At 41.9% G+C, this 72,089-nt stretch overlaps 2 protein-coding genes and 2 pseudogenes across 2 annotated transcripts; all 4 read right to left on the bottom strand.

The window, feature by feature from the left end:
• ORYCUNV1R-PS1653 (vomeronasal 1 receptor oryCunV1R-ps1653 pseudogene) lies at positions 19,811–20,259 on the bottom strand (annotated as a pseudogene).
• On the bottom strand, positions 30,250–31,191 carry ORYCUNV1R1519 (vomeronasal 1 receptor oryCunV1R1519). The gene is given in 1 exon segment (NM_001167208.1): positions 30,250–31,191. A coding segment is annotated over 1 exon segment (942 nt).
• Positions 31,192–32,848: 1,657 nt separating this feature from the next.
• LOC100347942 (small ribosomal subunit protein eS8 pseudogene) lies at positions 32,849–42,749 on the bottom strand (annotated as a pseudogene).
• Positions 42,750–44,931: 2,182 nt separating this feature from the next.
• Positions 44,932–45,873, bottom strand: ORYCUNV1R1581 (vomeronasal 1 receptor oryCunV1R1581). Its single transcript, NM_001167268.1, is given in 1 exon segment — positions 44,932–45,873. A coding segment is annotated over 1 exon segment (942 nt).
• Positions 45,874–72,089: the final 26,216 nt, after the last annotated feature.

A 72,089-nucleotide genomic window follows, 5' to 3' on the forward strand; every position in this document is an offset into this window, starting at 1 on the left:
AGGCAAAGTCTTACCAGCTGCACCACAATGCTGACCCTCAGTAACAGTTTGTTGACTTTGTCCTGATTCATGACTAACATGCTGGCAGTTCTCTTCAATCGTGCGCTTCATTTTCATCATTCCTAAGGCTGCAACTGTGCATAGTCCTGAGAAGTTCAATGTAATCAGAAATGGGAAACAAAAACCTCAGGTTGGCTAGAAACACAACCTGGCCCTGTGCTTGGGTTCCTTCTCTCACTCCCTACACCTTAATGCCCTTGTCTCATCTGTCCTTCTCATCTCATCTTTTTCATGTGTTACAACATGCCTTCCTTTCATTATGCCTGCCTCATCTCTCTCTGGATACATAAACTAGTTCCTCATAAGAGCTTTAAGCAATATTAACATTTTGCACATCTTTGTAAAATGTGAATGATATTATATTTATTTATTTCTGGTTACCGCTGAAACTCCAGGAATTCAGATGAACACTTTGCTCCCATTACCTTCTTATAAGCAGAGAAAAAGTTCCAGCCTTCTGTTGCAACCTGTTCTGCTCTGCTTTGTCCAAAAGAACCTTTCTGAGCTGCATGCTCTTCAGTCACAGTGGAATCTGCTGTGCACAGCCTCATTTAGAAAGACCCTGTCTGCAAGGATGGCACCAGAGTGACACCCTGAGATGCTTTGCTTATTTCCCCTCTGGGTTTTTCCAGTTGGCTGAGGCAGAATTGTCCTTTGAGACATGAAGACAGCATTCTTCCCACTCAAGTTTTTCTTCAATTCCTATACTAATTAGATTTGTTAAATCATATTTGGAATTTATCTAAGGGCACCACACTTACAACACATGGTTTTGCCATCATCTGTAGCACCTTGTTGGGTCTGAAATGCCAAAAGATTCTTCCAATGAACTTGAGGAGGAAACTGTGTCAGAAATGTATTCCCAAAGTCTTCTTTTAGACCCCAGAAGGATCAGAGTAAAGGGAGGAGACATATCTTTAGGAGTTCATTTCATGTACTTCTTTTTTTTTTAATCTTTTATTTAATGAATATAAATTTCCAAAGTACGACTCATGGGTTACAATGGCTTCCCCCCCAATACCGTCCCTCCCACCCACAACCCTCCCCTTTCCCACTCCCTCGCCCCTTCCATTCACATCAAGATTCATTTTCGATTATCTTAATATACAGAAGATCAGCTTAGTATACCTTAAGTAAGTATTTCAACAGTTTGCTCCCACACAGAAACATAAAGTGAAAAATAATAGATGATTTTTTTTAAATGATGATGAAATCAGATCAGACCTATTGTCATGTTTAATCCCAATGAGAATCAAGTTGGGAATTGATAATTTCTTTTTTTTTTTTTTACAGAAGATCAGTTTAGTGTACATTAAGTAAAGATTTCAATCGTTTGCACCCCCATAGAAACACAAAGTGAAATATACTGTTTGAGTACTCATTATAGCATTAAGCCTCAGTGTACAGCACGTTAAGGACAGAGATCCTACATGAGGAGTAAGTGCACAGTGACTCCTGTTGTTGACTTTACAAATTGACACTCCTGTTTATGGCATCAGTAATCTCCCTATGCACCAGTCATGAGTTTCCAAGGCTATGGAAGCCCCTTGAGTTCTCCGACTCTTATCTTGTTTAGACACGGTCATAGTCAAAGTGGAGGTTCTCTCCTCCCTTCAGAGAAAGGCACCTCCCTCTTTGAAGACCTGTTCTTTCCACTGGGATCTCATTCACAGAGATCTTTTTGCCAGAGTGTCTTGGCTTTCCATGCCTGAAATACTCTCATGGGCTTTTCAGCCAGATCCGAGTGCCTTTAGGGCTGATTCTGAGGCCAGAGTGCTATTTAGGACATCCGCCATTCTATGAGTCTGCTGAGTATCTCACTTCCCATGTTGGATCACTCTCCCCTTTATTTATTCTATCGGTTGGTGTTAGCAGATACTAGACTTGTTTATGTGCTCCCTTTGACTCTTAGTCCTTTCATTATGATCAATTGTGAACTGAAATTGATCACTTGGAATAGTGAGATGGCACTGGCACATGCCACCTTGATGGGATTGAATTGGAATCCCCTGGTATGTTTCCAACTCTACCAATTGGGGCAAGTCAGCCCGAGCATGCCCCAAATTATACATCTCTTCCCTCTCTTATTCCCACTCTTATGTTTAACAGGGATCACATTTCAGTTAATTTTCAACACTTAAGAATAACTGTGTGATAATTACAGAATTAAACCAGTCATATTAAGTAGAACAGACAAAAAAAAATACTATGAGGGATAATGTATTAAGTTGTCCATTAGCAGTCAGGGCTATGCTGATCAAGTCACCATTTCTCATAGTGTCCATTTCACTTCAGGAGGTTTCCTTTTTGGTATTCAGTCAGTTGTCACCGATCAGGGAGAACATATGGTATTTGTCCCTTTGGGACTGGCTTACTTCACTCAGCATGATGTGTTCCAGATTCCTCCATTTTGTTGCAAATGACTGGATTTCATTGTTTCTTACTGCGGTATAGCACTCTAAAGAATACATATCCCATAATTTCTTTATCCAGTCTACCGTTGATGGGCATTTAGGTTGGTTCCAGGTCTTGGCTATTGTGAATTGTGCTGCAATAAACATTAGGGTGCAGACCACTTTTTTGTTTGTCAATTTAAACTCCTTTGGGTAAATTCCAAGGAGTGGGATGGCTGGGTCGAATGGTAGGGTTATATTCAGGTTTCTGAGGAATCTCCAGACTGATTTCCATAGTGGCTTGACCAGTTTGCATTCCCACCAACAGTGGGTTAGTGTCCCTTTTTCCCCACATCCTCGCCAGCATCTGTTCTTGGTAGATTTCTGTATGTGAGCCATTCTAACCGGGGTGAGGTGAAACCTCATTGTGCTTTTGATTTGCATTTCCCTGATTGCTAGTGACTTGAACATTTTTTCATGTCCTGTTGGCCATTTGGATTTCCTCTTTTGAAAAATGTCTATTGAAGTCCTTGGCCCATCTCTTAAGTGGGTTGTTGGTTTTGTTTTTGTGGAGTTTCTTGATCTCTTTGTAGATTCTGGTTATTAACCCTTTATCTGTTGCATAGTTTGCAAATATTTTTTCCCATTCTGTCGGTTGTCTCTTCACTCTCCTGACTGTTTCTTTTGCAGTACAGAAACTTCTCAATTTGATGCAATCCCAATAGTTGATTTTGGCTTTGACTGTCTGTGCCTCCCGGGTCTTTTCCAGAAATTCTTTGCCTGTGCCAATATCTTGAAGGGTTTCTCCAATGTTCTCTAATAACTTCATGGTGTCAGGACGTAGATTTAGGTCTTTAATCCACGTTGAGTGGATTTTTGTGTAAGGTGTAAGGTAGGGGTCTTGCTTCATGCTTCTGCACGTGGAAATCCAGTTTTCCCAGCACCATTTATTGAATAGACTGTCCTTACTCCAGGAATTAGTTTTAGATCCTTGATCAAATATAAGTTGGCTGTAGATGTTTGGATTGATTTCTGGGGTTTCAATTCTGTTCCATTGGTCTATCCATCTGTTTCTATACCAGTACCATGCTGTTTTGATTACAACTGCCCTGTAGTATGTCCTGAAATCTGGTATTGTGATGCCTCCGGCTTTGATTTTGTTGTACAAGATTGCTTTAGCTATTCGAGGTCTCTTGTGCCTCCATATGAATTTCAGCATCATTTTTTCTAGATCTGCGAAGAATGTCTTTGGTATCTTGATTGGGATTGCATTGAATCTATAAATTGCTTTTGGGAGAATGGACATTTTGATGATGTTGATTCTTCCAATCCATGAGCATGGAAGATTTTTCCATTTCTTGGTATCCTCTTCTATTTCTTTCTTTAAGGTTTTGTAATTTTCATTGTAGAGATCTTTAACGTCCTTGGTTAAGTTTATTCCAAGGTATTTGATTGTTTTTGTAGCTATTGTGAATGGGATTGATCTTAGCAGTTCTTTCTCAGTCATGGCATTGCTTGTGTATACAAAGGCTGTTGATTTTTCTCACATATATTTTATAGAGCTGTTAGACAAGCAGCAGAACTAACGCACCCTAAGGACAATGAACTCAAAGTATTTCTTCAAAAATATACCTGGTCCTGTACAATGCTAAAATGTACTAATATGGAATCCACACTTTCTTTTCCTAAATTAAACAGTCAAGATCTTATACAACTTGGTTCAGTATATAACTTCTCAAATAATACTGAAAATACTTTATGCTTTGTTGTTCCTGGGTTTTCATAAACATTTACTAAAGAAAAATTCAAGTTATGAAGTGAATGGTGAAAAAAATAAATAAAATACGTATTTCTTTACTACTGAATCCTTTCAAATAATTACTATTTGAGCTGTAACTGCCCTGTTTGCTGAGGAGCCCTAAAAGGGCATTAACAAACAGCACTTAATTCAATCACATTTACATTTTAACCATTCTTAGGTACTCCAAAAGAAGTCTTTAGTACTGTAACAGATATATGGGAAAAACAAAAACAAATTATAATGAAGGTTAATACTACATGTACATTTGTTCTAATTAGTGTACTATAGGATAAGAGAACAACGGATATCTGATGTAAGCTCATTTATAAGAATTTGGGATATTACATTTCCCGTTGTTCCTCATTATTTCTGCAGATAATCACATATCACAATAATATTTACATATTATCACATTTTAAAAGCACAAGTCATAGTTCCTTGCTATTCTAAGATTAGCATTCTCCAAGATACTGGATCTTTATTTTAACTTTTATTTAGTAGATATAAATTTCCAAAATACAGTTTATGGATTACAATGGATTTTCCCCCCCATAACTTCCCTCCCACCCACAACCCTCCCATCTCCTGCTCCCTCTCCCATTCCATTCACATCAAGATTCATTTTCAATTCTCTTTATATACAGAAGATGAATTTAGTATATATTAAGTAAAGATTTCATCAGTTTCCCTCACACAGAACACAAAGTGCAAAATACTGTTTGAGCACTAGTCATAGCATTACTTCACACTGAACTACACATTAAGTACAGAGATCCTACATGAGGAGTAAGTGCACAGTGACTCCTGTTGTTGACTTAACAAATTGACACTCTTGTTTAAGGCATCAGCAATCTCCTCAGGCTCTAGTCATGAGTTGCCAAGGCCATGGAAGCCCCCTGTGCTCACCGACTTTGATCTTATTTCGACAAGGCCATAGTCAGAGTGGAAGTTCTCTCCTCCCTTCAGAGAAAGGTACCTCCTTCTTTGATGGCCCATTCTTTCCACTTGGATCTCACTCCCAGAGATGTTTCATTTAGGTCTTCTTTTTTTTTCCCCCAGAGTGTCTTGGCTTCCATGCCTAAAATACTCTCATGGGCTCTTCAGCCAGCTCCGAATGCCTTAGGGCTGATTCCAAGGCCAGAGTGCTGTTTAGGACATCTGTCATTCTTTGAGTCTGCTGTGTATCCCACTTCCCATGTTAGATCATTCTCTCTCTTTTTGATTCTATCAACTAGCATTAGCAGACACTAGTCTTGTTTATGTGATCTCTTTGAATCTTAGACCTATTATTATGATCTATTGTGAACTGAAATTGATCACTTGGACTAGTGAGATGGCATTGGTACATGCAACCTTGATGGGATTGTATTGGAACCCCTTGACACATTTCTAACTCCACCACTTGGGGCAAGTCTGCTTGAGCATGTCCCAAATTGTACATCTCCTCCCTCTCTTATTCCCACTCTTATATTTAACAGAGATCATTTTTCAGTTAACTTTAAACACCTAAGAATAATTCTGTGTTAATTACAGAGTTCAACCAATGGTATTAACTAGAACAAAAAATACTAAAAGGGATAAAGTATTAAATTGTACATCAACAGTGATGACAAGAGCTGATCAAGTCACTGTTTCTCGTAGTGTCCATTTCACTTCACCAGCTTTCCTTTTTGATGCTCAGTTAGTTGTCACCAATCAGGGAGAACATATCATATTTGTCCTTCTCGGACTGGCTTATTTCATTCAGCATGATGTTTTCCAGATTCCTTCATTTGGTTGCAAATGACCGGATTTCATTGTTTTTGACTGCTGTATAGCATTCTTTAGAGTACATGTCCCATAATTTCTTTATCCAGTCTACTTTGATGGGTAATTAGGTTGGTTCCAGGTTTTGGCTATTGTGAATTGAGCTGCAATAAACATTAATGTGCAGACAGCTTTTTTGTTTGCCAATTTAATTTCCTTTGGGTAAATTCCAACGAGTGGGATGGCTGGGTCGAATGGTAGGGTTATCTTCAGGTTTCTGAGGGATCTCCAGACTGACTTCCATAGTGGCTTGACCAGTTTGCATTCCCACCAACAGTGGGTTAGTGTCCTTTTTCCCCACATCCTCTCCAGCATCTGTTGTTGGTAGATTTCTGTATGTGAGCCATTCTAACCGGGGTGAGGTGAAACCTCATGGTGGTTTTGAGTTGCATTTCCCTGATGGCTCATGATCCTGAACATTTTTTCATGTGTCTGTTAGATGTTTGGATTTCCTCTTTTGAAAAATGTCTTTTGAGGTCCTTGGCCCATCTCTTAAGTGGGTTGTTTGTTTTGATGTTATGGAGTTTCTTGATCTCTTTGTAGATTCTGGTTATTAACCCTTTATCTGTTGCATAGTTTGCAAATATTTTTTCCCATTATCTCAGTTGCCTCTTCACTTTCCTGACTGTTTCTTTTGAAGTACAGAAACTTCTCCATTTGATGCAATCCCAAATGTTAATTTTGGCTTTGACTGCCTGTGCTTCCAGGATCTTTTCCACGAAGTCTTTGCATATGCCTATATCTTGCAGTGTTTCTCCAATGTTCTCTAATAATTTGTTGGTGTTTGGTCATAGATTTAGGTCTTTAATCCATGTTGAGTGGATTTTTGTGTAAGGTGAAAGGTAGGGGTCTTGCTTCATGCTTCTGCATGTGGAAATCCAGTTTTCTCAGCACCATTTATTGAATAGACTGTCCTTACTCCAGGGATTGGTTTTGGATCCTTGATCAAATATAAGTTGGCTGTAGATGTTTGGATTGATTTCTGGTGTTTCCATTCTGTTCCATTGGTCTATCCATCTGTTTCTATACCAGTACCATGCTGTTTTGATTACAACTGCCCTGTAGTATGTCCTGAAATCTGGTATTGTGATGCCTCCAGCTTTGGTTTTCTTGTACAAGATTGCTTTAGCTATTGGAGGTCTCCTGTGTCCACATATGAATTTCAGCATAATTTTTTTCCACATCTGAGAAGAAGGTCCTCAGTATTTTGATTGGGATTGCATTGAATCTATAAATTGCTTTTGGGAGAATGGACATTTTGATGATATTGATTCTTCCAATCCATAAGCATGGAAGATTTTTCCATTTTTTGGTACCCTCTTCTATTTCTTTCTTTAAGGTTTTCTAATTCTCATTGTGGAGATCTTTAACATCCTTGGTTAAGTTTATTCCAAGGTATTTGATTGTTTTTGTAGCTATTGTGAATGGGATTGAGTTTAGAAGTTCTTTCTTGCTGGCGCCGTGGCTCAATAGGCTAATTCTCTGCCTTGTGGCACCAGCACACCGGGTTCTAGTCCCGGTCAGGGCACCAGATTCTGTCCCATTTGCCCCTCTACCAGTCCAGCTCTCTGCTGTGGCCCAGGAGTGCAGTGGAGGATGGCCCAAGTACTTGGGCCCTGCACCCACATGGGAGACCAGGAGAAGCACCTGGCTCCCAGCTTCGGAGCAGCGCAGTGCACTGGCCACAGAGGCCATTGGAGGGTGAACCAATGGCAATGGAAGACCTTTCTCTCTGTCTCTCTCTCTCTCTGACTGTCCACACTGCCTGTCAAAAAAATAAATAAATAAAAGAAGAAGAAGTTCTTTCTCAGCTGTGGCATTGCCTGTGTATACAAAGGCTGTTGACTTTTGTGCATTGATTTTATATCCTGCTACTTTGCCAAACTCTTCTATGAGTTCCAACAGTCTCTTAGTAGAGTTCTTTGGATCCCCTAAATAAAGAATCATACCATCTGCAAAGAGGGATAATTTGAGTTCTTCCTTTGCAATTTGTATCCCTTTAATTTCTTTTTCTTGCCTAATAGCTCTGGCTAAAACTTCCAGAACTATATTTATAGCAGTGGTGAGAGTGGGCATCCCTGTCCGGTACTGGATCTCAGTGGAAATGCTTCCAACTTTTTCCCATTCAATAGGATGCTGGCCGTGGGTTTTCATAAATTGCTTTGATTGTATTGAGGAATGATCCTTCTATACTCAGTTTTCTTAGGGTTTTCATCATGAAAGGGTGTTGTATTTTATCAAATGCTTTCTCTGCATCTATTGAGATAATCATATGGTTTTTCTTCTGCAGTCTGTTAATGTGGTGTATCACATTGATTGATCTACGAACATTGAACCATCCCTGCATACCAGGGATAAATCCCACTTGGTCTGGGTGGATGATCTTTCTGATGTGTTGTCACATTCTATTGGCCAGTATTTTATTGAGGATTTTTACATCTAGGTTCATCAGGGATATTGGTCTTAATTTTCTTTTAATGCTGCATCTTTCTCTGGCTTAGGAATTAAGTTGATGATGGCTTCATAGAAAGAATTTGGGAGGATTCCCTCTTTTTCAATTGTTCTGAATAGTTTGAGAAGAAATGGGATTAGTTCTTCTTTAAATGTCTGGTAGAATTCAGCAGTGAATCCATCTGGTCCTGGGCTTTTCTTTGTTGGGAGGGCCTTTATTACTGTTTCGATTTCTGACTTAGTTATGGGCCTGTTTTCTGTGTCTTCCTGGTTCAATTAGGTAGGATGCACGTGTCCTGGAATCTATCCATTTCTAATAGATTTCCCTGTTTGCTGGCATACAAGTCCTTGTAGTAATTTCTGATGATTCTTTTTATTTCTGTGGTGTCTGTTGTTACGTTTCCTTTTTCATCTCTGATTTTATTGCTTTGAGTCTTTTCTTTTTTTTTAGTTAGTTGGGCCAATGGTGTGTCAATTTTGTTTATTTTTTCAAAAAACCAGCTCCTTGTTTGGCTGATATTTTGTAAAGGTTTTTTTTTTTTATTAAATCCTGTTGATTTCTTCTCTGATTTTAATTATTTCTCTTCTACTAGATTTTGGTCTGGTTTGCTGCAGTTTTTCTAGATCCTTGAGATGCATTGAAAGCTCATCTATTTGGTGCCTTTCCAATTTCTTGATGTAGGCATCTATTGCTATAAACTTTCCTCTTAACACTGCTTTTTCTGTATCCCATAAGTTTTGATATGTTGTGCTGTTGTCCTCATTTACTTCCAGAAAGTTTTTGATTTCTCTTTTGATTTCTTCTATGACCCATTGTTCACTCAGGAGCATGTTGTTCAATCTCCTTGTGTTTGCCTATGTTCTAGGGATTCCTGAGTTGCTAATTTCCAACTTCATTCCACTGTGGTCTGAGAAGCTGCATCGTATGATTCTAATTCTTTTGAATTTGCTGAGACTTGCTTTATGGCCTAGTATATAGTCAACCCTAGAAAGGATTCCATGTACTGCTGAGAAGAATGTAAATTCTTTATATGTAGGATGAAAAGTGCTGTAGATCTATGTTAGATCCAGTGGGCAATAGTGTCATTTAAATATACTGTCTCCTTGTTGATCTTCTGTCCAGTTGATCTGTCTATTTCTGAGAGTGGAGTATTGAAGTCCCCCAGTACTATTGTATTGGAATCTAAGTCTCCCTTTAAGTCCCTTAACATATCTTTTAAATAAACCGGTGCCCTGTAATTAGGTGCATATACATTGATAATCGTTATATCTTCCCATTGAATTGATCCCTTAATCATTATATAGTGCCCCTCTTTGTCTCTCTTAACAGTTTTTGTATTAAAGTTTATGTTGCCTGATATTAAGATGGCTACACCTGCTCTTTTTTCATTTCTGTTGGCATGGTATATCTTTTTCCAGCCTTTCACTTTCAGTCTGCATGCATCTTTTTGGAAAGATGTGTTTCTTGTAAGCAGCAAATACATGGGTTTTGTTCCTTAAACCAATCAGCCAATCTGTGTCTTTTAACTGGAGAGTTGAGGCCATTAATATTCAATGTGGCCATTGATAAGTGGTAACTTTGCTCTGCCATTGCCAAAGATATTTTCTAATATATGCTTTGAACTTCCTGTGATCTTTTGCTGTGAGGTTTCCTTCCTTTACCTTCTTTCATACTGATAACCGTCTTTCTGTCTTTCTGTGTGTTAACACATCTTTAAGCATCTTTTGCAGGGCTGGACGAGTGGCAATAAATTCTTTCAATTTCTGTTTGCTATGAAAGGTCTTTATTTCACCTTGATTCACAAATGAGAGCTTTGCAGGGTATAATATTCTGGGCTGGCAGTTTTTCTCTCTTAGTACCTGGGCTATGTCTCACCATACCCTCCTGGCCTGTAGGGTTTCTGATGAGAAGTCTGCTGTAGCCATCGCCATGGCTCACGTGGGTAATCCTCCACCTTGCGGTGCCAGCACACTGTATTCTAGTCCTGGTTGGTGCGCCGGATTCTGTCCCAGTTGCCCCTCTTCCAGGCCATCTCTCTGCTGTGGCCAGGAAGTGCTGGGGAGGATGGCCCAAGTACTTGGGCCCTGCACCCACATGGGAGACCAGGATTAGTACCTGGCTCCTGCCATCAGATCAGTGTGGTGTGCTGGCTGCAGCGCTCAGGCAGCGGCAGCCATTGGAGGGTGAAAATGGCAAAGGAAGACCTTTCTCCCTTTCTCTCTCTCACTGTCCACTCTGCCTGTCAAAAAAAAAAAAGAAGTCTGCTGTGAGTCTAATTGGAGAGCCTCTGAGAGTAATCTCACATTTCTCTCTTGCACATTTTAGAATATTTTCTTTATGTTTCTCTGTGGTGAGTTTGATTACAATGTGTCTTGGTGAGGATCTCTATTGGTCATGTTTACTAGGGGTTCTATGAGCTTCCTGTACTAGGATGTCTCTGTCCTTCTCCAAACCTGGGAAATTTGCTGCTATTATCTCACTAAAAAGGCATTCTAATCCTTTCTCCCACTCCATGCCTTCAGGTACTCCTAGAAGACAAATGTTGGGTTTTTAAATAGTATCCTTGGGCTGGCGCTGCGGCTCACTAGGCTAATCCTCTGCCTTGTGGCACCAGCACACCGGGTTCTAGTTCCGCTCGGGACACCGGATTCTGTCCCATTTGCCCCTCTTCCAGTCCAGCTCTCTGCTGTGACCAAGGAGTGCAGTGGAGGATGGCCCAAGTAATTGGGCCCTGCACCCACATGGGAGACCAGGATAAGTACCTGGCTCCTTCCTTCGGATCAGTGTGGTGCGCCAGCCACAGTGCACTGGCCGCGGCAGCCATTGGAGGGTGAACCAATGGCAAAGGAAGACCTTTCTCTCTGTCTCTCTCTCTCACTGTCCACTCTGCCTGTGAAAAAAAAAAAACATAAAAAATAAAAAAAATAAAAAATAAATAGTATCCTTTATATTCCCAGCAATATTTTTTAGATTTGTAATTTCCTCATTTCTTTGATTTAACTGTATCCTTCCTGTACTCTGTCTTCTAAGTGTGATATTCTCTCTTCTGCTTCATTGACTCTGTTTTTAAGGCTCTCTAATGTGTTTGTCATTTGATCTATTGAGTTCTTCATTTCATTTTTATTTCTCTTCACTTTCACACTTTCCTGTTCTATGAATTTCTGCATTTCATTTTGATTCCTCCTTAAGATTTCATTTTCATGAGAGAGATTTTTCTATCCTGTGCAGTAAGGATTTCTGTTTGAAAAATTTGTTTTTGAAAACTTCTAAATTTTCTTATCATAAATTTTTTGATATCCATATCTTGCATTTCTTCTATCTCATCATCTTCATAATCTTGGCTTCCGGTATCGTGTTCATTTGGGGGCATCATAATGTCTTCCTTGTTCTTGTTTTCTTGGTTTCTGTGTTTGTTGCTTGGTATTCCAGAGATATTCTTTGGATTCTTCTTCCCTCGCTGTGGTGGTTTTTACTTGTTATACTATGACTGTATTAAGTAGACTGTCTGCTTTTGGAGGAGCCTTAGAGGCTTGAGATGGGTGTGGCCAGAGAGCTCTGTTTGGTTCTTCAGGGTTAAGGCTATGCCAAAGGTGACACACTCAGGTTAGGCATGGTAAATCTCTCTCTCTCTCTCTCTCTCTCTCTCTCTCTCTCTCTCATTCAGAAGGGTAGTAATACTGCACAGCTGAGCGGAATTGAAGGTAATCAGCTTCTGACCTCTGGCTCCTGTGGGTATATCATTTGTCTGCTCTTTCTCGGGGACCACACAAAGAATCTGTTCTGCCCTCAGTGTGGGGTCAAATTCTCCTGCAGCTCCCACCGGGTTGCCAAGGTTACCAAATTGTAGCATCTCTGGAGAGTACTCATGTGAACTCCATGAGTTCTCTCATCCACCATCTCTTTTTTCACCGCCTCAGTTCATTAGCTCCACCCATTCACTAGGTCCTAACCTCCTGTTATTTCACCCCCTGCCCTGACTCAGGGTTTTCTGCTTGACTGAGGGCAGGCGTAGCTCTGCGGTCATGTACAGCCCTGAGGTCGTGCAGCTTTTACGTATGTCCAAAATGGCGCCTGTCTTTGTATTGCTCACCTTTGCAAGGTGGGCGGAGAGAGAGAAACTCATCCATACAGGTCCTTTTTTTTCCCTCTTCCTGTAGTTAGCCTGGTGAACTTTCCCTGGCAGTGCTTCAAGCCTCATTCCCTCTAGGCTCTATGTGCCATTTCCCTGCCAATGCCTCACCTCCCTTTCCAGCGCAAATGCATAGACTCCAAGGTTGGGTTCCGGAGCTTGGCATCCTTGCTTTCCCCATAGGTTGTCCGTGTCACATCCAGTAGAATCAGAAGAGTTTCCTCTGCAATTTTTTCCATGAAAAAATTTTTCGGAAAACTACAGTAACTTTTTCAGTTTTTTTTTTTTACAGTAACTACAGTAAATTTTTCCTGAAACTACAGTAACTCCACTTTTATTAAACTATCTGTTTCTGGACTATCACTGCACATCCCCACTATTCCACCATCTTGGCTCCACCCCCCTGAGCTCAAAGATACTGGATCTTATACATTATCTTATAATATACATCTCTGTATTATCACCTACCTATAAGAATTAAAAGTCCTTTCAGAGTCTAAAGTAGAACTTGAAACTCCTGGAAAAAAAGTTTAAAAAACACACTAAAATAATGGAGATTGCAAAGCAACATTTAAGAAACAGCTGTGTAACAGCTCTACGCAGTATATTAGCCAAAAAATATACACCCTTGCCCCTCCCCTAAATTATCTTCTGTACTCAAAAGTCTTTTAGGAAAAATACTCATCTTGATGCCAAAATATAAACCAATAGCACTCCTGAATTGTATAATAATGCTATCAATGTAATTACTAGTAAAAATAAATGAAGTACAATACAGATTTCTTTCTTACAAACTTATACATTTAAAGTCTGTAGAATAAAAATACATTTACTAAGGAAACTTAAAATGCTAATAATTCCAACAATAAAGATATATTCTTATTGATATAAATATAATAATTTAATTCTCACAATATATGTTTCAAAGTTTAGTTATGAAACAATATTTCACCATGATTTAATTGATCATTTGTTCTTCAAAAAAATTATAAAACTGATAGAAAAACCTAAAATGCATAAGCCATTTAGTTACATGTTAGCATTTTCATAAAAGGGAATTTTCTGTTGGTGACCAAGTCACCACACTAACAACTGGGACAGCCAAGAAAACAATCAGGCAGCAAATAGACCTAGAAGGTTTTCCAGTTCCCATCTCTCCGCTGCTAGAAATTGAGGAAGCAGAGATAAACAGAAAGCAGATTTGGTAGGCAGTGGTCAAAAACAAACGTTAATGAACTTCTAATACACCTTAGAGATTTATCTGAAAATTTATGTTTTAATTGCTAACTTCATGATATATCTGTCAGAAGTTCAGTGATTTAAAACATGAAAAAACAATAATAGCAAAAGGTATTCGTGTCTGCTGCAATACTATCAAACATCTACAAAAATATTTTACTTAAGAAACGGGAATATTCATCAAATAAAAGTTAGAACAAATTCACACCTATCAGTTTAAATTGTATAAGAATAAAAATAAATTTACTGAAGAAACTATAAAAAATTCTTACTAATGCCCCAGTGTAAAATGTATGTCCTTACTGATAGAAATTTAATAGACTAATTTTTAAAATACATATTTTGGGCTAGCGCCATGGCTCACTTGGCTAATCCTCCACCTGTGGCACCAGCAACACGGGTGCTAGTCCCTGTTGAGGCACCAGATTCTGTCCCGGTTGCTCCTCTTCCAGTCCAGCTCTCTGCTGTGGCTCGGGAGGGCAGTGGAGGATGGCCCAAATGCTTGGGCCCTGCACCCACATGGGAGACCAGCAGGAAGCACCTTGCTCCTGGCTTCAGATCTGCATGGCAAGCTATTTGGGGTGAACCAATGGAAGGAAGACCTTTCTCTCTGTCTCTCTCTCTCTCTCACTAACTCTGCCTCAAGGGAAGGAAGGAAAGAAGGAAGGCAGGGAGGGAGGGAGGAAAGAGGAAGGAAAGGAGGAAAGGAAGAAAATACATATTTCAACATTTAGTTACAAAAACACTGTATATATTAAATATATCATTTGTTCCTCCAAACAAATGACAAAGATCAGGATCTGGGACGGGGTGGATGCAGGGTGTCTGTGGCTGCAGACTGTGGGTGCAGGAGTCCCCGTGGGCTCCCTGAGGGTAGTGGGGTGCCAGCAAACCCCCGAACCAAGGTGCGCCCAGGAGCGCTGGGAGTCTCGGCCAAAACATCCTGCAGCAGCCTTGGCACTGGCAGCTGGGGCTGAGGCAGCCCCGAGGCAGAGCCTGCAGAGATGGGGCGCTGCTGGGGGACTTAGCGGGGACTCAGCACCTGGGACCAGAGTTGCAGGGCTTCTCGCGCCGGCCGGAAGCGAGTCTGAGAGCGCGTGACCGGCCCTGCACTCCATACCTGCTCTCTAGGGCTGCCCGGCAGCTGAGGACCGGGACCCTGAGCAGCCTTGTCAGGGGGAGCCCACAAAACCGTGCAGTCTGGGGGGCAGGAATCTCCAAGTTTCCAGATGCACACACGGGGACGTGGGTGTCCACGGTGATCCCAACGGGCCCGGACCCATGCTGTGCTCTCCCCCAAGTCCCCTCCACCCCGAGGCTTTAGCGTTTTCCCGAAGGCCACAAAAGTGAAGGCCGACACTGGGGCCACTGGGGCGCACCTGAACAGTGGGTGCCATGTGTGTGAGGATGGACAATTGTACATGACCGGGAAGACATCTGGAATGTTCCACAGCATCAGGGCTCGGCGTGGTCCTGAAACACCTGACAGAACTGACATGTGATTTTCGTTGTCACTGTGGCCGCGGCCCTCAGTGACATCTGGAATGTTCCACGGCTTCAGGACTCAGCGAGGTCCTGAAACACCTGACAGTCAGAACCGACATGTCATTGTCGTTGTCACTGTGGCCGCCGTGAGCTTCGGTGAGGCTGTGCCCCTGTGCTTCGCGGGGGTTGCAGGGTCGAGAGGGGGAGATTCGTCATGAATTGATGAAGACGCTGACACTGAGTGAAACAGACACGGACTTGGCTTCGCTTTCCTCCTCTTCCTCACGGGCCCTGGGCAAGCAGGCGAACAGAAACAGCGTCTGTGCCAAGGAAATCGTGCTTCCCGTAAGGAGCCCTGGGATTCCCATTTTGGAAAGGACTGAGTACTATTGCCGGGAGGCCTTGGCGCCGGCGTCCCTGTCAGAGGACGGGCCCGCCTTCTACTGCTGTAGACCCGGGGAGGCAGCGCCAGGGTTCGGGGATCCACGCCTGGCTGACCCTGAGCCCCCGCAGCTGTGGGGAGCGGTGGAGGAGTGAATGACAGCCAGCGCTCCTGCCTGCTGCCTCTCAGATCCGCCCCGCCCGGAGCGCTGCCATCTGGTCCGCGATTCTCCCACCGCTGAGTGCCCAGCGCTCACGGGCCTCGCTCTGGTTCTGCCGCTCTGCAGCCCACACCGGGTGTGCCGGGCCTGGCACCGCCGGTTTGAATAGGCCGACAGCAGGCTGACCCGGTCCATTCGCAACGCCTGTCACTGGCCACTATTTAATTTATTTAGACTCAGAATGACAGGACAGGGAAAGACAGACAGATAGCTCTCATCCACTTATTCACTACCTCAGATTCCTCCAGTGATGTGGTTGAGCTGAGCCAAATTTCAAAGCCAAGAACTAGGTCTACCTCTCCCACTCCTATAACAGGGATCCAACTTCTTTAGCCATCACCTAATGCTTCCCAGGTGTGCAGGAGCATAAATCAGGTCTTGAGCAGAGGGACTCTGGGCATCCTAACTGGGATCCTAACTGCTAGAATCTGAACCCACCTTCCTCCATCCTCTCTTACTTGACTTTCTGCACTGCTCATCTGAATGCTATCCTTGTTCACAGCTTTATTTCTTCTGAAGTCAGTTCCCACTCAACAGCCAGCATGGCTCAATATATGAGGCAGAGAAATGACAACATAGTGGTAGAAACCCTCCAGAACCTCTTCATTTTTCTGAGAGAAGTAAAAATGCTTACACTGTTCTATGGATGTCGAAGACTTCATCCTCTGTAGCCTGTCAATCCTCCTCTTTGACATGCTGCTGCTTACTCTCTTGGTTCCATGTACTTTCCAGGCTTTCCTGGAATAGCCTGTTTCTTCTATTGTGGTCAAATCGTCTCAGTATTCATGTGACTGTCTTCCTTATCTCCTTTCAAGTCTAGCCTCAAATATCATCTTTCCAATAAGGCCTCCTCCTATTGGCTTACCTAATATCTCATTAACACTCACCCATGAAGAATTCAACCCTAAGTGGCTTGTGCTCCATTTTCTCCCATACACAGTTGATAATGGATGATACATATTAGGTATTCCACTTGTGTTTGTTGACACCATCAATGAAAGTTTCCATTTTTGCAAGTATTACTTTATTTCTTTGAAAACCAGAGTGACAGAGAGATACCTAGAGACAAAAGAGAGATGGTCTATCCTGTCGTTCACTTCCCAAATGGCTTCAACTCCCAAAGCTTAGGTCAGGCCTAAGCAAGGAGTCCAGGACTTCATACAGGTCTCCCACGTAGGTGGTGGGGACCAAAGTGCTTAGGCCAACTCCAGCTGCTCTCCCAAGTGCATAAGCAGGGAGCTGGATTGGAAGCTAAGCAGCTGGGAGTTGAACCAGTGCCCCCACCCCAGCCCATGTGATGGCGGTATTACAGCTGCTGATTTAACCCACTAAACCACAATGCTGGCCCCATCAAAGTTTCTTGACTTGATCATGAACCATTTATAACACTCTGACAATTCTCTCCTTTTCCACTTTCTTTGTCTTGTTCTTCCAGGCTGTGACTGTGCACATTTTTGAGAAATAAACCAGAATCCTGGATGGGAGACAAAACCCTCAGCATGGCCAGGAACACAGCCTTGCTTTGTGCTCAGCTTCCCTCTGTTGCTCCCTGTACCTCAATGGCCTCATGTCCTCTGTCATTTTCACCTGGTCTTTTTTTTTAACTTTTATTTAATGAATACAAATTTCCAAAGTACAGAATACTGATTACAATGGCTTCCCCCCATAACGTCCCTCCAACCCGCAACCCTCCCCTTATCCACTCCCTCTCCCCTTCCATTCACATCAAGATTCATTTTCGATTCTCTTTATATACAGAAGATCAGTTTAGCATACATTAAGTAAAGATTTCAACAGTTTGCTCCCGCACAGAAACATAAAGTGAAAAATTCTGTTTGAGTACTCGTTATAGCATTAAATCTCAATGTACAGCACACTAAGGACAAAGATCCTACATGAGGAGTAAGTGCACAGTGACTCCTGTTGTTGACTTAACAAATGGACACTCTTGTTTATGGCATCAGTAATCACCCTAGGCTCTTGTCATGAGCTGCCAAGGCTTTGGAAGCCCCCTGAGTTCACTGACTCTGATCATTTTTAGACAAGGCCATGGTCAAAGTGGAAGTTCTCTCCTCCCTTCAGAGAAAGGTACCTCCTTCTTTGATGACCCATTCTTTCCACTGGGATCTCACTCACGGAGATCTTTCATTTAGGTTTTTTTTCCCCCAGAGTGTCTTGGCTTTCCATGCCTGAAATACTCTCATGGGCATTTCAGCTGGATCCGCATGCCTTAAGGGCTGACTCTGAGGCCAGAGTGCTGTTAGGACATTTGCCATTCTATGGGTCTGCTGTGTATCTCACTTCCCATGTTGGATCATTCTCTCCCTTTTTGATTCTATCAGCTAGTATTTGCAGACACTAGTCTTGTTTATGTACTCCCTTTGGCTCTTAGTCCTAACATTATGATCAATTGTGAACAGAAATTGATCACCGGGACTAGTGAGATGGCATTGGTACATGCCACCTCGATGGGATTGAATTCGAATCCCCTGGTATATTTCTAACTCTACTGTTTGAGGCAAGTCAGCTTGAGCATGTGCCGAATTGCACATCTCTTCCCTCTCTTATTCCCACTCTTATATTTAACAGCAGTCACTTTTCAGTTAAGTTTCAGCACTTAAGAAGAATTGTGTATTGATTACAGTATTCAACCAAAAGTATTAAGTAGAACAAACAAAAAAAAATATTAAGAGGGATAACATATTAAGCTGCTCATCAACAGTCAAGGTGAGGGCTGATCAAGTCACTGTTTCTCATAGTGTTCATTTCACTTTAACAGGTTTCCTTTTTGGTGCTCAGTTAGTTGTCACCTATCAAGGAGAACAAGTGGTATTTGTCCCTTTGGGATTGGCTTATTTCACTCAACATAATATTTTCCAAATTCCTAACAGGGATCACTTTTCAGTTAAAATTTAAACACCTAAGAATAATTTTGTGTTAATTACAGAGTTCAACCAATGGTACTAGAACAAAAAAAAAATACTAAAATGGATAAAGTATTACATTGTACATCAACAGTCAGGACAAGAGCTGATCAAGTCACTGTTTCTCATAGTGTCCATTTCACTTCAACAAGTTTCCCCTTTGGTGCTCAGTTAGTTGTCGCCAATCAGGGAGAACATGATATTTGTCCCTTTGGGACTGGCTTAATTCACTCAGAATGATGTTCTCCAAATTCCTCCATCTTGTTGCAAATGACTGGGTTTTGTTGTTTTTGACTGCTGTATAGTATTCTATAGAGTACATGTCCCATAATTTCTTTATCCAGCCTACTGTTGATGGGCATTTGGGTTGGTTCCAGGTCTTAGCTATTGTGAATTGAGCTGCAATAAACATTAATGTGCAGACTGCTTTTTGTTTGCCAATTTAATTTCCTTTGGGTAAATTCCAAGGAGTGGGATGGCTGGGTCAAACAGTAGGGTTATATTCAGGTTTCTGAGGAATGTCCAGACTGACTTCCATAGTGGCTTAACCAGTTTGCATTCCCACCAACAGTGGGTTAGTGTCCCTTTTTCCCCACATCCTCTCCAGCATCTATTGTTGGTAGATTTCTGAATGTAAGCAATTCTAACCGGGGTGAGGTGGAACCTCATTGTGGTTTTGATTTGCATTTCCCTGATTCCTAGTGATCTTGAACATTTTTTCATGTGCCTGTTGGCCATTTGGATTTCCTCTTTTGAAAAATTTCTATTGAGGTCCTTGGCCCATCTCTTAAGTGGGTTGTTTGTTTTCATGTTGTGGAGCACATCAATGAAGGAAAATGTCATTGGATGCAATAAGGATATACATCTGTCAATAATTAAGCCAGAACAGAACCCTAAGTCCTTTTTCTCTGTGAGGTTGTTGCTCTCCCTCATTGCTGTAATATACATAGGAACAATACTATTTACCAAGAGTTGAAGGGTCCAGCAGAGCAGAATGGAAAGTTGAATGGATTTGAGGGCTTTGACCTTGAGCTCCATCCACTGGGGGCTGCTAAGGCTGATTGTGATAGCCTGGAAGCCACTCAGGAGAGAAGTAGCACTCAGAGACACCCCTCTGGCCACTCTGTGAACATAGAAAACTAGTTTGCATCCAAAATCGTCCATGAGATATTTCAGCCCAAAAGCTGCCATGGTCTGAGGAATGCCTCTCGCGAGCAGAACCAAGCAGTTGGCTACAATTAGGTTATGGAGAATCAAATCCATGTGCTTTATCCCTCGTCCAGTGCAGGAAAGGAAGCCATAGCAGAGAAGGAGCAGGATGTTTCCTAGGAATCCGACTCCTGTCTGAGAGACAAAGATGATTCCCATGGTCAGAGCCCTGGATGGCAAGCAGTCACAAGGGCAGTAGTTCACACAAAGCCAGTGAGTCATGGAAAGAAATGGAGCTAATGTAGTTCATCAAGGTAGCTTACGTTTATTTCTTACTTCCACCCATTTTTTTCCCACTCAGAAAAGCCTGCTAGCAAAATACATTGTTCAATAGTCCAATCCTCCACCTGCAGCGCTGGCACCCTGGGTTCTAGTCCTGGTCAGGGCACCGGATTTTGTCCTGATTCTTCCTCTTCCAGTCCAGCTCTCTGCTTTGGCCCGGCAGTATAGTGGAGGATGGCCCAAGTCCTTCGGCCTACACCCACATGGGAGACCCGGAGAATCAGTGGCTCCTGACTTTGGATCAGCACAGTTAGCTGGCCGCAGAGGCCACTGGGGGGTGGAATGGAAATTAAAGACCTTTCTCACTATCCACTCTGCCTGTCAAAAAAAAAAAAAAGAAAAATACGTTCTTTGTATTTTTTAAAAGATTTATGTATTTGAAAGTCAGAGTTGTACATAGTGAGGAGTAAATGGAGAGAAAGAGAGAGAGAGAGAAAAGTCTTCCATCTGTTGATTCACTCCCCCAATTGGGCTCAATGGCTGGAGCTGTGCCGATGTGAAGTCAGGAGCCAAGAGTTGCTTCCAGGTCTCCCACATTGGTGCAGGGACTGAAGGTCTTGGGCCAGCTTCTACTGCTTTACCAGGCCTTAGCAGAGCACCAGATCCTAAGTAGAGCAGCCAAGATAGGAACCAGCACCCAAATGGGATGCTGGCACTGCAGGTGGCGGCTTTACCTGCTATGCCACAGCACCAGCCCTGGTATTTTCTTAAGATGCATTTGGATGTTTGTTGTATGTGTATTCTTGTGGGGTGTGTGTGTGTGTGTGTGTGTGTTTTGGTGACATTTTTCTAACATTTTTCCTCCGTATTTATCTTGTTCCTGTAATATATCATTTTCTTGTCTCATTGTGTTATGACATCCTTCTACATAGTCTTTGTTCAAACACTCCTCTGCTGACCTCATTATTCCATAGAGCAGTCTCATATTTGTATGAAAAATCAGAAATTCAAATTGCAAAATGGATGCACAATTTTGTAGGAGAAGAGTGACTGAATAATTCATTATGAAAACATTAAATTATACAGTCTTAGTGCAGTTCTGTATTAAAATGGTGAAGCCAAAGATTTACTCTTATTTCATTTGGACACAAATGTACTATGACCACAATCACAGCAAATACTTAGACATTAGAATGTACCAAGAATAACAGCACATGCACATTAAAATATAAAATACTATAAAGAAAAACATCAAAAGACTCTATTTGTACAAAATTCAAGTCTCTTTAGTAGAAGATTAATTAACATTTTAGTAGAATTAATGATGGTCAAATAAAATAAAAGACAAAGTCTATAATATCCATGCATTTCAATATCAGTCATCATAAAAAATATATTTAAGGCTCTTAAGTACATCTTGAAATTCCAAAGTCTGAATCATGACAAAAAGAACCAGAATACAGAGCAATAAGATAGTAGAACACCAAAGTACCAGAAAGTGACAACATAATTCTGAAGGCATTAATAAAATTCATAAAAAGACAGAGGCACAGTGCCGTGAGCTGGGACCAATTTTGATGGCGCTCCAGTGTTACACAACACAACTGTAGCATCATTACATTTCTAATCAGCTCTCAATATATCTGAATTATTTAACCTAAATTATGTACATGGATAACTAGATGAATACGAACTAGCAAGTTATAAAAGAGTTTTTGAAGAATAATTTAAAACATAAATGTGAGCAAGACATTTTGTGCTTTATCCTTTATCAAAATATTCCATGAAGTTTATGCACTCGACTGTGGTGCTTCTGTAAAACACATAAGGAAGCCAATAATGTAAGTTCACATCGCGTTGTTACAGAAATAGAAGGAATTCTGATTACTTAACCCAGCTAGGGTAGTAGACAGCATCTGATCAGGTGACGTACCCAAGGAGGTGTCTTGTCAGATGGTGGCACATAGTGATGTGGGGGACAGTGGAACTCTTGAGCACTGTAGAACACCAGTGGAAAAATTAGAAGAAATATATATTTTACAGCTTCTTCAGAGGAGCAATGCCAAAGCACTCTATATCACAGGTAACTCATGCTCAGGCCAAACCAAGCACACTATATAGTCATGCATGGGGCAGTTTGATGAACTCAGACAGTGTGTTGAATTATATATGTATATGTCAAAATATCAGTGAAACGTGTCAGAGTTCCTGTTCTCACCAGTTAACTGAACATAAGTTTTATCTTCTTGTTTTTTTCTCCTTTTTATAAAACTTCAGAATTTGGCTTCATAGACATTAATTTTTCTCCAAGGCTATTACTTTTATTAACATACACCAATATGCATCACTCCACTATAGCTGTTAGAGAAATTAAATATGTTCTTCTCCCTAGCAATACACAGATGCTATGTCTCCTTCTCTCACACACACAAATGCACATCCATATTCAGCTCTTTATTGAATCAACTGATTAAAGGAGACTGGAAGGCATTGGCAACTATCAATGAGGAAACTGAATTATGCTGAGGCCCAGGAAGGCAGTAGAGGATGGCCCAAGTGCGTGGGTCCTGCATCCGCATGGGAGACCAGGAGGAAGCACCTAGCTCCTGGCTTTGGATCGGCACAGTACGCCGGCTGTGGTGGCTATATGGGGGGGTGAACCAACAGAAAGAAGACCTTTCTCTCTGTCTCTCTCTCTCTCACTGTCTAACTCTGCCTGTCAAAAAATTGAATTAAAGTGTGAATAAATGGACTTAAGAATGCATTAAAACATGATTTTGGAAACTAGGTAAAAATATCAGAGTTCATTTTAGAATCAAATATCAGTTAAAGATGCTGGATGGTTTTGCACAGACATCTGTATTGATGAAATCCTTTGTCTCTTTAAGACTGCTTTCCTTTTCTCATTCAAGAGGGGAAAATTCTTTTACAGACCATGCTTATTGAGAGAGAAACAATCACTGTCTCTTTTAATCAAACCAGGGTCTCAGAATCAGAATAACATAGTTTTCAAATTCCACAAATGATCATTTTCTTACCTAGTGACTGCTCACGAGGTGAGGAGTTAGCAAGTTTTATGATTCCTTATCACACACATGGAAATAATAAGTGTATGACTCCTGAAATTCCTGCAAACCCAAACCTACGACCTTCTCATTGCCATGTTCCACACTGAACCAGCATCACAGGTGATCACACTACTGAAATGAGAGATCAGAGACAGACAAGGAGCTTCTTACCTGCAGCTGCTTTTGAGAAGTCTGGGTTATGGCTTAGCAGCCATCCCTCCCTCCTCTTTGGAAGCTTATTTACACTCCAGTGCTGCCTTTGTCATGGATCTCAATGTTTCTAGGTATCTTCCCTTTCTAGACTGATTCAGAGCCATTTTCTATGGAGCTTCTGTCCCCAGATGAAGGTGTAGTCCCTAAAAGGATGTCTTTTTCCAGGAGGATGGCCCAGTGATGACAGAGCATGGGTTGTGGGGAGGCCGCAAGACCCAGAAGAGATCATTTAGAATTCTCTAACCTGGGTTCCCTCTAGAGCTATGATTATCCTGGCACCTGTTTCAATGATGAGAGTGACGGCTTGGGGAGCCAGGGTAACTCTGAAAAACTGTTGTCTCTCCTACCAATTGCCAGAAACAATTCCTAGTGGTTACTAAGTCTCTCCAAAGGATCAGAAAGTAACAGTTTGAGAAAAACTTGACTGTGTTCCATTGAAACTGACAGTCTCTCTCATTTGGGGACAGAGATTTGTGTTGTGAGACTGCAAACCAGAGTGCTCACCATGCGGCTACCTATGTTCATGCTGAGGTTTGACCCTGACTCCTCAGATTCCTGAGAAAATAGGATGTTAGGAAAGAACCCAAAAGTAAGCAGTTGCTAGGTAAGGGGGTGAGGAAGCCTGGGAAAGCACAGTAGCAACTGCAGGACTAAGTCCTCTCATCCTGAATGGCTGCCTCCCACCACCCTCTTTCAGTTGAGTTTTTGCAGTGCACGTCAACCTGGCTTCCTTGCACCACCTTTGTTGCTTTGGAAGTCAGCTCTCAACCCACCAGCCAATGTGACTCAGTGTACAAGGCACAAATGATAATTTCTGGTTATGCCCCGCAGTATCCATGTTTTCCTGAGGAAAGTAACCTATGGTATCTTATGGAGCCTCAGAGCTACTCCTGCGTTGCCTGTCTAACCTCTTGTTGTCCACGCTGCTTCTCATTTTCCTGGTTCCATATACACCAGCTGCCTGGCTCTGCTGGAACAACTTGTGCCTTATTTTTGGTCATATCCACCTAAATATTCACATTAAGTCTTGTTCATCTACTTTCATTCTCGAGTCCAATATCATCATTATTTTTTCTTTTCTTTTTTAATTTATTTTATTTATTTTAAAGACAAAGTAACAGAGAGAGGCAGAGACAGAGAGAGAGGTCTTCCATCCTCTGGTTCACTCCCCAGTTGGCAGCAATGGCGGAACTGCGCTGATCCAAAGCCAGGAGCCAGGAGCTTCTTCTGGATCTCCCATGCAGGTGCAGGAGCCCAAGGATTTTGGCCATCTTCTACTGCTTTCCCAGGCCATAGTAGAGAGCTGGATCAGAAGAGGAGCAGCCTGGACCTGAATCGGCATCCCTATGGGATATGGCACGGCAGGCTGGGGCATAACCCACTGTGCCACAGTGCCAGCCACCCAGTATCATCTTTTCAATCAGGCCTGCACTTACTACTTTTTTTTTTTTGACAGGCAGATTGGACAGTGAGAGAGACAGAGAGAAAGGTCTTCCTTTGCCATTGGTTCACCCTCCAATGGCCGCCGCGGCCAGCATGCTGCAGCCCGGTGTGCCGGCGCCGCAAGGCGGAGGATTAGCCTAGTGAGCCGTGGCACCACCTACACTTACTACTTTACATCCCACACGCACCCCTGCACTATGCATCCCCTGATTAGCTTGTTGTCAGTTTTTTCCTGTGATACATCTCAGACACAGAGACAATGGTAAATACACATGAAGTATTCCACAAGTGTTTATTAAAACACACTGAAGGAAATTTTCTTGACTTTCTCCTGATTCATTAGCAACATTATTTTAATTCCCCCCTTTCCTTTTCTTTGTCTTATTCTTTAAGGCTATTACTGGGCATAGTTCTGATGAACAAAACATATTCATAATGTTCGTAATTGGGAGACGAAACCCCTGGGTCAGACAGAAACACAACCTGGCTTTATCTTCGGAATTCCCCTCTCACTCCTTCCATCTTACTGCCCTTATATCATCTGTCATTTCCACCTGGTCTCTCTCTCTTTTTTTAAAGATTTATTTTTTAATTGAAAATCAGAGTTCCACAGAGAAGAAGAGTAAGAGAGAAAGAGAAAGAGAGAGAGAGAGAGAGAGAGAGAGAGAGAGAGAGAGAGAGAGGTCCTACCTCTGCTGGTTCAATCCCCAGATGGCAACAATGGCCGGAACTGTGCTGATACAAAGCCAGGATCAGGAGCCTCCCCATGGTCTCTCATATGGGTGCAGGGGCCCAAGGACCTGGGCCATCCTCCATTGCATTCCCAGGCCATGGTAGAGAGCTGGATCAGAGGTAGAGCAGCCGGGACTCACACCAGCACCCATATGGGATGCCAGAACTGCAGGTGGTGGCTTTACCCACTATGCCACAGCACCAGTCTCTTTCATGTATTACAAAATGCCTTCTCATTTTCATTCTTGCCTCATCTATCTCTGGATAAATTAACTAGTTTAGAATAACAGCTTTCTGTGATATCAACAGTTTGCATTCTTAAAAAATGTGAATGATACATTAATTAGTCATGTTTTTGGCCATTGAAACTCTGGGAATTCAAAATTAACATCTTACAGACACCAGAAAAATTTCAGCCTTGTTTTGCACACTGTTCTTTTGCACTTTGTTCAGAAGAACCTTATGAGCTAGCTACCATCCAATCACACATGGGTCCTGTGGTCCGTGATTTCACTTAGAAAGCTCGAGTCTGTAAGGAGGGCAAGGAGTGTGGCCCCAGGGAAGCTTCTGCTTGTTTTTCTCTAGGTTTTTCCAGTTGGCTCAGGCAGAACTCACCCTTGAGGAATGAAGACAATATTCTTCCCACTGAAGTTTTCCCCAGTTCACATACCAGCTGGACTTGGATTTTCTGGAGGTTTCAGTTGAGGAACAGGAACAAAGATTATGATCCCTTTCCAACCACCACCAACTTCGATTTCCAACCACCACGATCTACAGTTCCCTGAGCTGAGCCTTAAGGTCAAAGTTCATGTCAGCTCCAGACATGCCTGGGAGATGCTGAACTTGACCACTACGGCTCCTAGGCACTGGGTTTCACCATCTGGGCATTCACACTGCACTTGGCAACTTCTTGCTGAACACTGTTTTGGAAAAACCCCAGGTCTTGTGCAAGAACTTGAAATCTCAGCTAACAAAGGCAAGGCTCTGGAACAGTGCAAGAAGTAGTGTGGAAATGAGAAAGATCTGTGAGAGTCTGTAGGCAGTCTAGACAGTCCCAGCAAGTGATTGGGGCAGAGTTGGTAATGCATTTCCACCCCAGAAGTCATCCTTTTGTGCTACTTATGAAAATCCCTGTGCTAGCTCCTCCTATTCTACTCTCTGATTTCTGTCCCAGGTGGCATCTGGGGCAACCTGGTCTAGGTCTAGGCCTTTTTCTAGGCCTGGGTGAGAGACTGGACAAAGAAGAGCACCTTCTGCACCCACTCTGGTGGTTGGAAGTCGAGTTCAAGGAAGCAGTGGGTTTGGTGCCTGTTGAGGGAAAGCTTCCTGGTTGACCACATCTTTTGGCTGTGCCCTCACATGATTGCTGCACATGGTTTCTCCTGAGGCAAACACAAGTCCCCATTTAGACATGGTCATGGCAGCTCCAAGTGAAATGATAGTTTTTCCCTAGGAAGAGTTGACTTCATTCTGGCCCGTCTTTATTTCACCTGTCTACCCACATTCCGTAATCATGACAGACACTGTCACTGTGGGTGATTCTGTGCCTAGCTGGGGGATTGCCTGCCTCCCCCATGCATGGGTAAGGAGGGTGTGGTACACCACGCCTCCCAGGATGGCCTGACTGTTGCAGGTGGCAGGAGCACCAGGCACATTTCCCCCACCTCCTTCCCATCCCTGTTGAAGGGTCTTGAAATTACCAGTCAGGGAAACAGCTCCCGGGTGAAGCCCAGACCCAGTAGGACCTCCTGGAAAGCTACTGTAGCCAAGTGACCTTCAAGCTGATTGGAGAAACATAGCAGTGCCAGTATTGCCTCTATCCTACAGAATTAGTGTTGCCCTGAATTAGCTGCCTGCCCTTTAAAAGGTGAGCTTGATGGTTAATAAAATGGACACGTTTGCCATAACTTGTCCCTGGCGCTCCTTGCTAAAGAACGCATCGCCCCACCCCAGCACTGTGGACCTCGCAGGCCGAGTCTGCATTTATTTCACCTGTCCACATGTATTCCGAAATCATGACAGACACTGTCTCTTCAGGAAATGTCATTTTGTAAGGGGATCTTCCTTTTGGGTAAGATATCGATTTTTATGGAAATCGGATATTTCTTAGAAAACCTTGTAAGAAATATTGTGTGAAAATTTAATTCTATTTTTCTTTTTCTAGCTTTGGAACCCTGATAAATATCGATATGAGATATTTTTCTGAGGGTTCTTGAAAAATACACATGTTCAAGATTGATGGGATGGGGCCAGTGCTGTGGCGTAGCCAGCAAAGCTGCCGCCTGCACACTGGCATCCCCTGTGGGTTCCAGTTCAAGACCTGGCTGCTCCACTTCCAACCCAGCTCTCTGCTATGGCCTCAGAAAGCAGTGGAAGATGGTCCAAGTGCTTGAGCACTGCACCCACATGGGAGACCAGGAAGAAACTCCTGGTTCCTGGCTTCTGATCGGCATAGCTCCAGCCGTTGTGGGTATTTGGAGAGTGAACCAATGGAAGGAAGATTTTCTCTCTCTCTCTCTCTCCTTCTCTCTCTCGGTCTGTAAAACTACCTTTCAAATAAATTTTTAAAAATGCATCTTCTGGGCCGGTGCTGCGGTTCAATAGGCTAATCCTCCACTTTCGGCACCGGCACACCGGGTTCTAGTCCCGGTCAGGGTGCCAGATTCTGTACAGTTTGCCCCTCTTCCAGGCCATCTCTCTTTTGTGGCCAGGGAGTGCAGTGGAGGATGGCCCAAGTCCTTGGGCCCTGCACCCCACGGGAGACCAGGAGAAGCACCTGGCTCCTGTCTCTGGATCAGTGCGGTGTGTCGGCCACAGCACGCCAGCTGTGGCGGCCATTGGAGGGTGAACCAAATGCAAAGGAAGACCTTTCTCTCTGTCGCTCTGTCTCTCTCTCACTGTCCACTCTGCCTGTGAAAAAAATGCATCTTCTCATTCCCTGCCCATCCCATAATCAGCTTCTCCCAGACCAATCACTCATCATGTAGCACACTGCATAATTAATCTGTTATTGACATTTTATCTGCTGTCCCATTCTCAATTACAATATTGCTGCAATACAGGAAGTTTCTTTCCTAGCTGTCTTTCACTTCTCTGATACATCACATGCATGAAGGATAATATATTATGTACTTTAGGTGCTTAAGGAGTATATGGATGTAACAAATAAAGGCATGGACTTGACCATGAACCATTTATAACACACTGGCAGTTCTCTCCTTTTCACTTGCTTTGTCTTATTCTTCAAGGCTGTGACTGTGCATATTTCAGAGAAATAAACCAGAATCCTGGTTGGGAGACAAAACTCAGATCAACCAGAAAAAGAACCTGGGTTTATGCTCAAGTTCCCTCTGCTGCCCCTTGTACTCCAATGCTGTCATGTCATCGTTCACTTTGACTTGGTCTTTTTCATGGATTACAGACATTCCCATGCCAAAGTGTGGCACTGGCCTCGCATATGTGCACCAGTTCGAGACCCAGCTGCTCCACTTCCAATCCAGCTCTCTGCTATGGCCTGGGAAAGCAGTAGAGGGTGGCCCAAGTCCTTTGGCCCTTGCACCCACATGGGAGACCCAGAGGAAGCTCCTGGCTACTGGTTTTGGATCATCCCAGCCACGGCTCTTGCAGACAAGAAGGGAGAGAACCATTGAATGGAAGACCTCTCTCTCTCTCACTCTCTCTTCCTCTCCTCTCTCTGTATAACTCTAACATATAAATGAATAAATCTTTTTAACAAAAAAAAAGAAAAACCATGTTCACAAAAATGTCATCGAATGCAGTCCCAGAGAGACTTTTCCTTCTTTTTCTCTGGATTTTTCCAATTGGCTTACACATAACTTTCCTTTGAGGAATGAAGACAATATTCTTCCACTATACTTTGCCTCCAGAATTCCTGTTCTAGCTCAACTTGTGGAATTGTGTTTGGAATTTATCTAAGAGTTTACAACTTAATATGCTTATAGAATCAATGATAGCAACTTCTTGATTCTCAAATCACTTAGAATTCCTCCAGTGAACCAAGGAAGGTAAACTGTATCATAAATATATTCACAGTCTTTGGATAGTCCCCAGAGAGTCAGAGTGAGGCAAGTAATCTTACATTTTTAGGAGTTCATTTTATGTATTTAATCAAAGATGTAAAACTGAGAGTAGACATTACTATCATAATATATCAGATGAGGATTTTAAAAGGATTGAACGGTAAAGGGAAGATTCAGTAGGGTTTGTATGAAGCTAAGGACACATGAGGACAAAGACGAAAGAAAAACACCCTCATTTGATGAAGGCAAAGTAGAAATCAGAAGCCCCTCCTTGTTCCATGCCTGGCTATCTGCTAAATGAAATAATTTTGTGTTCACGCTCAATCTATCTTGTTTTGATCCTATCCACTAACTGATTTAGCAAATGTAAATACTATATAAAATATGGCAGGGTGAACTGATACATGGACAGTATGCAGCATTCTGGATTTTCATGCTATAACCCGTTTACGAAAATCATTGATCTTTGTGCCGCACGTATACCACAGCCTAGAGACATGGAGGTCTCTGCTGATGAGAACAAAGGGGCTAACACAGGGGAAAGATGAACCCATAAGGGCAGAGGTATTCACCAGCCAGCATCTGGGTTTATCAAAGAGAAACATATAGAAAGTAAAGAAGGAAGACAGTGCATAAAAACAGAAAAATGTGCTCACTAGGATCAGGATGCTGTGGGTGGCTCTTGTCTCCGGGGAGCATTTGGGAGAGAGGTTTTTGCTGTGAATGTGTAGGACCTTCTGCTTATGTCTGTACAAAATGAACAACATGCAGCCACTGGCCCAAATCATTAACACCAAATACAACACATCAGTGAAGGAAAACATCATGGAATACAATAAGGATATACTTCTGTCAATAATTAAGCCAGAACAGAACCCTAAGTCCTTTTTCTCTGTGAGGTTGCTTCTCTCCCTCATTGCTGTAATATACATAGGCACAATACTATTTGCCAACAGGTGAAGGGTCCAGCAGAGCAGAATGGAAAGTCGAATGGATTTGAGGGCTTTGACCTTGAGCTCCATCCACTCGGGGCTGCTAAGGCTGATTGTGATGGCCTGGAAGCCACTCAGGAGAGAAGTAGCACTCAGAGACACCCCTCTGGCCACTCTATGAACATAGAAAACTAGTTTGCATCCAAAATCGTCCATGAGATATTTCAGCCCAAAAGCTGCCATGGTCTGAGGAATGCCTTTTGAGAGAAGAACCAAGCAGTTGGCTACAATTAGGTTATGGAGAATCAAATCCATGTGTGTTATCCCTCGTCCAGTGCAGGAAAGGAAGCCATAGCAGAGAAGGAGCAGGATGTTTCCTAGGAATCCGACTCCTGTCTGAGAGACAAAGATGATTCCCATGGTCAGAGCCCTGGATGGCATTCAGTCACAAGGGCAGTAGTTCACGCAAAGCCAGTAAGTCCTGGAAAGACATGGAGTTAATGTGTTTCATCAAGGAAGCTTAAGTTCATTTCTTACTTATACTCATTTTTTTTTTTGCACTCAGAAATCCTACTAGAAAAATACATTCTTTGTATTTTCATAAGAGGCATTGGGATGCTTGTTGAAAGTATATTCTCGCATAGCTGTTTCAGGTTTTTCTAAGAGTTTTCATCCATATTCACCTTATTCCTATATGACATACCAGTTTCTTCTCTATTTGTGATGAGTATTGTTTTTCGTTAAATGCTTCTCTGCCAACTAACCAATTATTCTGGTATTTGTATGAAAGTACAGAAATTCATGTTACAATGTGGGTGATCTTTTTAATAGCAGAATTATGACAGAATAATTATTTATCACAATAATTAATTACGTATTCTAAGTGCAGTGGCATGTTAGAATGGTGAAGCCAGAGATCCCCTCTTATTTCATTGGTCCCAACGAACATTGATACTATTACAGCAAATATTTGAAAGGCAATTTTGAAAGCATGAATAGTTCATGCCAAGTAAAATATAAAATATTATGAGGAAAATAACATTAAATGATTTCAATTGTATAGTATTCAAGTACCTTCGTTTCATCTGTAGAGGATGAATTCAAAATTTAGCATAATTTTTAACACTAAATTTATTATTTAACTAATTAATTAGTTTTTAAAGGAATACATATTTCATAAATACAATTTTAGGAATATAGTTATTCTTCACAGCATACCCACCCTCCCACATGCACTCCCACCCCTACACCTCCTCTCTCTCCCCTTTGCAGCCCCTTCTCCATTAAGATTCATTTTTAATTAACTTTGAACACAGAAGATGAACCCTATACTAAGTAAAGGTTTCAACAATGTGAACATACATGCAAAATAAACACATAAACTGAGAACTACATTTACAGTTAACTCTCATAAATACACCTCATTGAGGACAGAGGTCCTACATGGGGAGTTCATACACAGTGACCCCTGTTGTTAATTTAACAGTTAACAAAAATATATTTGACATCAGTGACCACTCGAGGCTCTTGACATGAGCTGCCTAGGCTATGAAAACCTTTCAAATGCACAAACTCCATCAGTATTTACACAAGGCCATAAGCAAAGTGGAAGTTCTCTCCTCCTTTAGAGGAAAGTACATCCTTCTTTGATGGCCACTTCTTTCTGCTGGGGTCTCACTCACAGAGATCCTTCATGTAGAACATTTTTTACCACAATGTCTTGGCTTTCCATGTCAGAAAAGCTCTGATGGGCTTTTCAGCCAAACCAGGAAGCATAAGGGCTGATTCTGAGGTCAGAGTGAGTAACACTAAATAAAAAAGTATGAAAAACCAATTGTGTCCATACAGCTCAGGATCAACTAGCCTTACAATATATTTCAAGAGCCAGTGCTGTCAGGCTGCTGCCTGTGATGCCTGCACCCCATATGTGCACCAGTTCAAATCCCAGCTGTTCCACTTCCAGTCTGGCTCCCTGCTAATTTACCTGGGAAAGCAGCAGAAGATGGCCCAAGTGTTTGGGCCCCTGCACCCACAAACAGGCTTGGCCTAGTATAAAGATGAATGAATATGAACTAGCAAGTTGCATTAAAAGTAAAGATTTTTTTTTAGAATAAACAACTTTATTACATGGTGGAGGACTTATTTGCCTTTCTGGACCTTGATTTTCCTCAGATAGAACTCCAGCTCCTTGCCTTCTAGTACATAGCCATCTGCTCAGCCACACTGGCCAGGTCTTGACGCAATGCATGCGAGAAGCTTGCCCTGCTGGAACTGCTCCTCCAGCAGACTGCTGATCTTGGCATTCTTCTTCCTTTCGTCGTATTTCTTCTGAATCTTCCTTGATCATTTTTTGCTTAAAATTTCTTCCTCCTCAGGAGTCTGCTTGGTCCCCTTCTTGAGGCCCAGAGGCAGCACGTAGTGGGACTCATGCCACTGTCGGTACGGCGTGCTGTCTATAAGCATGATGCAGTTCTTCACCAGGGTCTTGGTGCGCACCAGTTCATTATTGGAGGCATTGTAGACAACATCAATGATCCTTATTTTGCGGGTACAACACTCGGAGCCCCAGGAGAAGTTCCCCACATCCAGCCGCAGGGCCCGGTACTTCTTATTGCCTCCAAGAACTCGCACTGTATGTATCCGCTTCGGGCCGATCTTCGTGTTGGCAGCCCGGCGGCCCAGCTCATACTTCCGCTTCTTATGGTAGGGCTTTCTTTTGCCCCCAGTTTTGCAGCGCTTGTGCCAGTTGTCCTGAGAGATGCCTGTATGTGGGAGCAGGGACAGAACCTTGAACCACAGGGACTCGGAGCTGGTGGCTTGCGCTATCCAGACCCCCGGGAAACTTAATACGTTATCCCTCTTAGTATTTTTTGTTTGTTTGTTTGTTCTACTTAATACTTCTGCTTGAATACTGTAATCAATACACAGTTATTCTCAAGTGTTGAAACTTAACTGAAAAGTGATCGCTGTTAAATATAAGAGTGGGAATAAGAGAGGGAAGAAATGTGCAATTTGGGACATGCTCAAGCTGACTTACCTCAAAAGGTAGAGTTAGAAACATACCAGGGGATTCGAATTCAATCCCATCAAGGTGGCATGTACCAATGCCATCTCACTAGTCCCGGTGATCAATTTCTGTTCACAATTGATCATAATGTTAGGACTAAGAGCCAAAGGGAGTACATAAACAAGACTAGTGTCTACAAATACTAGCTGATAAAATAAAAAAGGGAGAGAACGATCCAACATGGGAAGCGAGATACACAGCAGACCCATAGAATGGCAGATGTCCTAAACAGCACTCTGGTCTCAGAATCAGCCCTTAAGGCATGCGGATCTGGCTGAAAAGCCCATGAGAGTATTACAGGCATGGAAAGCCAAAACACTCTGGGGAAAAAAAAAAACTAAATGAAAGATCTCCGCGAGTGAGATCCCAGTGAAAAGAACAGGTCATCAAAGAAGGAGGTACCTTTCTCTGAAGGGAGGAGAGAACTTCCACTTTGACCACGACCTTGTCTAAATATGATCAGAGTTGGTGAACTCAAAAGGCTTCCATAGACTTGGCAACTCATGACAAGAGCCTAGGGTGATTACTGATGCCATAAACAAGACTGTCAATTTGTTAAGTCAACAACAGGAGTCACTGTGCACTTACTTCTCATGTAGGATCTCGGTCCTTAATGTGCTGTATATTGAGACTTAATGCTATAACGAGTACTCAAACAGTATTTTTCACTTTGTGTTTCTATGTGGGTGCAAACTGTTGAAATCTTTACTTAATATATGCTAAATTGATTTACTGTATATAAAGAAAATTGAAAATGAATCTTGATGTGAATGGAAGGAGGGAGGGAGAGGGAAAGGGGAGGGTTGCAGGTGGGAGTGAAGTTATGAGGGGGGAAGCCATTGTAATCCATAAGCTGTACTTTGGAAATTTGTATTCATTAAATAAAAGTTAAAAAAAGTAAAGGATTTATTTTTAAAAGGTAATCAAGAAAGTTTGTGCTTTTATCCTTTATCAAAGTTTCCATAAAGTTTATGTGTTGAAATTTTGTGTTTAGATCACCACACAACAAATAAGGAACCCCTAATGTAAGTTCCTATTGCAGCTTAAAGAAATAGGAAGAATTCTGATTAAATTAACCTAGATGGAGACGGGGGCAATGTCTAATTGGAAGACATCTCCTAGGAGGCATCTTGTCGGATGCTATTAAGAATATTCGGTGGCTGTTCTAAAATGACATAGGGGAAAAGCGAGCTCTGAGGTGCACCAATGGAAATTTTGAAGGAAAAATGCATTCTATAGCTTATTCAGTGGGGTAAGGCCAAACCTCTACATCACCCATAACCTATACTTATGCCAAACTAAGCCGAGTCTACTTTCACCCATATATGAGGTATTTTGATGAACTCAAACTATTGAATCATATATGTAGATTTCAGTGAAATGTGTCTGATTCTCTGTTTCTCCTAAGTTATGTCAACTTGTAGTTTAATTCCATTTTCTTTAAATACAGAATTTGGCTTCCAAACCAAAAAATTCCTCCCAACCTGTTCTTCTTTTTATTAACATACACCAGTATGTATCTCTGTGGTTTAGCCCCTAATGTATTAAATACGTTGTTCTTTCATAGCAACACAAACACAGAGACACATGTGTATACACTCAAATACAGCACTTCACCAAATCAACCGATTAAGGAATACTGGAAGCCATGGGCAAATATGGATGAGATTATGGAACTCTAATGCAAATAAATAGACCTGAGAACGCATTAAAACACATTCTTGGAAACCAGAGAACCATTACAGGTCATGTTAAAATCATATGCCTGATAAGGGCACTGATGACTTTGCATCTGAAATGTGTATTCATGGAATTGTCTTTCCTCTTTAAAACTGCTTTCCTTTCTTCAAGAGGGATAAATCCTCTTAAGGACCATGGTTCTCTCAAGACAAATGCTCACTTTCTCCTTGAATCATGTCAGGGGTTCACAATCAGTGTAACAATTTTTTAAATTCCAAAAGTGGCCATTTTCTTACCTATTGGCTGCTCATGAGATGAGAGATTAGAAAATGATTCCTTATCACAGACATTGAGATAACAAGGTATGACTCCTGATATTGCTACAAAGCATCCTGAAATTCTAATGACAGAATTACCTCCCAGAGTAAGTAAAGCATCAGATCTTCTCATTGCCGTATTCCACATCACAGCAATATCATGGGTGATCACATCCCTGAAAGGGGAGGACTGAGAAGTGGACTTGGAGTTTCTCATCTGCCTTAGCAAGCATCGCCTCTCCATGTGCAGAAGCTCATGTCAGCACTCCAATGTCAACTTCATCAAGAAGTATAATGTTTTCAGCGATCCAACGTCGCTGTTCTGGTACACAGTCATTTTCTTCTGAGTCTCTGTCTCCAGGATGGAGATGTGATCTCCTAAAATGTTGTCTTTTACCGGGAACGATGTCCCAGTGATGACAGAGGATGTGTTGTGGGGAGGCAGAAAAGCCCAGAAGAGATCATTTAGAGAAATGTCCATATACTTGATATGGACAAAGAAATAGGATCATAAAAAAGAACCAGATAATAAACCTTTGTTAGGTAAGAAGGAAAGGAAGACTGGGAAAGTGTAGACCAACTGCAAGACTAAGAAAGGGATGGCACCATGGCTCAACAGGCTAATCCTCCACCTAGCAGAACCGGCACACCGGGTTCTAGTCCAGGTCAGGGTACCGGATTCTGTCCCAGTTGCCCCTCTTCCAGGCCAGCTCTCTGCTGTGGCCAAGGAGTGCAGTGGAGGATGGCCCAAATCCATGGGCCCTGCACCCCATGGGAGACCAGGAGAAGCACCTGGCTCCTACCTTCAGATCAGCGTGGTGTGCTGGCCGCGGTGGCCATTGGGTGGTGAACCAATGGCAGAAGGAAGACCTTTCTCTCTGTCTCTCTCTCTCACTGTCCATTCTGCCTGTTGGAAATAAAAAGACTAAGAAAGAACTTCAAGGCAGCAGAAGAGTTAGGATGAATATTTTTAGTGTTGAAGTTACCATTGCATTTCATTACCATAAACTTTTTTCCCACCAAGCTAAGAATACTCTGGAACTGAAGGGAGAAGTCCCTGGGAATGGGTGACATCTTGCTAGGAGGAGAAGGGAGAAATGGTATGCAGACAATAATTTAACCATCAAATAAAACACACAAAATTTCTCTCAAGCACTATCATGCAAATGATTAAAGTTCACAGAAGTGAAAAAGGAAAGAACTTGGAGTGGAAATATATGAACAGATGACAAATGGCTGAGCACAGGGAAGAAACATGCTATTTCAACAAAACCCATTGCTCAACAAACTGTAAGCAGGATAAACAAAATCATTAGATAGGCGATATATTAGAAAAACCAACAGTTTTTATAAAACTGTTCCTGTTTTATAATATAAAACAGTTCCTGTTCAGTTTGAAGCCCACAGTCCTTCAGAGCCAACTTTTAGTCTCTACACCCGTTTGAAATTCGATTCTTTCTACGTAGCTTGTTACTTTATTCCAATGCATCTTATTAATTAAATTGTACAACATTAGACATCAACTGTTATAACAGATTATTGTGCAATTATTAGAAAAGGTATCGCTAAAGAATATAGACATAAAAAAGATGCTCAATCTCTTACCAAAAGGTAGCAATTTGTTAGGAGCTCATGTAAATCTGGGTCTGATTTAGGAGGAGTGTATAGAAAGCAGTTAACATAGCTGTTCTTTGAAACGCTTTTTAAAAAACAAAAACTATTTGCTGTTAGTTTCCAGTAGGAACTTGGATTTGGGAGGGTTACTAATTCCTTGAGAATATAGGACCACTGTATTTAACATAGGTTTATTGAAACAGTGAATGAAGGTTTCTGTGTTTTTTTCTTTAAATCATTTATTTATTTAAAAGGCAGAATAATGGAGAGAGGGAGAGAGACTCAGACACAAAGGTAATTTCAATCTGCCGGTTTACTTTGCACATGGCAGCAATGGCTGTGGCAGGACAGCATGAATCCAGGTCCTGGAACCCCATCCAGGTCTCCCACATGGTGTCAGGGGACCAAGTTCTTGGGCCATCTTGTGCTTTCTTAAGCACTTTGACAGGAAGCTGGATTGGAAGCAGAGGAACCCAGACTTGAACTGGTGCCTCCATATGGGATGCCAGAGTCCCAGGCAAGGTCTTACCAGCTGCACCACAATGCCAGCCCTCAATAGCAGTTTGTTGACTTTGTCCTGATTCATGACTAACATGCTGTCAGTTCTCTTTGATCGTGCCCCTCATTTTCATCATTCCTCAAGGCTGCAACTGTGCATAGTTCTGAGAACTTCAATGTAATCAGAAATGGGAGACAAAACCCTCAGGTTGCCTAGAAACACAACCTGGCCCTGTGCTTGGGTTCCTTCTCTCACTCCCTACACCTTAATGCCCTTGTCTCAACAGTCATTCTCACCTCGTCTTTTTCATGTATTACAACATGCCTTCCTTTCATTATGCCTGCCTCATCTCTCTCTGGATACATAAACTAGTTCCTCATAAGAGCTTTAAGCGATATTAACATTTTGCACATCTTTGCAAACTTTGAATGATATTATATTTACTTATTTCTGGTTACCACGGAGACTTCAGGAATTCAAAATGAACACTTTTGCCTATTACCTTCTTATAAGCAGAGAAAAAGTTCCAGCCTTCTGTTGCAACCTGTTCTGCTCTACTTTGTCCAAAAGAACCTTTCTGAGCTGTATGCTCTTCAGTCACAGTGGAATCTGCTGTGCACAGCCTCATTTAGAAAGACCCTGTCTGCAAGGATGGCACGAGTGACACCCTGAGACGCTTTGCTTATTTCCCCTCTGGGTTTTTCCAGTTGGCTGAGGCAGAATTGTCCTTTGAGACATAAAGTCTGCATTCATACCTCTCAAGTTTTTCTCCAATTCCTATACTAGCTAGATTTGTTAAATCATGTTTGGAATGTATCTAAGGGCACCACACTTACAACACATGCTTTTGCCATCATCAGTAGCATCTTGCTGGGTCTGAAATGCTGAAAGATTCATCCAATGACCTTGAGCAGGTAACCATGTCAGAAATGTATTCCCAAAGTCTTTTTTTAGACCCCAGAAGGATCAGAGTGAAGGCAGGAGACCTATTTTCAGGAGTTCATTTCATGTATTTCTTCAATTAAGTATACCTGGGAGTAAACTTTGTTATCACAATGCCTTAGTAAAGATTCCAGGAAAGAAAATCATAGATGAGAGATTTAACAGGACTCATAAGGCAGAAAGGACAGGTGAGCACAATGACTGAGATGAAAACTCCCAGTTCTGCTCTGCAAGTGGAAGTGTGGAATCCTCCCTTGTTTCATGCTTGGCTGTTTGCTAAATTAAAAGTAAGTCAGTGATCAAGCTCTGCTATTATGCTTCTGCTTCTGTCCACAAACTTACTTAGCCAGTAAACACTTAAAGATAGGGAAGGACAAGTTTTTGCATGGACACATTCAGCATTGCACATTTTCATGCTCTGACTCATTTATGGAAATCACTGATTTTTCTGCTGCTGCATAGCATAGACTAGAGACAGGTGGGTCTTTGTTGATCACCAGAAAGGAACTATGATGGGAAACTTGAAGCCATGAGGGCAGTGATGTTCATCAGCCACCAACTGGCTTTATCAAAGAGGGACGTATAGAAGGAAAGAAGGAAGATAGCACATAAAAAGAGAAAAAGGTGCTCACTAGGATCAGGATGTTGTGAGTGACTGTAGTCTCAGGGGAGCACCCTCTGGTCACTCTGTGAACACAGAAAACTAGTTAGCACCCCAAACCATCCATAAAATACTCCAGCCCAAAAGTTGCCATTGTCTGAGAAATCCATTCCAGAGAAAGACCAAACAATTGTCTAAAATTAGGTTATGGAGAATCCAGTCCACTTGCTTTGTCGTCCATCCAGTGCAGGAAAGGAGACCATAACAAAGAAGGAGCAGGATGTTTACCAGGATCCTGACTCCTGTGTGAGAGGCAAAGATGATTCCCATTGTCAGAGCCCTGGGAAGCATCTGTCACAAGGACAGTAGTTTCACACAGAGCAGGTCAATCCTGCAAAGAAATGCCAATAGTGGATTTCATCAAGGAAATTTAGGTTCTGCATCCGCAACTAACAATTTTTCCCACTCAGTTAAGCTGTATACAAATATATATATTCTTTGCATTTTCTGAAGAAGAACATTGTGTATATATTGTCCTGTGTGTGTTTGTGTGTGTTTGGGTTTTTCTAATAGCTTCATTCATATTTACCTTGTTTCTGTATACTGTATCATTTTCTTGCCCATTTGTGTTACAATATTCTTCTACACAGAGCTTTCATCAAATCCATCTTTGTTGACTATCCAGTTATTCCATAAGCGGTCTTGTATTTCTATGAAAAAGTAGAAATTCAAATCACAGTATTGGTGACTTGACTTATCAGAGCATAGTGGCAGAATAATTCATTATGACAACGTTGAATCATCCGATCTAAGTTCAGTTCTATATTAGATTGGTGACGCCAAAGGTTTGTTTTGCTCTTGTTTCATTTGGGCTCAAATGCACAATCACCACCACTACAGCAAATACTTGAAACCTCAGAATCTACCCAAAATAATAGTTTTAGAAAATTTAAACAATAAATACTAAAGAGAGAAAATATTAAATGATTTTATTTGCACAGTATTAATGATGCGGATTTAAAATTATCAGTTGTGTCCAAATAGCTCAAGATGAGTTAGCATGAAAATATATTTAAAACACTTTACAATATCCTGAACCCTGAAAAACATGAAGAATGATAAAGAGAACCATAATACCAGAACAATGAATGTTCCAAACTAGTTCTGTTCCAGTATAGTGACAACATAATTTTGAAAGTAATGATAAAACTCTAAATAGACAGTGACATAGCATCCTGTGATAAGGCCATTCCGCATGAGTTCCAGTGTTATACAACACACTTAAAACATCATTGCATTCTAATTCTCTTTCACAATATTCCTGAGTTTCTAGAATTAAACTATGAAAAGCATAAATAGGCTAATAAAAATGAATTAGCAAGTTACACTAAAACTCTTTAAAGAACACTTTAAAATAAATGTAAACAGAAAGTCTGTGCTTTGCCCTTTATTACATTAAGTTTATATGCTAAAAATTAGGGTTATGTAAAACACATTACAACCCCTAATGTAAGTTCATATTGCAGTCTTAAAAAATGTGAGAATATCATGTAACCAAGATAGGGATGTACACAGTGTCCAATTTGATCAACATCCCCGTGAGATTTCTTGTCAGATGATAGCTGTTCTAAAAGTGATTTGGGGAAGAGTGGCATTTGGCGCTAAGGGACTTCCAATGGAAATGTTAAAAAATTATATTTTATTCTTATTCATATGGGTAAGGTCAAAGCTCTTGACATCACCATAACTTGTGTTCATGCCAAACCAAGCACACTTTACAGTCACCCATGCATGGAGTAATATGATGAACTCAAACTATTGATTCATACATGTATATGTCAGATTTCAGTGAAATGTGTCAAGAGTTCCTGTTTCTCACCAGTTAGCTGAACAACACAAGCTCTGTCAACTTGGAGTTCCTCCCCCACTTTTTATAAAATAGCAGGATTTGGCTTCCAACCAAAAATTTTCTCCCAACCAATTCATTAGCATATACCAGTATATATCTCTCCCTTTTAGCTGCTATAGAAATTAAGCATTTTCTTCTTCCATAGGAAAACACATACACAGGCACACTCAATCCTTCACTGCATCAACTGATTAAGGAATACAGGAAGACATTGATATCTGTGGATGAGAAAACTGAACTAAGTGGTGAATAAATATATTTGACAGTAGATTGCAGCACGTTCTTGGAAACCAGAAGGAACTATTGCAAGTCACCTTAGAATCATGTATCTGTTAAAGTCATTGGATGATTTTGCATCTGATATCTGTATTTCTGAAATCATTTTTCTCTTTAAAACTGATTTCCTTTCTTCAATTCAGAAAATTACTTCTAAGGATCAGAGCTGTCTTCAAACACTCACTCTCCCCTTTAAACACCTAGTAGTTGCCCTTGAGGTGAGAAATTAGAAAATTTCATGATTCTTTATCACACACATGGAGATAACAAGTTATGACATCTGAAATATTTGCAATAAACTCTGAAATTGTAACTAAAGAATTACCTTTCAAAGTAACTCAAACATCAGATCTACTCATTGCCATGTTCCATATCAAACTAATGTCATGGATGGTCATGCTACTGAAACAGGAGGATTCAGGGATGGACATGGGGTATCTTACAGTCAGCTCCTCTTGAGGAGTTTGGATCAGACCTTAACAAGCATCCCTCTTCTTTTAGTGGACTCTCATGTCTACGCTCCAGCACCAGTGCCACCTCTGTCAAGGCTCAGAATGTTTCCAGGAATTCTCCTTACAGCCCCAATACAGAGCCATTTTCTTCAGAGCCTCTCTCCAGGATGGAGATGTAGTCTCCTAAAGTGTTGCCTTTTTCAAGGAGGTTGGAGCAATGATGACACTCAGAGGTTGGGAGTGAGGCAGGAGGAAGACAGCAAAACCCAGAAGAGGTCATTTAAAATTCTCTCACCTTGCTTCCCTCTAGAGCATGATTAGGCTACCACCTGTTTCAATAATGAGAGTGACTGCTTGGGGAGTTGAGGGTAGCTCTAAGAAACTTTTGTCTCTTCTGCCAATTGCCAAAAACAATTACCAGCGATTACTGGCTGTCTCTCAAGGATCAGAAAGAAAGAGTAGTGATGGAAACTTTGCTGTGTTCCACTGAAACTGAAAATCACTTCTTTTTGGGAGGACGGCCACTATTGCTTTCCCTCTGCCCAGACACCCTTCTGAGTGTTCTGACTCTTGGTTCATCAAATCTCTGAACAGATAATCAAAAGTTGGGGCTGACTCTATGGCGCAGGCGTTTAAATCCATGGTTTAAGTGCTGGCAACCCATATGGGAGCTGGTTTGAGTCCCGGCTGCTTCACTTCTGATCCGGCTGTCTGCTGTGGCCTGGGAAAGCAGTAGAAGATGGCCCAAGTCCTTGGGCCCCTGCACTCACATGGGAGACCTGGATGAAGCTCCTGGCTTCGGATTGGCGCAGCTCTGGACATTGCAGCCAATTTGGGTGTGAACCAGTGAAAGGAACCTCCGTCCCCCCGCCTCTCCTCTCTCCTTGTACTCTTTCAAACAAAGAAATAAATCTTAAAAAAAAAGGTTACCAGCATGTTACAGCTCCTCAATATCTTTCAGTCTCTTTTACAAATGGCATTGCTCCTCTTTCTTTTTTTTGACATAAAGATTTACAAGGTGAGAAGGAGAGACAGAGAGAAAGGTCTTCCTTCTCTTGGTTCACCCCACCAGATGGATGTTACAGCCGGAGCTACGCTGATCTGAAGCCAAGAGCCAGGTGCTTCCCCAGGTCTCCCATGTGGGTGCAGGCACCTAAGCACTTGCACCATCCTCCACTGCCCTCCTGGGCCACAGCAGAGAGCTGGACTGGAAGAGGAGCAACCAGGACTAGAACCTGGTGCTCATATGGGAGGCTGGCACTGCAGGTGGAGGATTAACCAGTGAGCCACGGCACCAGCCCCAGTGCTACTCTTCTTAAAATAACTATGCTAGCTTGTTTATCCTGTATGTTTCATGCTTCTGTGATTTCTCTTCTCACTTTTCACAAGGGAACATTTTTGGAACATTTTTAGTCTTTCCAGTTCTTCAGTTCCTATGCACTTCTGGACAAATTCTAATCTGAGGTTTTTACCTGCAAATCTAATACATGAACAAACCTCTAAGCCAAGAATCATATCTTATATTTTACTTAAATTTCTCAGTAGCTGTAGATACAGGTGATGTAGTTCAATTTTTTTTTATATTGGGTTGGCGAGTTCCTCCACTTCTCCTATTGCTTAATAAGAAAAGACCCCACACCTCAATCATTAATCCTAGATTTATGTACATCATATTGGGAATCTTTTCCAGTATCAACAATAAATAGAAGAAAGCAAACATTTCCAAAGTTTCCCTCTTTCCAGATCTCCCTCCACAACTCCACATTCATCTGTAACCTAGTCGTGGATGTCCAACAAAGTCACAAACTCCACCTAGTCAAACCTCATTCCCGACCTTTTTTCCAGCTCTTCTCTGACTGTATCCTGCCCTAGCTCAGTTGATTACAGCTGTATCCTTCAACTGAGAACAAAATCACAACACCATGCTTAGCACATTAAGGCTTCCTCACTCCATGCATCCCATTCTACAAGCATTTCTGCTGGTTTCATCTACAAAATTCATCAAGATTACAGGTAACTTTCATCACCATACCAGCCGCCAGCATTGGCAAAGCACAAATTTTTTCCTAAAATTTTTATTGTATTCATTTATAACCAGAAAGACAGGAATACAGGGAGTGACAGACAGCTCTCTTCTGCTGACACACTACATCAGATTCTTCCAGTGATTGTCGTTGAACCAGGATGAATTTGAAAGCCAGGAATGGGTCTAGCTCTCTCACTCTTACGGCAGGAATCCAACTTGTTTAGCCCTCAACTAATGCTTCCCAGGTGTGCAGGAGCAGAAATCAGGTCTTGAGCACAGGGACTCTGGGCATCCTAACTGGAATCCTAACTGCTAGAATCTGAACCCACCTTCCTCCATTCTCTCTTACTTGACTTTCTGCACTGCTCATCTGAATGCTATCCTTGTACACAGCTTTATTTCTTCTGGAGTCAGTTCTCACTCACCAGCCAGTATGCCTTTGGATCAGCTTGGTGCGCTGGCCACAACACGCTGGCCATGGACGCCATTGGATGGTGAACCAATGGCAAAGGAAGACCTTTCTCTCTGTCTCTCTCTCTGTGACTGTCCACTCTGCCTGTCAAAAAAAAAAAAAAGAAAAGAAAAGAAAAGGAAAACACCCTTATTTGATGTAGGCAAAGTAGAAATGAGAAGCCCCTCCTTTTGCATGTCTGGCTATCTGTAAATGAAATAATTTTGTGATCACACTCAGTCTATCTTGTTTTGATCCTAGCCGCTAACTGATTTAGCAAATATAAATACTATATAAAATATGGCAGGGTGAACTGATACATGGACAGTATGCAGCATTCTGGATTTTCATGCTATGACCCATTTACAAAACTCATTGATCTTTGTGCCGCAGGTATACCACAGCCTAGAGACATGGGGGTCTCTGTTGATGAGCACAAAGGGGCTAACACAGGGGAAAGATGAACCCATAAGGGCAGAGGTATTCACCAGCCACCAGCTGGGTTTATCAAAGAGGGACATATAGAAAGTAAAGAAGGAAGACAGTGCATAACAACAGAAAAATGTGCTCACTAGGATCAGGATGCTGTGGGTGGCTCTTGTCTCCGGGGAGCATTTGGGAGAGAGGCTTTTGCTGTGAATGTGTAGGACCTTCTGCTTCTGTCTGTACAAAATGAACAACATGCAGCCACTGGCCCAAATCATTAACACCAAATACAACACATCAGTGAAGGAAAACATCATTGAATACCATAAGGATATACTTCTGTCAATAATTATGCCAGAACAGTACCCTAAGTCTTTTTTCCCTGTGAGATTGTTGCTTTCCCCCATCGCTGTAATATACATAGGAACAATACTATTCACCAACAGGTGAAGGGTCCAGCAGAGGACGATGGAAAGTCGAACAGATTTGAGGGCTTTGACCTTGAGCTCCATCCACTGGGGGCTGTTAGGGCTGATTGTGATGGCCTGGAAGCCACTCAGGAGAGAAGTTGCACTCTGAGACACCCCTCTGGCCACTCTATGAACATAGAAAACTAGTTTGCATCCAAAATCGTCCATGAAATATTTCAGCCCAAAAGCTGCCATGGTCTGAGGAATGCCTTTTGAAAGAAGAACCAAGCAGTTGGCTACAATTAGGTTATGGAGAATCAAATCCATGTGCTTTATCCCTCGTCCAGTGCAGGAAAGGAAGCCATAGCAGAGAAGGAGCAGGATGTTTCCTAGGAATCCGACTCCTGTCTGAGAGACAAAGATGATTCCCATGGTCAGAGCCCTGGATGGCATGCAGTCACAAGGGCAGTAGCTCACGCAAAGCCAGTAGGTCCTGGAAAGAAATGGAGCTAATGTAGTTCATCAAGGAAGCTTAAGTTTTCTTACTTCTACCCATTTTTTTTCGCACTCAGTAATGCCTTCTAGAAGAATACATTCTTTGTATTTTCTTGAGAGGCATTGGATGCTGGCTGAGTATATCTTCTCGCATGGCTATTTCAGATTTTTCTAAGAATTTTCATCCATATTTACCTTGTTCCTACATGATATATCATTTTCTTGTCTATTTGGGTTACAGTAGTGTTTGGGTTAAATGTTCCTTTGCCAACTAACCAATTATTCTAGTATTTGTATAAAAATGCAGAAATCAAGTTACCTGATGGGTGAGCAATTTTATAGGAGAAGAATGACAGAATAATTATTTATCACAACATTTAATTATGTATTCTAAGTGCAGTGGCACGTTAGAATGCTGAAGCCAAAGACTTACTCTTTTTTCATTGGCCCCAATGAACAATGATACTATCACAGCAAATGTTTGAAAGCAAATATTGAAAGTATGAATAACTCATGCCAACTAAAATCGAAAATAATGAAGAAAATAATTAACTGATTTCTTTTGTATAGAATCCAAGCATATTCATTTTATATGTAGAGGATGAATTCAAAATTTAGCATAATAAGTAACACTAAATTTCTTTTTAATTAATTATTTAATTTGTTTGTAAAAGAATACAAATTTCATAATTACAATTTTAGGAATATAGTTGTTGTTCACACCATACGCACCCTCCCACCCATACTCCCACCCGTCCTCCTCTTTTCTCTCACCTTCCCAGTCCCACTCTCTATTAGGATTCATTTTTAACTAACTTTGAACCCAGAAGACCAACTCTATACTAAGTAAAGATTTCAACAATGTGCACATACCTGCATACACACACACAAAAAAACCCGAGAACTAGTTTTACACTTACCTTGCATAAATACAACTCGTTGAGGACAGATGTCCTGCATGGGAAGTTCATACACAGTGACTGCTGTTGTTAATTTTACAATTAACACTCTTATGTATGATGTCCGTACCACCCAGGGCTCTTGACATGAACTGCTAGGCTATAAAAGGCTTTCGAATGCACAAACTCCATCAGTATTTAGACAAGGCCATAAGTAAAGTGGAAGTTCTCTTCTCCCTTTAGAGATAAGTACATCCTTCTTTGATGGCCACTTCCTTCTGCTGGGGTCTCACTCACAGAGATCCTTCCTGTAGAACATATTTTTTACCACAGTGTCTTGGCTTTCCATGTCAGAAAAGCTCTCACTGGCTTTTCAGCCAGACCAGGAAAGGTTTGGGCTGATTCGCAGGACAGAGTAAGTAACACTAAACTTAATAAGTATGAAAAACCAGTTGTGTCCATATAGCTCAGGATCAACTAGCATGAAAATATATTTCAAGGGCCAGTGTAGTCTTAGGCTGCTGCCTGTGATGCCTGCATCCCATATGTGCACCAGTGAAATCCCAGCTGTTCCACTTCCAGTCTGGCTCTCTGCTAATTTGCCTGGGAAAGCAGCAGAAGATGCCCCAAGTCTTTGGGCTCCTGTGCCCATGTACAGGCTTCAGCTCTGTGGAACAATGAATGAATATGAACTAGCAAGTTGTATTAAAAGTAAAGAATTGATTTTTAAAAGGTGAACAAGAAAGCTTGTGCTTTTATGCTTTATCAAGCTTTCCATAAAGTTTATGTGTTGAAATTTCATGTTTAGATCACCACACAACAAATAAGGAACCCCCTAATGGAAGTTCCTATTGCAGCCTTAAAGAAGTAGGAAGAATTCTGATTAAATTAACCAGGATCGAGACGTGGACAGTGTCTGATTGAGCAATAAGCCCTGGGAGGCATCTTGTTGGATGGTATCAGGGATATTCGGGGGCTGCTCTAAAAGTGACACAGGAGAGAATGGAGCTCTGAGCTCACCAATGGATATGTTGGAAGAAAAAATACATTCTAGAGCTTATTCAGAGGGGTACAGCCAAATAGCTACATCTTCACTAACCTATGTTCATTCCAAACCAACCTCAGTCTACTGCCACCCACACGTGAGGTAATTTGATGGACTCAAACTATTGACTCATGTATATAGATTTCAGTGAAATGTGTCAGTTTTCCTGTTTCTCCCCAGTTATGTCAACTTGTAATTTAATTCCAATTGCTTAAAATGCAGGATTTGGTTCCAACAAAAATTTCCTCCCAATCTGTTCTTCTTATTACTGTATACCAGTATGTATCTCTGTGGTTTAGCCCCTAAAGGACTTAAATATGTGGTTCTTCCCTAGCAACACACATACAGACACATGTACACACACTCAAATTCAGCACTACCCTTATTAATAGTATTGCCATCATATAGTTCACATATTGTCATATTAACATTCCTCAGTTACATGCTAATTCATGAATGTTTATTTAACTATCTTTTACATTCATGTTTTTGCTTGTTCTGATCAGCTGTGACAGGTTCTGATCAGGGAATCTTTCTATTATTTAACATGTCAAATTCTAGCTTTATGTTACCCTTTAGGACTAAAAGTGGGATTTGGATAACTACAGCATTTGTAAAGGAGGATGAGCACAATGAAAATACCACAACAGTATAGGCGCATCACCGCTGTGATGCTGCCCTTCCAGAATTCCACAGGCACATGTAGTGCCTTGTGTGCCACACTTTTGTAGTGTCTGTGACACTTGAACGACTATTTACACTGATTCCGAGTGGCAGAAAATAAAGATGTCAAGTGTTTCAATTATCATCTCATTTCTAGAATTCATAAACAAATTGTAAAAATGTTCTCATTTGCCACATTCTGAAGTGCTTCCTACATACAAGGTACTATTCTACACATTAAAGCCAGCCTGGGATCTGAGGAAACAAATGACCCAGTCTCAGGAAGGGAGATGGAATATGGATACAAACAAGAACACAAACTACCCAAGCACAAATTCTCTATACTTACTATAGAAAAGATGATAGAGTTTAATATTCAAATGAGCTTCAAGGTACACAATGGTTCTCACATATATTTGATAGAGCTGTTAGACAAGCAGCAGAACTAATGCACCCTAAGGACAATGAACTCAAAGTATTTCTTCAAAAATATACCTGGTCCTGTACAATGCTAAAATGTACTAATATGGAATCCACACTTTCTTTTCCTAAAATAAACAGTCAAGATCTTATACAACTTGGTTCAGTATATAACTTCTCAAATAATACTGAAAATACTTTATGCTTTGTTGTTCCTGGGTCTTCTTAAACATTTACTAAAGAAAAATTCAAGTTATGAAGTGAATGGTGAAAAAATAAATAAAATACGTATTTCTTTACTACTGAATCCTTTCAAATAATTACTATTTGAGCTGTAACTGCCCTGTTTGCTGAGGAGCCCTAAAAGGGCATTAACAAAACAGCACTTAATTCAATCACATTTACATTTTTTTTATCTTTTATTTAATGAATATAAATTTCCAAAGTACGACTCATGGGTTACAATGGCTTCCCCCACATACCGTCCCTCCCACCCACTACCCTCCCCTTTCCCACTCCCTCTCCCCTTCCATTCACATCAAGATTCATTTTTGATTATCTTAATATACAGAAGATCAGCTTAGTATACATTAAGTAAGGATTTCAACAGTTTGCTCCCACACAGAAACATAAAGTGAAAAATAATAAATGATTTTTTTTAATGATGATGAAATCAGATCAGACCTATTGTCATGTTTAATCCCAGTGAGAGTCAAGTTGGGAATTGATAATTTCTTTTTTTTTTTACAGAAGATCAGTTTAGTGTACATTAAGTAAAGATTTCAATCGTTTGCACCCCCATAGAAACACAAAGTGAAATATACTGTTTGAGTACTCGTTATAGCATTAAGCCTCAATGTACAGCACATTAAGGACAGAGATCCTACATGAGGAGTAAGTGCACAGTGACTCCTGTTGTTGACTTTACAAATTGACACTCCTGTCTATGGCATCAGTAATCTCCCTATGCACCAGTCATGAGTTTCCAAGGCTATGGAAGCCCCTTGAGTTCTCCGACTCTTATCTTGTTTAGACACGGTCATAGTCAAAGTGGAGGTTCTCTCCTCCCTTCAGAGAAAGGCACCTCCCTCTTTGAAGACCTGTTCTTTCCACTGGGATCTCACTCACAGAGATCTTTTTGCCAGAATGTCTTGGCTTTCCATGCCTGATATACTCTCATGGGCTTTTCAGCCAGATCCGAGTGCCTTTAGGGCTGATTCTGAGGCCAGAGTGCTATTTAGGACATCCGCCATTCTATGAGTCTGCTGAGTATCTCACTTCCCATGTTGGATCACTCTCCCCTTTATTTATTCTATCGGTTAGTGTTAGCAGGTACTAGACTTGTTTATGTGCTCCCTTTGACTCTTTGTCCTTTCATTATGATCAATTGCGAACTGAAATTGATCACTTGGAATAGTGAGATGGCATTGGCACATGCCACCTTGATGGGATTGAACTGGAACCCCCTGGTATGTTTCCAACTCTACCAATTGGGGCAAGTCAGCCCGAGCATGCCCCAAATTATACATCTCTTCCCTCTCTTATTCCCACTCTTATGTTTAACAGGGATCACATTTCAGTTAATTTTCAACACAGTCAGGATTCTACGTAAAGAGAAAGATACAGAGGGCCACACCGGCTGGAGCTGGGCCTATCTGAAGCCAGGAGCCAGGAGCCTCCTCCAGGTCTCCCACTTGAGTTCAGAGGCCAAGGACTTGGGCCATCTTCCACTGCTTTCTCAGGACATAGCAGAGAGCTGGATCAGAAGAGGAGGAGCAGGAAGGGGAGTGCATGCCACACAGACAACAGCGGGGAGACTTGGGACGCTCAGGGCTCTGAGTCCACACATCGGCACTGGAAGGGGAGGTGAGCTCAATAACCCGAGACATTGGTGGGGAAACGGGGGTCAGAATCTAGAGGGGGGCCGGAAAGTGCAGCAAACTCACTACCGGAAAGAAGGAAAAAAAAAGCTTCGGGGTTTCTCTTCCCCCTAACCTTGCAAAGGTTACAAGGCTGCAAGGCTTGAAGAATTCCCAAGAGACAAAGAGCAGGCCCCCTCTCTGGATTTACATATCAATGGGGGAGAGCTAAGGAACTGAGTCACTACAATTCAGTAGCCTAGGCAACCCAGTGGGAGTCCAGAGGAGCCAAAGACTGGAAGCCAAATACCATCAATTCTGCACAGCTGTGCCCTGCGGTGTTACTTACCCCTGAATACATAAAATAAATAAATAAATAAAAAGAGAGAGATTTACCATGCATAACCTGAGGGTGTCACCTTTGCACACCCTTAACCAGGAAGAACCAAGCAGAGCTCTCAGGCCACACCCATCTCAAGCCTCCAAGGCTCCTCCAACAGCAGGCAGTCCACTTAACACGGACATAGTATAAAATAAAATAAAATAAAACTCACAGTGACGCAAGAAGAATTAACTATGCCAAGTAACAAACGCAGAAATCAAGGGAACAAGATCAACAATGACACTATGATGCCTCCAAATAAACAAAACACCCCAAACCAAGATTATGAAGATGATGAGATAGAAGAAATGCAAGATACAGATTTCAAAAAATTTATGATAAGAACATTTAGCAGTTTTCAAAAGCAAATCCTTGAACTACAGAAATCCTTATTGGACAAGATTGAAAATCTCTCTCGTGAAAATGAAATTTTAAGGAAGAATCAAAATGAAACTCAGAAACTAGTACAACAGGAAAGTGTGATAGTGAAGAGAAATCAAAATGAAATGAAGAGCTCAATAGATCAAATGACAAACACATTAGAAAGCCTTAAAAACAGAATGGGTGAAGCAGAAGAGAGAATATTGGACTTAGAAGATAGAGCACAGGAAAACATACAGTCAAACCAAAGAAAAGAAGAGGAAATTAGAAATCTAAAAAATATTGTTGGGAATCTACAGGATACTATTAAAAAAAAACCAACATTCGTGTTCTAGGAGTTCCTGAAGGCATGGAGAGACAGAAAGGATAAGAAGGCCTTTTAGTGAGATACTAGCAGAGAACTTTCCAGGTTTGGAGAAGGACAGAGACATCCTAGTACAGGAAGCTCATAGAACCCCCAGTAAACATGACCAAAAGAGATCCTCACCACGACATGTGGTAATTAAACTTAACACAGTGAAACATAAAGAAAAGATCCTAAAATGTGCAAGAGAGAAACGTCAGATTACTCTCAGAGGATGTCCAATCAGACTCACAGCAGACTTCTCATCAGAAACACTACAGGCTAGGAGGGAATGGCGAGACATAGCACAGGTGCTAAGAGAGAAAAATTGCCAGCCCAGAATATTATATCCTGCCAAGCTCTCATTTGTGAATGAAGGTGAAATAAAGACCTTTCATAGCAAACAGAAATTGAAAGACTTTGTGGCCACTCGTCCGGCCCTGCAAAAGATACTTAAAGATGTGCTACACTCAGAAACACAGAAACATGGCCATCAATATGAAAGAAGGGAAAGGAAGAACACCTACCAGTAAAAGAGCATGGGAAGCTCAAAGCATATACTAGAAAATATTTCCGGGAAAATGGCAGGGCAAAGTCACTACATATCAATAGTCACATTGAACATTAATGGTCTGAATTCTTCAGTTAAAAGACACCGTTTGGCTGACTGGCTCACAGAACACAAGCCAACTATTTGTTGCCTACAAGAAACACATCTCTCTAACAAAGAGGCATGCAGACTGAAAGTGAAAGGTTGGAAAAAGATATTCCATGCCAACAGAAACCAAAAAAAGCAGGTGTAGCCATATTAATATCAGACAAAATAAACTTTAATACAAAAACTGTTAAGAGAGACAAAGAGGGACACTATATAATGATTAAGGGTTCAATTCAACAGGAAGATGTAACTATTATAAATGTATATGCACCTAATTACAGGGCACCGGTCTATTTAAAAGATATGTTAAGGGACTTAAAGGGAGATTTAGATTCCAATACAATAGTACTGGGGGACTTCAATACTCCACTCTCAGAAATAGACAGATCATCCGGACAGAAGATCAACAAGGAAACAGCAGATTTAAATGACACTATTGCCCAAATGGATCTAACAGATATCTACAGCACTTTCAACCCTACATCTACACACTTCACATTCTTCTCAGCAGTGCATGGAACCTTCTCTATGATTGATCACATACTAGGCCATAAAGCAAGTCTCAGCAAATTTAAAAGAATTAGAATCATACCATGCAGCTTCTCAGACCACAGCGGAATGAAGCTGGAAATTGGCAACTCAGGAAACCCCAGAAAGTATGCAAACACATGGAGACTGAACAACATGCTCCTGAATGAACACTGGGTCATTCAAGAAATCAAAAGAGAAATCAGAAACTTTCTGGAAGTAAATGAAGACAACAACACAACATATCAAAACTTATGTGATACAGCAAAAGCAGTATTGAGAGGCAAATTTATAGCAATAGGTGCCTATATCAAGAAATTGGAAAGGTACCAAATAAATGAGCTTTCAGCGCATCTCAAGGACCTAGAAAAACTGCAGCAAACCAAACCCAAATCTAGTAGGAGAAGAGAAATAATTAAAACCAGAGAAGAAATTAACAGGATTGAATCCAAAAAAAAACACTACAAAAAATCAGCCAAACGAGAAGCTGGTTTTTTGAAAAAATAAACAAAATTGACACCCCATTGGCCCAACTAACTAAAAAAAGAAGAGAAAAGACCCAAATCAATAAAATCAGAGATGAAAAAGGAAACATAACAACAGACACCACAGAAATAAAAAGAATCATCAGAAATTACTACAAGGACCTGTATGCCAGCAAACAGGAAAACCTATCAGAAATGGATAGATTCCTGGACACATGCAACCTACCTAAATTGAACCATGAAGACATCGAAAACCTAAATAGACCCATAACTGAAACAGAAACTGAAACAGTAATAAAGGCCCTCCCAACAAAGAAAAGCCCAGGACCAGATGGATTCACTGCTGAATTCTACCAGACATTTAAAGAAGAACTAATCCCATTTCTTCTCAAACTATTCAGAACAATCAAAAAAGAGGGAATCCTCCCAAATTCTTTCTATGAAGCCAGCAACACCTTAATCCCTAAGCCAGAGAAAGATGCAGCACTGAAAGAAAATTACAGACCAATATCCCTGATGAACATAGACGCAAAAATCCTCAATAAAATTCTGGCCAATAGAGTACAACAACACATCAGGAAAATCATCCACCCAGACCAAGTGGGATTCATCCCTGGTATGCAGGGATGGTTCAACATTTGCAAATCAATCAATGTGATTCACCACATTAACAGACTGCAGAAGAAAAACCATATGATTATCTCAATTGATGCAGAGAAAGCATTTGATAAAATTCAACACCCTTTCATGATGAAAACTCTAAGCAAATTGGGTATAGAAGGAACATTCCTCAATACAATCAAAGCAATTTATAAAAAACCCACAGCCAGCATCCTATTGAATGGGGAAAAGTTGGAAGCATTTCCACTGAAATCTGGCACCAGGCAGGGATGCCCACTCTCACCACTGCTATTTAACATAGTTCTGGAAGTTTTAGCCAGAGCCATCAGACGAGAAAAAGAAATCAAAGGAATACAGATCAAGAAGGAAGAAGTCAAACTATCCCTCTTTGCAGACGATATGATTCTGTACTTAGAGGATCCAAAGAACTCTACTAAGAGACTATTGGAACTCATAAAAGAGTTTGGCAAAGTAGCAGGATATAAAATCAATGCACAAAAATCAACAGCCTTTGTATACACAAGCAATGCCATGACTGAGAAAGAACTGCTAAAATCAATCCCATTCACAATAGCTACAAAAACAATCAAATACCTTGGAATAAACTTAACCAAGGACGTTAAAGATCTCTACAATGAAAATTACAAAACCTTAAAGAAAGAAATAGAAGAGGATACCAAAAAATGGAAAAATCTTCCATGCTCATGGATTGGAAGAATCAACATCATCAAAATGTCCATTCTCCCAAAAGCAATTTATAGATTCAATGCAATCCCAATCAAGATACCAAAGACATTCTTCTCAGATCTAGAAAAAATGATGCTGAAATTCATATGGAGGCACAAGAGGCCTCGACTAGCCAAAGCAATCTTGTACAACAAAAACAAAGCCGGAGGCATCACAATACCAGATTTCAGGACATACTACAGGGCAGTTGTAATCAAAACAGCATGGTACTGGTACAGAAACAGATGGATAGACCAATGGAACAGAATTGAAACACCAGAAATCAACCCAAACATCTACAGCCAACTTATATTTGATCAAGGATCTAAAACTAATTCCTGGAGTAAGGACAGTCTATTCAATAAATGGTGCTGGGAAAACTGGATTTCCACGTGCAGAAGCATGAAGCAAGACCCCTACCTTACACCTTACACAAAAATCCACTCAATGTGGATTAAAGAGCTAAATCTACGTCCTGACACCATTAAGTTATTAGATAACATTGGAGAAATCCTTCAAGATATTGGCACAGGCAAAGAATTTCTGGAAAAGACCCGGGAGGCACAGGCAGTCAAAGCCAATATCAACTATTGGGATTGCATCAAATTGAGAAGTTTCTGTACTGCAAAAGAAACAGTCAGGAAAGTGAAGAGACAACTGACAGAATGGGAAAAAATATTTGCAAACTATGCAACAGATAAAGGGTTAATAACCAAAATCTACAAAGAGATCAAGAACCTCCACAACATCAAAACCAACAACCCACTTAAGAGATGGGCCAAGGACCTCAACACACATTTTTCAAAAGAGGAAATCCAAATGGCCAACAGGACATGAAAAAATGTTCAAGTCACTAGCAATCAGGGAAATGCAAATCAAAAGCACAATGAGGTTTCACCTCACCCCGGTTAGAATGGCTCACATACAGAAACCTACCAACAACAGATGCTGGTGAGGATGTGGGGAAAAAGGGACACTAACCCACTGTTGGTGGGAATGCAAACTGGTCAAGCCACTATAGAAATCAGTCTGGAGATTCCTCAGAAACCTGAATATAACCCTACCATTCGACCCAGCCATCCCACTCCTTGGAATTTACCCAAAGGAATTTAAATTGACAAACAAAAAAGCGGTCTGCACCCTAATGTTTATTGCAGCACAATTCACAATAGCCAAGACCTGGAACCAACCTAAATGCCCATCAACGGTAGACTGGATAAAGAAATTATGGGATATGTACTCTTTAGAATACTATACCGCAGTAAGAAACAATGAAATCCAGTCATTTGCAACAAAATGGAGGAATCTGGAACACATCATGCTGAGTGAAGTAAGCCAGTCCCAAAGGGACAAATACCATATGTTCTCCCTGATCGGTGACAACTGACTGAACACCAAAAAGGAAACCTCCTGAAGTGAAATGGACACTATGAGAAATGGTGACTTGATCAGCATAGCCCTGACTGTTAATGAACAACTTAATACATTATCCCTCTTAGTAGTTTTTTTTTTGTCTGTTCTACTTAATATGACTGGTTTAATTCTGTAATTATCACACAGTTATTCTTAAGTGTTGAAAATTAACTGAAATGTGATCCCTGTTAAACATAAGAGTGGGAATAAGAGAGGGAAGAGATGTATAATTTGGGACATGCTCGGGCTGACTTGCACCAAATGGTAGAGTTAGAAACATACCAGGGGATTCCAATTCAATTCCATCAAGATGGCATGTACCAATGCCATCTCACTATTCCAAGTGATCAATTTCAGTTCACAATTGATCATAATGAAAGGACAAAGAGTCAAAGGGAGCACATAAACAAGTCTAGTACCTGCTAACACTAACCGATAGAATAAATAAAGGGGAGAGTGATCCAACATGGGAAGTGAAATACTCAGCAGACTCATAGAATGGCAGATGTCCTAAATAGCACTCTGGCCTCAGAATCAGACCTAAAGGCATTCCGATCTGGCTGAAAAGCCCATGAAAGTATTTCAGGCATGGAAAGCCAAGACATTCTGGCAAAAAGATCTCTGTGAGTGAGATCCCAGTGGAAAGAACAGGTCATCAAAGAAGGAGGTACCTTTCTCTGAAGGGAGGAGAGAACCTCCACTTTGACTATGACCTTGTCTAAACAAGATAAGAGTCGGAGAACTCAAGGGGCTTCCATAGCCTTGGAAACTCATGACTGGTGCATAGGGAGATTACTGATGCCATAGACAGGAGTGTCAGTTCGTTAAGTCAACAACAGGAGTCACGGTGCACTTACTCCTCATGTAGGATCTCTGTCCTTAATGTGCTGTACATTGAGGCTTAATGCTATAACGAGTACTCAAACAGTATATTTCACTTTGTGTTTCTATGGGGGTGCAAACTGTTGAAATCTTTACTTAATGTATACTAAACTGATCCTCTGTAAAAAAAAATTATCAATTCCCAACTTGACTCTCACTGGGATTAAACATGACAATAGGTCTGATCTGATTTCATCATCATTTAAAAAAAATCATTTATTATTTTTCACTTTATGTTTCTGTGTGGAAGCAAACTGTTGAAATCCTTACTTAATGTATACTAAGCTGATCTTCTGTATATTAAGATAATCGAAAATGAATCTTGATGTGAATGGAAGGGGAGAGGGAGTGGGAAAGGGGAGGGTTGTGGGTGGGAGGGATGGTATGTGGGGGAAGCCATTGTAATCCATAAGTCGTACTTTGGAAATTTATATTCATTAAATAAAAGTTAAAAAAAATAAAGAAGTTATGCGGGGGAAAAGCCATTGTGATCCATAAACTGTACTTTGGAAAATTATATTTACTAAATAAAAGTTTTTAAAAAGTGATCTTAAAAAAATCCTTTACTTAATGTACACTAAACTGATCTTCTGTAAAAAAAAAAAAAAATTATCAATTCCCAACTTGACTCTCACTGGGATTAAACATGACAATAGGTCTGATCTGATTTCATCATCATTTAAAAAAAATCATCTATTATTTTTCACTTTATGTTTCTGTGTGGGAGCAAACTGTTGAAATCCTTACTTAAGGTATACTAAGCTGATCTTCTGTATATTAAGATAATCGAAAATGAATCTTGATGTGAATGGAAGGGGAGAGGAAGTGGGAAAGGGGAGGGTTGTGGGTGGGAGGGACGGTATGGGGGGGGAAGCCATGGTAACCCATGAGTCGTACTTTGGAAATTTATATTCATTAAATAAAAGATAAAAAAAAAATAATGTAAATGTTTTCCATTTTTGCATATACACGCACACAACGTGCCATTTTGAATATTATTTACAAATATTGTGTGTATTTGCATATGATCAACTGTGGTTAGAGACTGTGTGCTGGTTAAGAGCTTATCTGTAACCTTCACACTGTAACATTATTCTGTATGTAAAATCATACTATCACAAGCAAGATGAATAAAGAAATCCACTTTAAAATTCAAAAAAAAATAAAGATTTATTCATTCATAAGTTAGAATTCTACAGAGAGAGGAGAGGCAGAGAGAGAGAGAGAGAGAGAGAGAGAGAGAGGTCTTCCATTCAATGGTTCTCTCCCTTCTTGTCTGCAAGAGCCGTGGCTGGGATGATCCAAAACCAGTAGCCAGGAGCTTCCTCCGGGTCTCCCACGTGGGTGCAAGGGCCCAAGGACTTGGGCCACCCTCTACTGCTTTCCCAGGCCATAGCAGAGAGCTGGATTGGAAGTGGAGCAGCTGGGTCTCGAACTGGTGCACATATGCGAGGCCAGTGCCACACTCTGGCATGGGAATGTCTGTAATCCATGAAAAAGACCAGGAGAAAGTGAACGATGACATGACAGCATTGAAGTACAAGGGGCAGCAGAGGGAACTTGAGCATAAACCCAGGTTCTTTTTCTGGTTGATCTGAGTTTTGTCTCCCAACCAGGATTCTGGTTTATTTCTCTGAAATATGCACAGTCACAGCCTTGAAGAATAAGACAAAGCAAGTGAAAAGGAGAGAACTGCCAGTGTGTTATAAATGGTTCATGGTCAAGTCCATGCCTTTATTTGTTACATCCATATACTCCTTAAGCACCTAAAGTACATAATATATTATCCTTCATGTATGTGATGTATCAGAGAAGTGAAAGACAGCTAGGAAAGAAACTTCCTGTATTGCAGCAATATTGTAATTGAGAATGGGACAGCAGATAAAATGTCAATAACAGATTAATTATGCAGTGTGCTACATGATGAGTGATTGGTCTGGGAGAAGCTGATTATGGGATGGGCAGGGAATGAGAAGATGCATTTTTTTTCACAGGCAGAGTGGACAGTGAGAGAGAGACAGAGCGACAGAGAGAAAGGTCTTCCTTTGCATTTGGTTCACCCTCCAATGGCCGCCACAGCTGGCGTGCTGTGGCCGACACACTGCACTGATCCAGAGACAGGAGCCAGGTGCTTCTCCTGGTCTCCCGTGGGGTGCAGGGCCCAAGGACTTGGGCCATCCTCCACTGCACTCCCTGGCCACAAAAGAGAGATGGCCTGGAAGAGGGGCAAACTGTACAGAATCTGGCACCCTGACCGGGACTAGAACCCGGTGTGCCGGTGCCGAAAGTGGAGGATTAGCCTATTGAACCGCAGCACCGGCCCAGAAGATGCATTTTTAAAAATTTATTTGAAAGGTAGTTTTACAGACCGAGAGAGAGAGGGAGAGAGAGAGAGAGAGAAAAGTCTTCCTTCCATTGGTTCACTCTCCAAATACCCACAACGGCTGGAGCTATGCCGATCAGAAGCCAGGAACCAGGAGTTTCTTCCTGGTCTCCCATGTGGGTGCAGTGCTCAAGCACTTGGACCATCTTCCACTGCTTTCTGAGGCCATAGCAGAGAGCTGGGTTGGAAGTGGAGCAGCCAGGTCTTGAACTGGAACCCACAGGGGATGCCAGTGTGCAGGCGGCAGCTTTGCTGGCTACGCCACAGCACTGGCCCCATCCCATCAATCTTGAACATGTGTACTTTTCAAGAACCCTCAGAAAAATATCTCATATCGATATTTATCAGGGTTCCAAAGCTAGAAAAAGAAAAATAGAATTAAATTTTCACACAATATTTCTTACAAGGTTTTCTAAGAAATATCCGATTTCCATAAAAATCGATATCTTACCCAAAAGGAAGATCCCCTTACAAAATGACATTTCCTGAAGAGACAGTGTCTGTCATGATTTCGGAATACATGTGGACAGGTGAAATAAATGCAGACTCGGCCTGCGAGGTCCACAGTGCTGGGGTGGGGCGATGCGTTCTTCAGCAAGGAGCGCCAGAGACAAGTTATGGCAAACATGTCGCTTTTATTAACCATCAAGCTCACCTTTTAAAGGGCAGGAAGCTAATTCAGGGCAACACTAATTCTGTAGGATAGAGCCGACACTGGCACCGCTATGCTTCTCCAATCAGCTTGAAGGTCACTTGGCTACAGTAGCTTTCCAGGAGGTCCTACTGGTTCTGGGCTTCACCCGGGAGCTGTTTCCCTGACTGGTAATTACAAGACCCTTCAACAGGGATGGGAAAGGGGTGGGGGAAATGTGCCTGGTGCTCCTGCCACCTGCAACAGTCAGGCCATCCTGGGAGGCGTGGTGTACCACACCCTCCTTACCCATGCATGGGGGAGGCAGGCAATCCCCCAGCTAGGCACAGAATCACCCACAGTGACAGTGTCTGTCATGATTACGGAATGTGGGTAGACAGGTGAAATAAAGACAGGCCAGTATGAAGTCAACTGTTTCTAGGAAGTAATTATCATTTCACTTGGAGCTGCCATGACCATGTCTAAATGGGGACTTGTGTTTGCCTCAGGAGAAACCATGTGCAGCAATCATGTGAGGGCACAGCCAAAAGACATGGTAAACCAGGAAGCTTTCCCTCAACAGGCACCAAACCCACTGCCGCCTTGAACTTCCCATTCAACCACCAGAGTGGGTGCAGAAGGTGCTCTTCTTTGTCCAGTCTCTCACCCAGGCCTAGAAAAAGGCCTAGACCTAGACCAGGTTGCCCCAGATCCCACCTGGGACAGAAATCAGAGAGTAGAATAGGAGGAGCTAGCACAGGGATTTTCATAAGTAGCACGAAAGGATGACTTCTGGGGTGGAAATGCATTACCAACTCTGCCCCAATCACTTGCTGGGACTGTCTAGACTGCCTACAGACTCTCACAGATCTTTCTCATTTCCACACTACTTCTTGCACTGTTCCAGAATCTTGCCCTTGTTAGCTGAGATTTCAAGTTCTTGCACAAGACCTGGGGTTTTTCCAAAACAGTGTTCAGCAAGAAGTTGCCAAGTGCAGTGTGAATGCCCAGATGGTGAAGCCCAGTGCCTAGGAGCCATAGTGGTCAAGTTCAGCATCTCCCAGGCATGTCTGGAGCTGACATGAACTTTGACCTTAAGGCTCGGCTCAGGGAACTGTAGATCGTGGTGGATGGAAATCGAAGTTGGTGGTGGTCGGAAAGGGATCATATTCTTTGTTCCTGTTCCTCAACTGAAACCTCCAGAAAATCCAAGTCCAGCTGGTATGTGAACTGGGGAAAACTTCAGTGGGAAGAACATTGTCTTCATTCCTCAAGGGTGAGTTCTGCCTGAGCCAACCAGAAAAACCTAGAGAAAAACAAGCAGAAGCTTCCCTGGGGCCACACTCCTTGCCCTCCTTGCAGACGCGAGCTTCCTGAGTGAAATCATGGACCACAGGATCCACATGTGATTGGATGGCAGCTAGCTTGCAAAGTTGTCTGAACAAAGCAAGATAGAACAGTGTGCAAAACAAGGCTGAAATTTTTCTGGTGTCTGTAAGATGTTAATTTTGAATTCCCAGAGTTTTAATCACCAAAAAATGACTAATTAATGTATCATTCACATTTTTTAAGAATGCAAACTATAACTAGTACTCAAAGAGTATTTTTTCACTTTATGTTTATATGTGGGAGCAAACTGTTGTAATCTTTACTTAATGTATGCTAAACTGATCTTCTGTATATAAAGAGAATCGAAAATGAATCATGATGTGATAGGAAGGGGAGAGGGAGCGGGAAAGGGGAGCTTGTGGGTGGGAGGGCTGTTATGGGGGGGGAAGCCATTGTAATCCATAAGCTATACTTTGGAAATTTATATTCATTAAATAAAAGTTAAAAAAAGAAGAATGCAAACTGTTGATATCACAGAAAGCTGTTATTCTAAACTAGTTAATTTATCCAGAGATAGATGAGGCAAGAATAAAAAAGAGAAGACACTTGTTTTTATTGACAGATAGAGTTAGACAGTGAGATAGAGAGACAGAGAGAAAGGTCTTCCTTCCATTGGTTCACCCCCCCAAAATGTACTCTATGGCCAGAGCTATGCCGATCCAAAGCCCTGAGCAAGGTGCCTCCTTGTGGTCTCCCAAGTGGGTGCAGGTGCCCAAGCACTTTGGGCCATCCTCCACTGTCTTCCCAGGCTACAGCAGAGAGCTGGACTGGAAGAGGAGCAGCCGGGACTAGAACCCATCGCCCATATGGGATGCTGGCACCATAGGCGTAGGATTAGCCAAGTGAGCCATGTCACCAGACCCAAGATAAGGCATTTTGTAATATATGAAAGAGACCGGAGTCAGCACTGTAGATAGTGAATAAAGCCGCCACCTGCAGTGCCGGCATCCCATATTGGCGCTGATGGGAGTTCTGGCTAATCCACTTCCGATCCAACACTCTGCCATGGCCTGGGAAAGCAATGGAGGATGGCCCGAGTCCTTGGGCCCCTGCACCTACATGAGAGACCCGGAGGAGGCTCCTGGCTTCTGGCTTTGTATCAGCACAGTTCCAGACATTGTTGCCATCTGGGGATTGAACCAGCAGATGAAGGACCTCTCTCTCTCTCTCTCTCTCTCACTCTCTCTCTTACTCTTCTCTCTCTGTGTGTGTAATTCTGATTTTCAGTTAAAAAATAAATCTTTAAAAAAATATAGCGAGACCAGGTGGAAATGACAGATGATATAAGGGCATTAAGATGGAAGGAGTGAGAGGGGAAATCCGAGGATGAAGCCAGGTTATGTTTCTGGCCGACCCAGGGGTTTGCTCTCCCAATTACGAATATGTTTTATTCATCAGAACTACGCACAGCAGTAGCCTTAAAGAATAAGACAAAGAAAGGGAAAGGGGGGTTTAAATAATGTTACAAATGAATCAGGAGAAAGTCAAGAAAATTTACTTCAGTGTGTTTCAATAAACACTTGTGGAATACTTCATGTATATTTACATTGTCTCTGTGTCTGACACGTGTTGTGGCAAAAAACTGGCAACAAGCCAATCAGGGGATGAATAGTGCAGGGGTGGGTGTGGGATGTGAAATTGAGTAAAGTAGTAAGTGGAGGCCTGATTGAAATGATGATACTGGGTGGCTGGCACTGTGGCGCAGTGGGTTAAAGCCCCAGCCTGCAGTGCCGCACCCCATACAGGCACCAATTCAGGTCCTTGCTGCTCCTCTTCTGAACCTGCTCTCTGCTATGGCCTGGGAAAGCAGTAGAAGATGGACAAGCACTTGGGCTCCTGTACCCAAATGGCAGACCTAGAAGAAGCTCCTGGCTCCTGGCTTTGAATAGGCGCAGTTCCAGCCATTGCTGCTAACTGGGGAGTGAACCAGAGGATAGAAGACCTCTCTGTGTCTCTGCCTCTCTCTGTAACTCTGTCTTTCAAATAAATAAAATAAATTACAAAAGAAAAGTAAGAAAAAAAGGAAAAGAAAAGATGATACTGGATGCAAGACTGAAAGTAGATATACAAGACAGTAATGTGAATATTTAGGTGGATATGACCAAAAATAAGGCACAAGTTGTTCCAGCAGAGCCAGGCAGCTGGTGTATATGGAACCAGGAAAATGAGAAGCAGCGTGGACAACAAGAGGTTAGACAGGCAACGCAGGACCAACTGCTGGAGGCTCCATAGGATACCATAAGTTACTTTTCTCAGGAAAACATGGATAATGCAGGGCGTAACCAGAAATTATCACTTGTGCCTCATACACTGAGTCACATTGGCTGCTGGGTTGAGAGCTGACTTCCAAAGCAACAAAGGTGGTGCAAGGAAGCCAGGTAGACGCCCACTGCAGAAACTCAACTGAAAGAGGGTGGTGGGAGGCAGCCATTCCGGATGAGAGAGAGGACTTAGTCCTGCAGTTGCTACTGTGCTTTCCCAGGCTTCTTCACCCCCTTACCTAGCAACCGCTTACTTTTGGGTTCTTTCCTAACATCCTATTTTCTCGGGAATCTGAGGAGTCAGGGTCAAACCTCAGCATGGACATAGGTAACCGCATGGTGAGCACTCTGGTTTGCAGTCTCACAACCCAAATCTCACTGTGTTTGACCCTGTCCCCAAATGAGAGAGACTGCCAGTTTCAATGGAACACAGTCAAGTTTTTCTCAAACTGTTACTTTCTGATCCTTTGGAGAGACTTAGTAACCACTAGGAATTGTTTCTGGCAATTGGTAGGAGAGACAACAGTTTTTCAGAGTTGCCCTGGCTCCCCAAGCAGTCACTCTCATCATTGAAACAGGTGGCAGGGTAATCACAGCTCTTAGAGGGAACCCAGGTTAGAGAATTCTAAATGATCTCTTCTGGGTCTTGTGGCCTCCCCACAACCCATGCTCTGTCATCACTGGGCCATCCTCCTGGAAAAAGACATCCTTTTAGGGACTACACCTTCATCTGGGGACAGAAGCTCCATAGAAAATGGCTCTGAATCAGTCTAGAAAGGGAAGATACCTAGAAACATTGAGATCCATGACAAAGGCAGCACTGGAGTGTAAATAAGCTTCCAAAGAGGAGGGAGGGATGGCTGCTAAGCCATGACCCAGACTTCTCAAGAGCAGGTAAGAAGCTCCTTGTCTGTCTCTGATCTCTCATTTCAGTAGTGTGATCACCTGTGATGCTGGTTCAGTGTGCAACATGGCAATGAGAAGGTCGTAGGTTTGGGTTTGCAGGAATTTCAGGAGTCATACACTTATTATTTCCATGTGTGTGATAAGGAATCATAAAACTTGCTAACTCCTCACCTTGTGAGCAGTCACTAGGTAAGAAAGTGATCATTTGTGGAATTTGAAAACTATGTTACTCTGATTCTGAGCCCCTGGTATGATTAAAAGAGACAGTGATTGTTTCTCTCTCAAGAAGTGTGGTCTGCAAAAGAATTTTCCCCTCTTGAATGAGAAAAGGAAAGTAGTCTTAAAGAGACAAAGGATTTCATCAATACAGATGTCTGTGCAAAACCATCCAGCATCTTTAACAGGCATTTGATTCTAACATGACCTGTGATAGTTTTACCTAGTTTCCAAGATCGTGTTTTAATCCATTCTTAAGTCCATTTATTCACACCTTAATTCAATTTTTTGACAGGCAGAGTTAGACAGTGAGAGAGAGAGAGACAGAGAGAAAGGTCTTCCTTCTGTTGGTTCACCCCCTATATAGCCGCCACGGCCGGCGTGCTGCGCCGATCAGAAGCCAGGAGCCAGATGCTTCCTCCTGGTCTCCCATGTGGGTGTAGGACCCAAGCGCTTGGGCCATCCTCCACTGCCTTCCTGGGCCTCAGCATAATTCAGTTTCCTCATTGATAGTTGCCAATGCCTTCCAGTCTCCTTTAATCAGTTGATTTAATAAAGAGCTGAATATGAATGTGCATGTGTGTGTGAGAGAGAGAGAGATGGAGACACAGCAGTGTAAACTCATGACAAGAGCCTAGGGTGATCACTGATGCCATATACAAGACTGTCAATGTGTTAAGTCAACAACAGGAGTCACTGTGCACTTACTCCTCATGTAGGATCTCGGTCCTTAATGTGCCATACATTGTGATTTAATACTATAACTAGTACTCAAACAGTATTTTTCACTTTGTGTTTCTATCTGGGTGCAAACTGTTGAAATCTTTACTTAATATATGCTAAACTGATTTTGTGTATATAAAGAGAATTGAAAATGAATCTTGATGTGAATGGAAGGGGAGAGGGAGCGGGAAAGGGGAGGGCTGCGTGTGGGAGGGAAGGTATGGGGGGAGGGAAGCCATTGTAATCCATAAGCTGTACTTTGGAAATTTATATTCATTAAATAAAAGTTAAAAAAAGATTTATTTATTTGAATGTCATTTCATTATGAACGTCCATCTGCTGGTTGACATCCCAGATGACCCCAACCATCAGGGCTGGACCAGGCTGAGGCAAGGAGCTTCTTCTGGTCTCCCATATGGGTGTCAGGGACTCAAGAACATGTATCATCTTCTGCAACTTTCCCCAGGCCATTAGCATGGAACTGGATCAGAAGTCAAGAGCCAGGACTTAACCAGTTCTCATACAGGCTGCTGGTGCTGCAGGCGCTGGCTTTACATGCTACACCACACTCTGGCCCCAGCATGTCTATAATACATGAATAAAGACCAGGTGAAAATGACAGTGGACATGAGGGCATTGAGGTACAGGGAGCAACAGAGGGAAGTTGAGCACAAAGCAAGCCTGTGTTTCTGGCCAACCTGAGGGTTTTGTCTCCCATCCAGGATTCTGGTTTATTTCTCAGAAATGTGCACAGTCACAGCCTGGAAGAACAAGACAAAGCAAGAAAAAGGAGAGAACTGCCAGAGTGTTATAAATGGTTCATGATCAAGTCAAGAAACTTTTATTGGGCCAGCATTGTGGTGAAGTGGGTTAAATCAGCAGCTGTAACACCAGCATCCCATGGGGTGGGGAGGGGGCACTGGTTCAACTCCCAGCTGCTTAGCTTCCAATCCAGCTCCCTGCTTATGTACTTGGGAGAGCAGCTGGAGTTGGCCTAAGCACTTTGGTCCCTACCACCTACGTGGGAGACTTGTATGGAGTCCCAGACTCCTTGCTTAGGCCTGACCTAAGCTTTGGGAGTTGAAGCCATTTGGGAAGTGAATGACAGGATAGACCATCTCTTTTGTCTGTAGGTCTCTCTGTCACTCTGGTTTTCAAAGAAATAAGATAAATCTTGCAAAAATGGAAACTTTCATTGACGGTTTCAACAAACACATGTGGAATACCTAATATGTATCATCCATTATCAACTGTGTATGGGAGAAAATGGAGAACAAGCCATTTAGGGCATGAATACTTCATGGGTGAGTGTGTAATGAGATATTAGGTAAGCCAATAGGAGGAGGCCTTATTGGAAAGATGATACTTGAGGCTAGACTTGAAAGGAGATAAGGGAGACAGTCACATGAATATTGAGATGATGTGACCACAATAGAAGAAACAGGCTATTCCAGCAAAGCCTGGAATGTACATGGAACCAAGAGAGTAAGCAGCAGCATGTCAAAGAAGAGGATTGACAGGTTACAGAGGAGGAAGTCTTCGACATCCATAGAACAGTGTAAGCATTTTTACTTCTCTCAGAAAAAATGAAGAGGTTCTGGAGGGTTTCTACCACTATGTTGTCATTTCTCTGCCTCATATATTGAGCCATGCTGGGCTGGTGAGTGAGAACTGACTTCAGAAGAAATAAAGCTGTGAACAAGGATAGCATTCAGATGAGCAGTGCAGAAAGTCAAGTAAGAGAGGATGGAGGAAGGTGGGTTCAGATTCTAGCTGTTAGGATTCCAGTTAGGATGCCCAGAGTCCCTCTGCTCAAGACCTGATTTCTGCTCCTGCACACCTGGGAAGCATTAGGTGATGGCTAAAGAAGTTGGATCCCTGCCATAGGAGTGGGAGAGCTGGACCTAGTTCTTGGCTTTGAAATTTGGCTCAGCTCAACCACAATCACTGGAGGAATCTGAGGTAGTGAATACTGAGAGTTATCTGTCTGTCTTTCCCTGTCTTCCTGTCTTTCTGTGTCTATATAAATTAAGTAGTGGCCAGTGACAGGCGTCGCGAATGGACCGGGTCAGCCTGCTGTCGGCCTATTCAAACCGGCGGTGCCAGGCCCGGCACACCCGGTGTGGGCTGCAGAGCGGCAGAGCCAGAGCGAGGCCCGCGGGCGCTGGGCACTCAGCGGTGGGAGAATAGCGGGCCAGATGGCAGCGCTCCGGGCGGGGCGGATCTGAGAGGCAGAAGGCAGGAGCGCCGGCTGTCATTCATCCTCCACCGCTCCCCACAGCTGCGGGCGCTCAGGCTCAGCAAGGCTTCGACCCCCGAACCCTGGCGCTACCTCCCCAGGTACAGAGCAGCAGAAGGCGGGGCCCGGCCTCTGACAGGGACGCCGGCGCCAAGGCCTCCCGGGAATAGGTCCCTGTGCCTGCAGATCAGTACTCAGTACTTTCCAAAATGGGAATCCCAGGGCTCCTTAGGGAGACTCCTGCACCTGCAGTCCGTGGCGACAGACACCCTGCGGCCTCCCTGTCCCAGATCCTGATCTTTGTCATTTGCTTGGAGGAACAAATGATATATTTAATATATACAGTGTTTGCATAACTAAATGTTGAAATATGTATTTTCTTCCTTTCCTCCTTTCTTTCCTCTTTCCCCCCCCTCCCTGCCTTCCTTCTTTCCTTCCTTCCCTTGACAGGCAGAGTTAGTGAGAGAGAGACAGAGAGAAAGGTCTTCCTTCTGTTGGTTCACCCCCCAAACCTCTAAGGTGTATTAGAAGTTCATTAAAGTTTGTTTTTGACCACTGCCTACCAAATCTGCTTTCTGTTTATCTCTGCTTCCTCAATTTCTAGCAGCGGAGAGATGGGAACTGGAAAACCTTCCAGGTCTATTCGCTGCCTGATTTTTTTCTTGGCTGTCCCAGTTGTTAGCATGGTGACTTGGTCACCAACAGAAAATTCCCTTTTATGAAAATGCTAACATGTAACTAAATGGCTTATGCATTTTAGGTTTTTCTGTACGTTTTATAATTTTTTTTTGAAGAACAAATGATCAATTAAATCATGGTGAAATATTTTTTTCATAACTAAACTTTGAAACATATAGTGTGAGAGTTAATTCATTATATTTATATCAATAAGAATATATCTTTATATTGGAATTGATTAGCATTTTAAGTTTCTTTAGTAAATGTATTTTTATTCTACAGAATTTAAGTTGAAATGTATAAGTTCATAAGAAAGAAACCTGTATTATACTTCATTTATTTTTGTTAGTAATTAAATTGATGGCATTATTATACAATTCAGGAGTGCTATTGGTTTATATTTTGGCATCAAGATGAGTATTTTTCCTAAAAGATTTTTGAGTACAGAAGATAATTAGGGGAGGGGCAAGGGTGTATATTTTTTGGCTAATATACTGCATAGAGCTGTTACACAGCTGTTTCTTAAATGTTGCTTTGCAATCTCCATTATTTTAGTGTGTTTTTTAAACTTTTTTTCCAGGAGTTTCAAGTTCTACTTTAGACTCTGAAAGGACTTTTAATTCTTGTAAGTAGTTGATAAATACAGAGATGTATATTATAAGATAATGTAAAAGATCCAGTATTTTTGAGCTCAGGGGATGGAGCCAAGATGGCGGAATAGTGAGGATGTGCACTGATAGTCTGGGAAAAGATAGTTTAATAAAAGTGGAGTTACTGTAGTTTCAGGGAAAATTTACTGTAGTTACTGTAAAAAAACTGAAAAATTTCTACAGTTTCAGCAAAAAATATTTTCAGGGAAAAAATTGCAGAGGAAACTCTTCTGGATCTAGTGGATGTGACACGGAGAACCTACAGGGAAAGCAAGGATGCCCATGGCTCCAGAACCCAACCTTGGAGTCTATCCATTTGCGCTGGAAAGTGAGGTGAGGCATTCACAGGGAAATGGCACATAGAGCCTAGAGGAAATGAGGCTTGAAGCACTGCCAGGGAAAGTTCACCAGGCTAACTACAGGAGAGAGGGGGGAAAAAAAAGGACCTGTACGGATGAGTTTCTCTGTCTCCACCCACCTTGGAAAGGTGAGCAAGACAAAGAACAGGCACCATTTTGGACATACGTAAAAGCAGCACGACTTCAGGGCTGTACATGACCTCAGAGCTATGCCTGCCCTCAGTCAAGCAGATAAACCTGACTCAGGGCAGGGGGTAAAATAGCAGGAGGGTAGGACCTAGTGAATGGGTGTAGCTAATGAACTGAGGTGGTGAAAAAAGAGATGTTGGATGAGAGAACTCACGGAGTTCACATGAGTACTCTCCAGAGATGCTACAATTTGGTAACCTTGGCAACCCGGTGGGAGCTACAGGAGAATTTGACCCCACGCTGAGGGCAGAACAGATTCTTTGTGTGGTCCCTGAGAAAGAGCAGACGAATGATATACCCACAGGAGCCAGAGGTCAGAAGCTGATTACCTTCAATTCCACTCAGCTGTGCAGTATTACTACCCTTCTGAATCAGAGAGAGAGAGAGAGAGAAAGAGAGAGAGAAATTTACCATGCCTAACCTGAGTGTGTCACCTTTGGCATAGCCTTAACCCTGAAGAACCAAACAGAGCTCTCTGGCCACACCCATCTCAAGCCTCTAAGGCTCCTCCAAAAGCAGACAGTCCACTTAATACAGTCATAGTATAACAAGAAAAAAACACCACAGCGAGGGAAGAAGAATCCAAAGAATATCTCTACAATGCCAAGCAACAAACGCAGAAACCGAGAAAACAAGAACAAGGAAGACATTATGAATGAATAGGACACCCCAAGCCAAGATTATGAAGATGATGAGATAGAAGAAATGAAAGATATGGATATCAAAAAATTATGATAACATTTAGAAGTTTTCAAAAACAAATTTTTGAAACAGAAATCCTTACTGCACAGGATAGAAAAATCTCTCTCATGAAAATGAAATCTTAAGGAGGAATCAAAATGAAATGCAGAAACTAGTAGAACAGGAAAGTGTGATAGTGAAGAGAAATCAAAATGAAATGAAGAACTCAATAGATCAAATGACAAACACATTAGAGAGCCTTAAAAACAGAGTCAATGAAGCAGAAGAGAGAATATCACACTTAGGAGACAGAGTTCAGGAAGGATACAGTCAAATCAAAGAAGAGAAGAGGAAATTAGAAATCTGAAAAATATTGCTGGGAATATAAAGTATACTACTTGAAAACCCAGCATTTGGGTTCTAGAAGTTCCTGAAGGCATGGAGAGGGAGAAAGGATTAGAATGCCTTTTTAGTGAGATAATAGCAGAAATTTCCCAGGTTTAGAGAAGGACAGAGACATCCTAGTACAGGAAGCTCATAGAACCCCTAGTAAACATGACCAATAGAGATCCTCACCACGACACATTGTAATCAAACTCACCACAGTGAAAAACAAAGAAAAGATTTTAAAATGTGCAAGAGAGAAACATGAGATTACTCTCAGAGGCTCTCCAATTAGACTCACAGCAGACTTCTTTTTTTTTTTTTTTTTTGACAGGCAGAGTGGACAGTGAGAGAGAGAGAGACAGAGAGAAAGGTCTTCCTTTGCCATTTTTCACCCTCCAATGGCTGCTGCGGCCAGCGTGCTGCAGCCGGTGCACCACACTGATCTGATGGCAGGAGCCAGGTACTAATCCTGGTCTCCCATGTGGGTGCAGGGCCCAAATACTTGGGCCACCCTCCACTGCACTCCCCGGCCACAGCAGAGAGATGGCCTGGAAGAGGGGCAACTGGGACAGAATCCGGTGCCCTGACCGGGACTAGATCCCAGTGTGCCGGCGCCACAAGGTGGAGGATTAGCCTTGTGAGCCGTGGCGATGGCTACAGCAGACTTCTCATCAGAAACCCTACAGGCTAGGAGGGAATGGTGAGACATAGCCCAGGTACTAAGAGAGAAAAACTGCCAGCCCAGAATATTATACCCTGCAAAGCTCTCATTTGTGAATCAAGGTGAAATAAAGACCTTTCATAGCAAACAGAAATTGAAAGAATTTATTGCCACTCGTCCAGCCCTGCAAAGGATGCTTAAAGATGTGTTAACACACAGAAAGACAGAAAGACGGTTATCAGTATGAAAGAAGGTAAAGGAAGGAAACCTCACAGCAAAAGATCACAGGAAGTTCAAAACATATTTTAGAAAATATCTTTGGCAAATGGCAGAGCAAAGTTACCACTTATCAATGGCCACATTGAATATTAATGGCCTCAACTCTCCAGTTAAAAGACACAGATTGGCTGATTGGTTTAAGGAACAAAACCCATGTATTTGCTGCTTACAAGAAACACATCTTTCCAAAAAGATGCATGCAGACTGAAAGTGAAAGGCTGGAAAAAGATATACCAT

Source organism: Oryctolagus cuniculus, chromosome 18 (assembly GCF_051225735.1).
Source record: "Oryctolagus cuniculus isolate XC-2025 breed Fujian yellow rabbit chromosome 18, ASM5122573v1, whole genome shotgun sequence".
NCBI classification, from domain to species: Eukaryota; Metazoa; Chordata; class Mammalia; order Lagomorpha; family Leporidae; genus Oryctolagus; species Oryctolagus cuniculus.